The 72,089-nt window shown below is 36.8% G+C and overlaps 2 protein-coding genes across 2 annotated transcripts; one reads left to right on the forward strand and one right to left on the reverse strand.

Annotated features, from left to right (window-relative positions):
- The first annotated feature begins 12,434 nt into the window (after positions 1 to 12,434).
- On the forward strand, positions 12,435 to 39,881 carry tspan17 (tetraspanin 17). Its single transcript, XM_067389217.1, has 8 exons — positions 12,435 to 12,865; positions 26,799 to 26,849; positions 27,913 to 28,059; positions 28,354 to 28,524; positions 28,711 to 28,836; positions 31,170 to 31,217; positions 33,860 to 33,976; positions 36,372 to 39,881. Exons 1-8 carry the CDS (start codon positions 12,779 to 12,781, stop codon positions 36,435 to 36,437), a joined length of 813 nt encoding a protein of 270 aa, XP_067245318.1. The 5' UTR covers positions 12,435 to 12,778; the 3' UTR covers positions 36,438 to 39,881.
- Positions 39,882 to 64,940: 25,059 nt separating this feature from the next.
- Positions 64,941 to 70,785, reverse strand: mchr2b (melanin concentrating hormone receptor 2b). The gene is made up of 2 exons (XM_067389282.1): positions 70,230 to 70,785; positions 64,941 to 66,136 (listed from the first exon to the last, which is right to left on the reverse strand). Exons 1-2 carry the CDS (start codon positions 70,628 to 70,630, stop codon positions 65,497 to 65,499), a joined length of 1,041 nt encoding a protein of 346 aa, XP_067245383.1. The 5' UTR covers positions 70,631 to 70,785; the 3' UTR covers positions 64,941 to 65,496.
- Positions 70,786 to 72,089: the final 1,304 nt, after the last annotated feature.

Genomic DNA, 72,089 nt, shown 5'->3' on the forward strand with positions numbered 1-72,089 from the left:
AAAAAAAAATTAATGTGCAAGACTTTTCAAAGCAGTATTAGTTATTAACCTCATTATTTTTTTTAATCTACATAAATATAAAAGGGACTGACCCTTTTGCTTTTTGTACAGTATGTTTTGACAATGTGTGAGAGTATTGGAATGTGACACTATTCATAAGTCCGACTCAAGTCAAACTTGGAAGGAACTGACTGCTTATTGCTGATTGTGTCAGTTTAGATGTAAAGGCAGAACGACACAGCAAGGTTTTTACGGTATGAGTGAGAAGGTAGGAAATTTACTACATTACATATACTATAAATGGAAGATGCCAGTGATTTGAAATCCAATGCGGTTTCCATATTAGTTTAGTGCTGACATACATGACAGGAACAAAATAGGTGGTCTGATGCACGGACACAGGAGAGGTGAAAATAAAGCATTAGGAGGTTTGTACAGTGTGATTTCACATGAAATATAGGAATAACATGATTGAACTGTATTTCAGAGTTCATTAATGCACCTTGCTTAATAGTTATATTTCAGTTCCCCATGAGGGCAAAACAGGAGAAGAGAGAATTCTTGCTGAGGTTAACTGGCAGTATATACAGTACAAGTTAATGTTCACATACAATTCCATTATATCACTTAGAAGGGACTGAAGCAGTTCTGGTTTTAGGGTGACCGAGTACTCTGTTGGTACAGTACGGAAAGATAGTTGCTTTTTTTTACACATTTCACACCGATATATTTCATGGGTCACTTGTAAGGTTCATCATATATTTAAACACCTCTGTCAGACTGTCTACAGCATGCATTACACTTGACTGGTATATTTTTACACTCTGTATACTGTGTAGTAAAAGGTAATTCACACTACTCAATACCAACATTTGTCTTTCGTCGTTCTGAAATTACATATTGAAATCTGTCTGAACTGAATACTAGCACTCACGTAAGGATTAAGTCTCAAGGGTCATGCATGCCAAGTGTACTCATGTTAGCCTGCGCTCAAATATTGGATCACCGTGCATGAGAAAATGATTCTCTGCATTGGTGCATCAGCAGATTTTTGAGAATTTTTGCATTTGGAGAATTTTGATTGACAGGGACATCAGCTGTAAAGTGACTTGGCACCTTTAGTGAGAATAATCTTATCACTTTCAATGCTTTACAGCCCCTGTACTTGTGCTATCCTTCATTGGATTATGGGAGTAGCTGTTCATTATTCAACTTACATATACATTTCCTTTAAGTTTGATATCATGTCTGAATAACCAGCATCAATATTATCTCTCTCTCTCTGTTCAGTTCTTTTTAAATTAAGTGAATAAAGACAAAAAAATTTCATGTTCTTGGATAAAGGTCTTCATTTCTTGACATCTTTTCAACTATAATTTTTTTTCAAATTTGAAATTACAAACGCATAGTTTTACCCATCTAAGTGTAATTTCCTCAGTATTTTAGGGAGAAAATGATACATTATTATAGTCAGATATTTTATTATAGTGTGATTATAAAAGAATGTAATTATATTTTACATAAATGTATATTATCATCATCATAATCATTATTTTGCCTCACAATTCAATACAAAAGTCAAAACTTAACAGACAAAACTTGTCGGGCAGTATAGACAAGTTTTTAAAATCATATAGTCTATATATTCTAGTATGTGAATTGCATTGATATAATAGAATGAATAATAATAATCAAATAGTTGGGTCTGTTTCTTGAAGAGTTCGTCAGCAAAGGCCACAGATGCCTGGTCAATAACGCCACCTACAGGACTAAAATGGTCAATTCTGGTGTCATTCCAATGCAATCGATAAAGACCACATGTGCTGACATTATACTACACTGTGTATTTTAGTATTCAACCTTAAGAAAAGATTGAATAGAAAGGCTAAAAAAGAGAATAAATAATAATTTTGTATTATTTCATCAGTAACGCCAATAACATGGTCCTCAGTGACGTCAAGGAACAGTTTGTTCTTTTGTAAAGTCTTTTCATGATAGTGATAAAAATGTCAAATAAAACGATCTGTTCTTGAGTTTATATCTGCTCTCGGAGGCAGTAGGGGTTCAATCTTCAGCTGGCTGGCGGTAGCAGCCACTGACAGGTCACGTGACCTGGTGGCAGCTGCCAGTCTGATTCTGGCAGGTCACGTGACCTGCCATTGGCGCTGGTGGCAGCTGCCAGTCTGATTATGGGAGGTCTGTCAGAGGTTCTGGTGGCTGGCAGAGTATAACACGTTCCCTATATCTCTGTCGCTGCATGGAAATACATAATTGTATTATTAATAATATAACATTATGACTCTATTCTTTTGTATAATTCACGTTTTAGATGGGTTTTTCTCAATTAAAGCAGTAAAATGACCGTGATCTCAACTGGTGGAAAATGACGCTCAGCCCAGCCAGTCACTGCTGAGACGCGAGTATAACGCGCTCTCTAATCACTCTCGCTGCATGGAAATACATAATTTTATCATTATTAATATCATATTATGACTCTATTCTTTTGTATGGTGGACGTTTTAGATGGGTTTATCTCAATTAAAGCAGTAAAATGACCGTGATCTCAACTGGTGGAAAATGACGCATAGCCCAGCCAGCCACTGCTGAGACGCGAAAGTATAACGCGCTCTCTAATCACTCTCGCTGCATGAAAATACATAATTGTATTATTATTAATATAATCTTATGACTCTATTCTTTTGTATGGTGGACGTTTTAGATGGGTTTATCTCAATTAAAGCAGTAAAATGACCGTGATCTCAACTGGTGGAAAATGACGCATAGCCCAGCCAGCCACTGCTGAGACGCGAGTATAACGCGCTCTCTAATCACTTTCGCTGCATGAAAATACATAATTTTATTATTATTAATATCATATTATGACTATATTGTTTTGTATGATTGACGTTTTAGATGGGTTTTTCTCAATTAAAGCAGTAAAATGACCGTGATCTCAACTGGTGGAAAATGACGCTCAGCCCAGCCAGCCACTGCTGAGACGCGAGTATAACGCGCTCTCTAATCACTCTCGCTGCATGAAAATACAATACAAATGACCGTGATCTCAACTGGTTGCTATATGCTTCGCTGGACGCTCAACCATCCAGCCACTGTTGCCTGTCATTCCAAAGAAATCATTCTAATTTGTATGCATACTGCTAATAGTTGTGACGATTTTATGTTTTGTAATAACACGAGTTATGCAATAATATATAGCATAAAAATGGCAATTAAAACGTGAATTATTCTAATAATACGACCCTTTCTCAACATTAATCCTAAATCTGGATACAATAATTTTAGCGGCTGTGGGGAAGTTTAGGTCTCATTTCTTGATTTCATTTTAAAAAGGTGTGTTTGATGTAAATATTTAGATACATTGACTTTGTTCATTTCTTTTAAGGTCACGGGCAGCATAAGCAACATGACCACCTGTAAATCTGCTCACCTTCTGAGAAAACTTGTTTCACAAATATGTTTCACATATTTACAATATTTGGAGGGGATTTGCATGTTTAAAAAGTTGTTGTTGAGTGTTAGCTTGTAAGTAAGTGTAAGATAAAAATTTTGTGGAATGCAGCAACTTTGATTTACCTAATTATTCATGCCTCTTTTTTTAATGTTAAAAATAATAAAATACATGTTTACATTTTTTAATGCTAATGTAAACAACAGGCGTTTGGGTAACATTTATTTGTCCATTTCTCATTAATTATATATATATATATATATATATATATATATATATATATATATATATATATATATATATATATATGGGAGGATGTACAGTTTGTACAGTATAAATAAAAATCACGAGTCCCAGTGCATGTGTGTATGAAATACGATACTCAAAAGTATGTGCATGTTTTTGTTGTTGAGCATCATATTTATACATCAGGCTTTTATAGCTCAATTTTTTTGAAAATCAATCATAATATAATGTTCCCCGAAAGCATGCTGTGTTATATTTGACACTTACAATAACACGAAAAAAGTAGTTTATTAGTAATAGTAATTTTAAGCATTAAAAATTGTGTATAAATATGAATAATCAAGTTGCTTCAGTACAGTACATTTTTGCCTTACACATACTTCATGTGTAGGCTATGTACTGTCAATCAGAGGACAGAAAGCATTAAGTAGATTGTATATATATTTGAGGTAAACCCATCTGAAACGCCAACCATACAACAGAATATAGTCATAAAATTAGCTGTATTAATAATAATAAAATTATGTATTTTCATGCAGCGAGAGTGATTAGAGAGCACGTTATACTCGCGTCTCAGCAGTGGCTGGCTGGGCTGGAGCGTCATTTTCCACCAGTTGAGATCACGGTCATTTTACTGCTTTAATTGAGATAAACCCATCTAAAACGTCCACCATACAAAAGAATAGAGTCATAAGATTATATTAATAATGATAAAATTATGTATTTTCATGCAGCGAGAGTGATTAGAGAGCGCGTTATACTCGCGTCTCAGCAGTGGCTGGCTGGGCTGAGCGTCATTTTCCACCAGTTGAGATCACGGTCATTTTACTGCTTTAATTGAGATAAACCCATCTAAAACGTCCACCATACAAAAGAATAGAGTCATAATATGATATTAATAATGATAAAATTATGTATTTTCATGCAGCGAGAGTGATTAGAGAGCGCGTTATACTCGCGTCTCTCAGCAGTGGCTGGCTGGGCTGAGCGTCATTTTCCACCAGTTGAGATCACGGTCATTTTACTGCTTTAATTGAGAAAAACCCATCTAAAACGTCAATCATACAAAACAATATAGTCATAATATGATATTAATAATAATAAAATTATGTATTTTCATGCAGCGAAAGTGATTAGAGAGCGCGTTATACTCGCGTCTCAGCAGTGGCTGGCTGGGCTATGCGTCATTTTCCACCAGTTGAGATCACGGTCATTTTACTGCTTTAATTGAGATAAACCCATCTAAAACGTCCACCATACAAACGAATAGAGTCATAATATGATATTAATAATGATAAAATTATGTATTTTCATGCAGCGAGAGTGATTAGAGAGCGCGTTATACTCGCGTCTCAGCAGTGGCTGGCTGGGCTATGCGTCATTTTCCACCAGTTGAGATCACGGTCATTTTACTGCTTTAATTGAGATAAACCCATCTAAAACGTCCACCATACAAACGAATAGAGTCATAATATGATATTAATAATGATAAAATTATGTATTTTCATGCAGCGAAAGTGATTAGAGAGCGCGTTATACTCGCGTCTCAGCAGTGGCTGGCTGGGCTATGCGTCATTTTCCACCAGTTGAGATCACGGTCATTTTACTGCTTTAATTGAGATAAACCCATCTAAAACGTCCACCATACAAAAGAATAGAGTCATAAGATTATATTAATAATGTTATGTCTTCATGTAGACAAGAAGCACAAAACTGTGTATTCCTCTAAGGAAACTTTAATAACTAATTTGAACAAGCAGGATAACATGCATGCACATGCTCAGCATACTTTCTCACTCTTCTCACTTACTTCCTATGTATATATATAACTCAGGAAACTCGAGTGCCATCTAGTGGTGCATTAATGTAAGGACATCACATATTCCCCTCTTAGTTAAATTAATTCTTTCTTTAGCCGACAATTGGCATAAAATAGAAATAAAGAACATAAAATCTGAAATGTATCAACAATTCCACATGTATATGAATTATACACTAAGAAACACATTAAATGAATGCAAAAGAGTGCTGAACAAGAGTATGAACAAAACTACTCAACTACTATTCAGTACTTGAATTTTCATGTGATTATGTGTAATGTATGTTGCAAAAGTCCATGTCAGTTTCTGTGGCTAATGGACATAGTCCTTTAGCCAACCTGGCTCACGTCTTTGACGTCTCTCCCGTGGACAAGCATCAGAAGACACTGAATTTCCAGACAATGGAACATGAGAGGGAATCAAGTTTTCAGCATTGATGGTCAGTCCATTATCTAGCGCTTTAGTCGGCATGGGTGCAAGACACGATGCATGCCACTTCTTTCCATCATCCAAGAGGTAGGTGTAAGGGCCAACTTTTTTCCTAACCTCAACTGGAGGAGTGAATTTTGGATGGGCTTTTGGTACATGTACTGACTTTTTAATGCACACTTTATGCCTTTTTGGAAAGAAAAATGGCACACTCGATGCTTGTGGTCAAAGCAAGATTTCATGACATCCTGACATGACGAAACACGCTTCTGCAGCTGTTTAGGCTCATGACCAGAAGGTGAGGGTTTCAGGACATTGAGGCGGGTACGCATTTTCCCTCCATGAAGTAATTCGAAGGGGTAAACCCCTGTCACAGCATGAGGTGTAGCACAATAGATCTGCAGGAAGTCAGTCACTGTTGTTTTCCATGGTGCTGATTGAATTGTACTTTTAAGAACTCCGTGGAAGAGTTCAATAGCTCCATTTGCAGCAGGATGATACACTGATGTGCGAATGTGCTTAATGTCTCTCTCTTTCAGGAAAGCAGCGAACTCTGGGGAAGTGAACTGAGGTCCATTATCACTGACCAGAGTGGTCGGGTTGCCGTGTCTACTGAAGACAGAGGTAAGAAATGCAGTCACTTGTTTTGTTGTAACAGATGCAGTAAAGGCTACCTCGGGCCATTTACTATAATAGTCAGTGAGTGTCAGAGCATATCGACAGTCCCAGACAGCAGTCTCGAAAGGGCCCACAATGTCTATTGCCAGTTTTTCCCAAGGTGCAGAAGGTAAAGGAACAGGCTGGAGTGGAACAGCAGAGGCTTTCGCAGTTTTATCCAGAGAAAGGCATAACTGACAGGCAGTAATTTTCTCTGCCACAAGTGTGTCCATTTTAGGCCACCAATACATTTCACGCAGGCGTTGCTTTGTTCTCACAATCCCCTGATGGCCCTCATGTGCAATGCGGACCAATGGCTCACGCAGTTCCCCGGGTACCACCAATCGAGACCCTCTAAACACAAAATCAGCTTGCACACTGAACTCATGTCTGAGTTTGTAGTACGGGCGAAGAACAGGATCCAGAGCAGCAGAAGATGGAGGCCATCCACTCGCAATTTGTATGTGCAGTGCAGAGAGTTCAGAACAGCGAGCAGAGGCAGCAGCAAACTCATCCTGGGATATGGCAGTTGGACCAGTGGACAGTAAAGCAACAAACTCGGGCTCGGTATCCGACTCAGCATCCGAAGCAAGAGGCAGGGGCAAGCAGAGCCTCCTTTTCAACAGTGGAGTATTTCTGTTCAGCTGGGGTGAGTGTTCTGGATGCGAAAGCAACAGTGCGTTCTTGACCATCAGTGCATATTTGTGCGAAAACGGCACCTAGTCCGTAAGCAGATGCGTCAGTAGAAATGACCACTGGCAGCCCTGGGTCAAATAGTGCAAGAGCAGGACTGTGTACCAGTAGCTTTTTTACCTCAGCCAAGCTTTGTTGAGCTTCATCAGACCAGCGAAATCCACTCTCATCTCTCAGGCATGCACGCAGAGGCATCACTACGGAAGCAAAATTGGGAATAAATTTGTTGTACCATGAGAGGAGGCCCAGCAGAGAACGCAACTGAACAGCATCTGATGGTGCAGGTGCATCGATTATTGCAGAGAGGTGTTCCTGATCCAGCTGAATACCCTGTGATGTCACCATGTGTCCTAAAAACTTCAAGCTCTGCTTTCTGAATTGACATTTAGACTCATTCAGCACCAACCCAGCATCTTTGAGACGTTGCAGCACATTCTCTAGCGCTTGATCATGCTCTTGTAATGAGCGTCCCCACACAATGATGTCGTCCAGATAATTTGCAACATTCTGGAGTCCTTTTAGAATGACAACCATCATCTTTTAGAATGCAGATGGAGCAGATGCCAAGCCATAAGGTACCCTGCAGAACCTGAAGAGCCCCTCATGTGTGATGAATGCAGTGAGGTCCCGGCTGTCTTCATGAAGAGGTACCTGATGGTATGCACTTTCCAAGTCTATAGTTGAGAATACAGTTGCACCTTGCAGTAATGTCATCATCTCCTCCATGTGTGGCAGTGGGTAGCTGTCTACTATAACTGCCTTATTGGGCCCTCGCAGATCCACACACATGCGGATCCCCCCAGTTTTCTTTTGGACCACAACAATTGGGGAAACCCATGGAGAGGAGTCAATCCTTTCAATTACACCTGCATGCAAGAGTCGCTCCAGTTCTGCAGAAACAGCATCTCTCACAGAGAAAGGTAAGCGACGCAACTTGTGTCTGACAGGGGGTACAGAGTCAGAAATGTTAACCTTGTGTGTAAAATTTTTACACAGCCCAATGCAGCACGCTGTGATGGAGGAGTGGAGAGGGCACAGACTGAAGTGGATTGTGGTGGCGGCAGCACAGTGTGTCCATCAAATCGAAGCTGGAGTCCCTTAATCAGGTCCATGCCTAGCAAAGCTGTGCCATGGTCGACTATGAAGAAGTGTGCAGGACAGGTAATGCCATATTTGGATACCGTTGCAGGTAAACATCCTAGTACTGAAATTGGCTCTTGTAAATAAGTAACTAAACGGGCAGTAGGAGCTTGTAATGGTACAGTGTGAAAATGCTGCTCATACAATTGTTTTGGCAGGATGGACACTGATGAACCAGAGTCCACTGTAAGTTGAAGAGACACAGGGGTGGCAGCAGGTGTGGCATTTATGGTCACATCACACATCAAACGGTCAGTTGCTCCAGGTAGATAGAGAATACAGACCTCTGGTAATTCAACTGAATGCACTGAACGAGTAGGAGCAGAACGGCAGACTCGTGCGAAATGTCCAGTCTTATTGCAATTCTTACATTTAGCAGATGCAGCAGGGCAGTTCTGTGCGTTTGCAAGATGACTAGCGGAGCTACAACGGAAGCATGTCCGAGCTGATGGAGCAGAAGCAGAGGGTTTCGATGAGGTACGTGCTTTAAATTTGGTCTTAGGACGCTGTCGTCCAGAAGCAGGAGTGGCATGTACGGCTTGTACTGGAGCAGGTTTGCTTGTAGCCATTGATTTTGCCTGGGCATCAGCGGCCTCTAGCTGTGTGGCAATTGTAATTGCAGTCTCCAGTGTCAATTTAGATTCCACTAATAATATTTCACGAATGCGAGGGTTAGCAATGTTTTCTACAAGCTGGTCACGCAGCATATCATCAAGATTGTCAGCAAATTCACAAGTAGTCGCCAAATCTCTCAATGCAGCAATGTATTGCACTACCGTTTCATCTGTCCTCTGCACTCGTTTCCTGAAGGCATGTCTTTCCACGACCACATTTCTTTTTGGAATAAAGTGCTCTTCCAAAGCTTTAATAGCATCTGCCAGATCGTCACCCGTATTGGGTAATGTATAAAACAGTCTCTGACCTTCAGTTCCGAGGCAGTGAAGGAGCAAAGCCCGTTTTCTGGCTTCTGGCCAGGAATCCCCAGTAGCATTGATGACGAGCATGTAGTTCTGAAACATCTTCAGCCATGTTACTAATGGTATAGCAGGCTCACCGGAACAAGGCAAAAAAGGACTGGGAAATGGAGCACTTACTGATGCCATCTTCAGGAAATCTTGTAAAAACGTCCTCGTCGCCAAATTTGTTATGTCTTCATGTAGACAAGAAGCACAAAACTGTGTATTCCTCTAAGGAAACTTTAATAACTAATTTGAACAAGCAGGATAACATGCATGCACATGCTCAGCATACTTTCTCACTCTTCTCACTTACTTCCTATGTATATATATAACTCAGGAAACTCGAGTGCCATCTAGTGGTGCATTAATGTAAGGACATCACAAATAATAATACAATTATGTATTTTCATGCAGCGAGAGTGATTAGAGGAGCGCGTTATACTCGCGTCTCAGCAGTGGCTGGCTGGGCTGAGCGTCATTTTCCACCAGTTGAGATCACGGTCATTTTACTGCTTTAATTGAGAAAAACCCATCTAAAACGTCAATCATACAAAACAATATAGTCATAATATGATATTAATAATAATAAAATTATGTATTTTCATGCAGCGAAAGTGATTAGAGAGCGCGTTATACTCGCGTCTCAGCAGTGGCTGGCTGGGCTATGCGTCATTTTCCACCAGTTGAGATCACGGTCATTTTACTGCTTTAATTGAGATAAACCCATCTAAAACGTCCACCATACAAACGAATAGAGTCATAATATGATATTAATAATAATAAAATTATGTATTTCCATGCAGCGAGAGTGATTAGAGAGCGCGTTATACTCGCGTCTCAGCAGTGGCTGGCTGGGCTATGCGTCATTTTCCACCAGTTGAGATCACGGTCATTTTACTGCTTTAATTGAGATAAACCCATCTAAAACGTGTATTATACAAAAGAATAGAGTCATAAGATTATATTAATAATAATACAATTATGTATTTCCATGCAACGATAGAAATAAGGAACGCGTTACACTCTGTCAGCCACCGCTGACAGACCTGCCAGAATCAAGACTGGCAGCTGCCACCAGTGCCACTGGCAGGTCACGTGACCTGCCAGAATCAGACTGGCAGCTGCCACCAGGTCATGTGACCTGTCAGTGGCTGCTGCCGCCAGCCAGTTGAAGATTGAACCCCCACTCCTCGGAGGCGTGTTTATATTCTGTTTAGATTATTTACTCATGCAGGGTAACATGCTTTATATACTCCAGAGAGACCCTCAATGCTGCATTGATGCTGCATAAGCAGCTCCAACGGCAGCAATAAGCGACGATCAATCACAACAACAACAACCGGAAGTGACAAAATAAAATAACCCGTCCGCCGTCTGTAAATGTAGGCTACTATTTGTGAGCTGTCACATCAATTGCATATAATATGACACAAAATTTAAGATATTTAAGATATATATATATACATATATATATATATATATACACACACACACACACACACACACACACACACACATATATATATATATATATATATATATATATATATATATATATATATGTGTGTGTGTGTGTGTGTGTGTGTGTGTGTGTGTGTGTGTGTGTGTAATGCATATATGTACGGGTTTTATTGCCAAGCATGTTTAGACATACAAGGAATTTGTCTTGGTGACAGAGCTTCCACGCACACAGAATGACAGTGACAAGACAGATAATAATAAAAAATAGAATAAGTGATTAAAAAAATAAAATAAAACTATATATAAAAAACACAATATGCAAAAATAGACAATGTACAATATATGTATGCACAGGGAAATGTAAATAAGAGGTATGCTAAATAAATATAAGTATAAATAGTGTTGTTTATTGCACATGTTTATTGCCGGGTGTTGGATCAGAATTTTCCCAGCCTCAAGCTGCTGCCTGTCTGTCATGAAGTTGGTGTTCCCATGACAGATGGAGGAGGGCACAGAGAGCTGGGTTAATGTGGACAGGAGGAGGTTTGGGATGATGGTGTTGAAAGTCAAGCTGAAGTCCACAAACAGGATCTTCACATAAGTCCCAGGTTTGTCCAGATGTCACAGGATGTAAAACAGTCCCATGTTGACTGCATCATTCACAGACTTGTTTGCTCGATAAGCAAACTGCAGGGGTCCAGCAAGGGTCCAGAGATGTCCTTTGGTTAAGCCAACACCAGTCTTTCAAAGTCTTTCATGACCTTAAACAATGACATTACATGTAACAACATGACATTAAAGCAACAGGTCATTTAATCCTTTCAATCCAGATTGCTCTAGATTGATTTTGGGTTTATTTGGGATGGGGATGATTGTGGAGAATTTAAAGCAGGAATGGACTTCGATAGCTCCAGTGATCTGTTGGGCCAGCTGGTCAGCACAGAGTTTCAGACAGGCTGGTGTAACGCCATCTGGGCCTGGTGATTTCCTTGTCTTCTGTTTCCGGAAGGCCTGATATAGGCTATATATAAATATATAGGCTATTTATAGCAGTGGAACAGACAATAAAGGATGAATTACAGAAATAAAGGAAGTGAGGGGTAAATCAAAATCAATCAAAATGAAAAGGACAAGGTTAGGATTAAAAAGAAACAATAATTTGAAAGAATTTACATACAAGATATGGAATATGCAAAATACAGTCTCTTGATGCAGGGTGGGAATTACAAGGTTGAGGGCAGGACTATACTAAACAGCATTTTTCACTAGATTTATTAAATATAAGTAAACAAAAACAACAACATGCTTACAAATTCAAGAGTTGATAATTGGAAAAGCATACTTAAGACGACCACAACAGATCTCGCCCCGAAATGACTTTAAAAACTACTTTATGATGAAAGACGTTTTATATTTCATAATGATTAGTTGGTGAAATAAATAATCGTTTAATGAATTTTGCCGCTGACAGGACTTTTACTATGACAGCTTGACAGCGAGCTCGTGTCCTCTGATTGCAGTGTCACGCTTCACTATTCTTATTGGATTGTTAGATTGCTCTGGATTGTTTCCTCGGGACGTTCACAATAAGGTTAAAATATCAAACACATCTCATGACACCAATCCAAAAGGAGCGGGGTTTATCAGGGGGGACCTGGAGCATTAATTTCCCCACCCATTTAACTCCCCACCTATTGTTTATATGTTAAAAACTGAAGAATTCAGCTCAGTGGAAAAAGCGTTTGTTGATGGTGCAATGTTGTGGTTTGCGATGTATTGCTGGTTAGCAGCCTCTTCGGCTAAAATATAGATGCGTCAATCTTTTTCCAATCGTATTTTTGCCCATTCGGTTAGTTTTAGCTGATCTTTGAATCATCACAACAGCGTTGGCTGGCCTGGACAAAATGAGCAGAAAACAGCATCATTTTAAAGGAGCAGAGGTCAGCTGCTGTGTTAAATACTTCTTATTCGGATTCAACATCATATTTTGGGTAAGTTTTGTGGATCTGCTGTTAATTTGCTTTTTATTGTGGCTCTCAAACTCATTAATTTCCTCTGTAATGTTTGCATTGTATGTTTCAAACAACTAATCAAATCCTTATTTCAGTTCAAGTTAAGCAGGATAGACAATTAACTTATTCATTTCACAACATATAACATGAACGTGTTTGTATGAGATATAACGTACAAGTGCTATATTTTTATTTATTTATGAAGTAAATGGTCTATCTGAGGTGTATAATGTTGGATAGATACTCAAATTCTCATCCAGGTAGAAAATCGCCTGTTTCCCATGGGAATGGATTAGGCTTGCTATGTTTGTTGGATCTTTTTCAGTACCTTTCCAGGTCTAGAGAATACATCCCATTGAGAAGTGGGGGGAGTGGAGGGTAAATAGGATTATCCAGGTCTCATTAGTTGGGGAGCTTGGGTCAATTCACAGGTTTAACAGAGATTACCTCACAGCATTCAGTTTCTCCAGGTCACTGTTGGAAATTATCTCTTTTCCACAAATGGATTTTACATGTTCTTGTGGTGATTTAGAGAAAAACTGATTGCAATAGTTCTAGAGAAATAGTTCACACAAAAACGAAAATTCTGTCATTAATTGCTCTCCCTCGTGTCGTTCCACATCCGTAAGACCTCTCGGATTTCATTAAAAATAACTTCATAAGACCCGTAAGACTTTCATTCATCTTCTGAACACAAATGAAGATCTATTTGATGAAATCTGAGCTTTCCTTCCCTCCATTGACAGCTACGCAACTACCACTTTTAAGCCTCAGAAAGGTAGTAAAGACATCATTAAAGTAATGTGACTCCAGTGGTTTAACCTCAGTTTTATGAAGCAACACAAGTGCTTTTTTTGCACAAAATATTAATCTACAATGCTCGTAAATAAATTTTTCACAAAAAAATTGAGGTTAAACCACTTGAGTCACAATACTTTAATGTTGTCTTTACTACTTTTCTGGGGCTTGAAAGTGGTAGTTGCGTAGCTGTCAAAGGATGGACAGAAAGCTCTCAGATTTCATTTAAAAGATCTTCATTTGTGTTCCGAAGATGAACAAAAGTCTTAAGGGTTTGGAACCACATGAGGGTGAGTAATTAATGAAAGAATTTAAATTTTTTAGTGAGCTAACCCTTTATGGATACTTGGAATATAGAAAATGAGCTGTTTGGATGCTATTTTTGGTCCTTCTTGAAGCTTGACAGCCATGTTCACTAATTGTATGGAAAATATCTAGTTAAGTTCAACTAGCAAACAACAACGTATGGGTTTGAAACTGAAACAACTTGAAAGTGAGAGTTAGCAAATGATGACAAAATTTTTTTTTCTCTCCAGTGACTCTTAATTCTTAAATATGGACATTTCTCCATTACATTCATCATTAAAAACCAGTGCTGGGTGTAATGTGTTACCGTAATTAAATTGCTTATCCCCTGAAAAAGTAAAGTATATGTCAAAATGCCTGTCTTGGCGTATATTTGAGTTGGTTATGTGAATGTGAACAGCATGTGTAACAGCATTGTCTCCGTCCATTAGGTCTTAGTGACAGCAGCCTTTAAAACATGCTACTGTCTACTATTGGCTGTCTGTATTATAAATGATAATCAAACAACAAAAGAAAAGCTTTAATAAGGATTAATCTATATTTAGTTTATACAGTTATGACTATGCAGTTATTTTATATTTGATTAATCAATTTCTGTGGTATTTTTTCTTGCTACTGTTAGACCTACCTGGAAAAAAATATATAGCATTGTTTTATTTGTATTTTTATATATTTTTTCTGTGGTATCGACTTTGGGATTGTGCACTTTTGGTGGTATCGGTACTGACTACTAGATTTTTGGTATAGTGACTCTAAAAAAAAAAGTAAGTATTTTAAAGTAAATAAAAGTATTATAATATGTTTTAATAAAGTTAACATTTTTAAAAAGCTACAAAAGGCTAATTTTAAGAAGTAATTAGTAAGTTACTTATTGAGTAATTAAATTACTTTTCAGACAGTAAGTACCTCATCCAACACTGTTAAGAACCAATCATTTCACTAAGGTTTTCATGTGGAGAGTGATAAATTGTGAGATCACTTGGAGTCACTTGGAGCGGGAAGCTTCCATGAGTCACTTTTGGTGTGAACACATCACCTGGAGCATGATTCTGTTAAGCTTCTTGATGTCATAAATTCCATCTTGGTTTCTCTTAATTGGTTCGTATTGAATAGGGTAGTGAAGACCCCTCTGGAGGACGTGATGGTAATTGGTGCCCCTTGTGCTTTAATGCTTTCCCGTCTGAAATGTTAACCTTACATAATGATCCGCTGTCCTCTGTAACAGCTAGCCCTCCTACTGCCATTGTTCCCACGTTATAGAGAGTCTGTTGTGTTTTGTAGGAACTTAGACGCCAGTGTTTTCACCAAATTGTGGCCAGAATGTCAGTCAATACTTCTGGAAGCTGTAATCAACCCTCTCTTAAATGTAGTTAAATTAAACACTTGACTTACAGCAATTTGCTGTAAGTCAAATCTGATTCTTTAAAGTTCACCTAAAAATGAAAGTTCTGTCAATATGTTCTCACCCACAAGACTCTTTCTCTTCTGTGGAGCACAAAAGTATTTTTAAAATGGATATTTTGAGAAGTGTTTTTTGTCCATGCAGTGAGCGAGCTTCAGTGGGATCCAGTGTTGTTTTGACTTTCATTGTATGGATGAAAACACTTGAAATATTTTTTTTAGGTTTGCAGTGTTGTTACTGTCAAACTAAACCTATTAAAATAATTTTCATGGTTGAAATGTAGCTGAAATAAAATCTAAACAAAACTTAAACTTATGAAATAAAATTCATACAACTTTAAAAGTAAAATTAAAATACAATAAGCACAATAATTGCAACAGAAGGTTAAAAAAAAAGTGGATTTTAAGGACTAGTTCACTTTAAAATGAAAATTGCCCCAAGCTTTACTCACCCTCAATCCATCCTAGGTGTATATTACTTTCTTATTTCTGATGAACACAATCAGAGGTATATTAATAAATATCCTGATGCATCCGAGCTTTATAATGGCACTGAACAGGGCTCATGAGTATGAGCTGAAAAAAGTGCTTCCATCCACATCCATCCATCATAAACGTGTGCTACACAATGCTCCAGGGAGTTAATAAAGGTGTTCTGAAGCAAAGCGATGCATTTGCATAAAAAAAAAAAAAAAATCCATATTTAACAAGTTAGGAAGTAAAATATCTAACTTGCAAACTTCCCTAAGCAGTTCCCCTCGGGAGAATCCCCGATGCCATTTTGAAGAGCTTTTGTGCAGTAGGTGGTGGTAGGCACCTTCAAGTGGAAGCAGCTCAAATATGAGTGAGTGAGGTCCAAGAGCCAATGAGGTTTGGGCCGCGTTTAACTCCACTTTTAGACATATACTCGCAAACTTCCCTAAGCACTTCTCCTTGGGGGAATCCCTGATGTCATTTTGAAGTGAGTTCCAGGCCAGACCGCCTTCCGTATTCTAGGGTTGCACGGTGTACCGGTACTATGGTAGTATCGCAATACTAAAGCTTTAAAATACTGGCGATGCCATTGTATTTTTTAAACGGTAGTATCGTAAGAACCGTAAGGAATGTTGTATGTGCGGCAGGTACACTTCACTTGAACATGCGTGCCTGCAAAAACATTACAAGAGACTGCCGTTGACTGTCTGCTGTGCCCTGTGTAGTAAACGCTCTGTAGAATTAGCGCCTTATTGTTTCCTGATGCTTCAGTTAATTTTGCAATGAGATAAAGTTGCACTTGCACGTTGTTGTTCGCAGTGCATTTTATCTGGAGAAAGGGTCTGAAATTCACTTAATTAACATCATAAAATCTTTATATAAGAATGAATTCTCACAGTTTTCCCGTTGCTTATTTGACCACTTCTGGAAAAGATTAAATAGTTAATAGTTAAATAAATGTTTCTAGAAACATCTTTGCGAACCCGATTCAGACAAATGCAATTCCATTCATCAATAAGCTATAGCGGGTTTGCACTCGGTTCTTATCAGTCATATCAATCGTGATTTTATAATTATAAATGTATTATATGTTTTAATATACATACTGCTCTCCAGTCAGGGTTAGATATTTCAAGATAGGCTGGCAAAAATGCTCCTGATAGTTAGTGAAATGAGCAAGAGCGCTGTTTTTGTTTAGTTTCTAAATGAATCTGTTTTTGAACAAATTGGGTGAGTCACTGACTCACTAATCCATTCATTAAGACAGTCATTTGCTTCATTCTTGAATGAATCAGCCATTTTGAACGAATCGGTTGAATGATTCAATGGCTGTGTCCGAAAACTGAAAAATGCTGCCTTCCGAGGACACATTTCAAGGTAAGAAGGCATCAAGGCACGTCCGAATCCAATGTTAGCTTCACTTCCTCTCTCATGAGATACCTTCCTCAGATCGATTTTTGAAGGAAGCATAGATGTATCCTTAGCTGCCTTTGATATCCCACAATCCTGTGCTTTCCATTCTGTGACAGTTGAGCTAGAAAAATAAAGATGGCGTCCAAAGGTTGCGTTTGCTGCTCAGTTTGTGTATAAATGTACGTTTTTGATCAACATATTTCAATTTTGATATAATTTCTATTGAGAAATTACTACTGTAGTAATTAAATATTTGTTTGGTTCTCACCAAAGCTCGCGCTATATTGCTGTAGATCATTAAACTGTTACGCTGCCTCAGAAGTCTGTCCGAAATCAATTTCGTGAGGTACCTTCATGCACAAATGCTGTCGTACAAGTCATTCTCTTATAAGATAGCGAGGCAGCAAGACAGCTACCTAAGTTTTTCAGACGCAGCCATTGACTTAATCATTAACACTTGCTGCCACCTACTGGCGACTTTAGTCTCCCATCTAAAAGTAGGCCTATTCTATAATTTTTTACCATCTTAAAGTAGGTCTATCATTTTTATTTCTATATTCAGATTTTTATATTTGAAACATTAATATCATAACATTATTTATGCAATTGTAATTGAAGTGTAAATGCATAAATGCTACATCGTAATGTCAGTTCATACAGCTTCTGTGCAGTGCTAAGATGAATTTTATTTACAATGATTCATTTGATTGGTAATAAAAGCCTGTTATTCATTCTCATTAATGAAGTATTCAGAGAAAAATCTCGTCTGTTTTCATGTTTTTATGAAAGTTTGGTTCATTTTGTATACTACATGGTATCGCGATACTACTTGGTATCGTGATACTTCAGCTGGTATAGTATCGTAAGACATTTTTATGGTATCGTGACAACCCTCGCGTCAGTTACACTTTTTCCGTAAGTTGAATAGGGAAGGTGTAGGACGTAGTGTAAGCTTTTTGAACTGCAAGATTTTACACTTTCTTCGTACGTTGAATACGGAAGGCGATCTGGCCTGGAAGTTTGCGAGCCTGCTTAGGGAAGTTTGCGAGTGTATGTCTAAAAGTGGAGTTAAACGCGGCCCAAACCTCATTGGTTCTCGGACCTCACTCACTCATATTTGAGCTGCTTCCACTTAAAGGTGCCTACCACCACCTACTGCACAACACAAGCGTGACAGCTGATGTAAAGATACTGATCAGATAAAAAATATGCTTAAAGAGTAATCTTACCGCTTAGAAAATAATAGAAGGCCACTTTTCAACAATTCTCATAATTGGAAGTGTCATTCATGTCTGTAGCTTGAACTGTACAGGATGAGTGCTTGTGTAATTGGTACGTTCAAATCCCTAACCCTAATTTTGAGCAGTAGCATCAATAATTAAGTGTGATTTCCATACTTCCTTGCATTTATTGTACCCTCGTCATGTCTGAAAGCCTTCCATTGTCTCTTGACTCCTTTTCTCTTTGCAGACTGTTTGACCCCGGTGTACCCATACCATCTAATGCCTGTCTGATTGGTTTAAAGTGGAGACAGTCTGATCGGTCAGAAACCTACCTGATCCCTACAGAGCACTCACTTCGCCAGCCTCAGACTGGGCCAAGTTGATGGCCTGTAATTACAGACGCCTTGCTCAGTAATCACAGTCTGATATCTACCCGGGAGGCTTTGCAGGGACATCTTAACATTCCCAACAAGACCCCCCCCCCCCTCTTTCCACCCCAACAGCCTTTAATTCCTCCTTTCCAAATTCTCCTCCTCCTCTCTATTTGGGTGCCTCACAGCCCCCTTGTCTTGTATTCAAATGAAGATGTTTGGGAGTGAGCAAATGGTGTGTATGAGAGGGGACGTGCTGTTCCCACAGAGTCTGAGGGGCCCGGGTGCGAGCCACGGCACTGTGTGTCTCAGTGAACTCCATTTATCTCTCGCTGTGGAGCTGACGGGGCCGTGCGACTATTGTCATGCACACCGCCCCTGATGCGACAAAAATATTTGACTGCTGCATTTGTCTGCAGGCTTAACGTGTGTGGCTTGTGCATTGTGTGCAAACAAAGCAATGCGTGTTTCTGATTTCTGAGAGAAACCTGAAGTGTTTATTGCATGTGTTTGTGTCCTTGCTTGAGCTCGTGCTGAGTTCATGTGTAGCCCTGTTTTTGTATGTTTTTCCTATTCATATCCTCCAGGTTCATACGGCAGATGGGAACCACATGTCCGTTCCCCCTCTTCCTCTGTTGCTCTGCGAGGGAGTTTATTTCCATGCCATTTCCCAGCAGGCCCTACTCTCACTCGCACACATTGACTCATTCTCACTAAAACATAAATGAATCAAACATTAGTCATTCCCTTTTCCATCAAATGTTGAACTTACTCTAATATTCCAGTATTGGGGCACTGCTGACACTTAGCAATTATGTTGTAATAACGAACTGCTTTTGTTCATTGTTTTATAGTTTTGTTGTTTTGAAATAAATTAAAGTATATGGGTGAGATACGTCCCCTTGATGACGGCTAGAAGTCACGTTCGTGTCACATTTTCAGCGTCGTGTTGGAAATGATGCAATATTTCCATTATACTGGCCAGAGAAAGATATTTTCTAACCGATAAGAACCATAAACAGGCTCCCACGATAAGTGGTAAACTTGCATTACAAGTGCAACACTAGTCTTTTGCTGTTTCTGAAGAAAATCTGAGTGGTGTTTGTTCTAGCAAATAATTTTGCTGTTGGTGATTGCCAGGGTGTTGCAATGCAGTTGCTAAGGTTTTCTGAGTAGTTTTTAATGTGTTGCTATGCAGTTTCTAGGTGCTTGCTTAAAGGGATAATGAAAACAAAAATGAAAATTCTGGAATCGTTTGCTTGTTGCTAGTTGTTTCTAAACCCATATGATTTTCTCTCTCTCTGTTATTTGCCCATACAATGAATTTGTTTTAGACCCCACTGACTTTCATTATATGGACAGTTGCAACATTCTTCAAAGTATGTTCTTTTGTGTTCCACAAAGGCAGGTTTGGGATGATATGAGGCTGAGTTCTATCACCCACCAGATGAAAATCACAAGTCAGATAGGCCACGTACACTGAAAGTTTCAGGAGTGACAACCGCATTTGAATACGGGAGTGAATCCTGTAAATTATCGTTACATCTGTGTACAGAACACGACTCGCTTTCAAAACTCCGATGATTGACAGCTTTGAAACCATAGCAATGTTCGGGCGTCTCGCATGTTTGGTATCTGTTATTGTGACCAAAGTAATATTACAGTGACATAACACTTGTTATTTTAGCAATTTAACTAAACCGTCGACGGAGGCATTGTGTTTTGTCAATGTTTGTACAGCCTGTTTCACACAGCACAAGTTCTTTCTGTGTTGCCATGATCACTCATTTTAAGTGTTTTCGGGCTTGTTGTTTAAGCTCTGCTCATAAAGAGATCGGGTTTGAGTTATTAAAGTGAGCAGACATGGGTCGTGATATTTTGGTCTTTTTTCAGCATAAAGCATTAGGATTTATTTGGGGTTTTTATGGGCCTGTTCCCTGGTTTTTCTAGCAAGATCTGGCAACACAAATGAATCAAGGCTAGTGCTTTCCCTGTGATTCACCGCGCATACAGAAGAGGGACACATTTCCGATGAATGTTAAAAAACATCATTAACAACTAGTTGTTCAGTTTGGTTCGGTTCTGTACACACTGCATAGAATTTCTGTAAATGTGGTTGTCACTACCTGTAATTTTCGGGAGTTAATTTGGTTGTAGAATGCGGTTGTCACTCCCGTATTTTACTGAACTGTGTGTGTACAGAACAGGATTAAGCACTAAAAGTTGAACTGGCAACCGAATTTATCTGCAGTGTGTATGTGGCCTATGTACTTTAGAAAAGTTAAAGTACACTTAGGGTGTGTTCACACTTGCCATGTTTGGTTTGATTGGTGTGATTGCTCTGTTAGTGCGCTTCATTTGAATAAGTGTGAACAATGCCATCTGAACCCCAGTGTGCACCTAACACGCAGGCCGAGACCCCAGGAAAGATGGGTCTCGGACTGCTTTGAAACGAACTCTGGTGCAACACTGACCAAAGACATGTAAACAAACCAAAAACAGGACATTGTGTCACAAGATGCGACCCTAAAAAGGACAAAATGCTCAGGCGTACCTTTTTGTTTTCTTGTCATAGTCACGGTGTTCCCCATCACAGTTCAGTACAGGCATCAGAACCGCATCTCCTCGCAGCAGATCTTCGTTTGTGTGTGTGATGGAGGAATTCCTGCTGCTGTCTTGACTCCTTTGCACATTTTATAAGCTCTATAAGTTGTCAGCTCCATCATATGTACTCGCATACAACAAGTGCATTTATCCCAGCACACAGCATTGTTTTGGAGGTTCGACAAGTTCCGTTACAAAATATTTGTCATAAAAGCCTTTTTTTGTTTCTTTAGTTCCGGTGTTAAAAATGACATTCAGAACTTTAATATTCAAAGTAAACGTTTTAAGGACAGTTAGCAGTTTGCCTTAGTAGTATTTCTGGCTTTTTTAGTACTGCTTGCGATGTACTGAGTCAGAATTTCCAAAAGCATAAGTTTCCTTGGTGGTGCAGCAGTTCTTTAATAAAATAAAGATAAAGATGTCAGAAGATGACTTAAGGAGAAGGAAAGCAAAAGTTGTTCTTATGGATGTAACACCTGGTGGAAAAAGAGTTTCTGCTCCCTGTCACAGCTGAGAGTTTAAGCCAAGAGTTTATTTGGCTGCCTTTTGTGATAATACTGTGATGCTGTATGTGTAATCATCCTACTGTGTGAGATAGCAGCTTTCCTCTGATTGGCCAGAATAACTAAATTAGATGTTTTAAGTGCTCTACGATGCTTGAATGTGTCTAATCCCGATATCCACATGGGCGTTCCCTGGATCACAACCATCAGGACAGGGGGAGATAGACTGATGTCTTCATGATAGCGATGAGTGGGAGTCAGTGGCACGTATTGACAGAGAAAGTGTGTGCAGTGGATGACTGGCCCTTGCTCTGTCCCATCCATCCATTGGATTAGCCGAGACCACAGGGAAATAGGATTATGGGATTTGTGGCTGCTGATACCCAAACTCTGACTCTTACCTTCCCGCTCTCACATTTCCCCTCACGCTGGTATTGCTCTAACCTGCAGTCAAACACACAGCTGAGAGCCCAGCAGGAGTTTGACAGGGAATCTGTAGTTTTGATAACACATTAAACCAAGAAGATCAGTTAGCAAATCAAACTTGCAGAGAAACATTTTTCATTGCATGGTTTAACCAGTAGTCTCATCTCATTCTCCTCTCTCTGGTAATTTCCTGTACCATCTATTAAGTCTCTGTGTAATAAAAGTGGCGTATGACTTGTTTTAATAAAAGTGAACCTAATAACATTTGTGACTGTCCAAAGTTTTCTGAAGCTATAGACCTTAGTCAGGTTAGATGGCATATTGAATTTAACGCAAATGAAAACGAGGGCTAGACTTAAAGTCTTTAACAATGGTACACATTGTAAAAAGGTTCTGTATCATGTAATTTTCACAACTTTTAAAAATGATTTATATAGAATGTGCTCACACCTGACAGATTTGGTTCGATTTAAATTAACTCTGGTGCGATTGCTCTGTTAGTGCGGTTCATTTGAATAATGCCATGTTCACACATTCTGCTTGCTGTGCATATGCAGTGCGTGTTGCAATACGTATGCGATGCAGGAGCAGCACACTCTCATTGTGCTGTCACATATGCTGCGTTTGCATTGCGCAACTGATCCGCAGCTGTATACCACAAACACAACATTTATTCATTAATTTTTTCAAAAGTTGTTACTGAAAATGTTTAGTCAGTATTGCAATTCTCTTCGTACACAGTACAGTTATACAATCTTTCATAGACGTATTCACATTGAAACAGTAAATATAAACAATGTATTATTCAATGCTTCTATATAGATTAATAGCCCTATGTTAAGTTGCTATGTTAAAATTACAAACATTTTAAATTAAACTTATAAATTAAAAAAAAAAAAAAAAAAAAAAAAAAAACAGCTGCCTCTCAAGACTTTTCTTTTGCATTTAAATCTTTATACAAGAAATCCTGCGGGTCATAAAGAACTTGTTTTTCTACCTCCACAAATAGACAAGTGCTATCATCCATCATGTTTTTCCTTGCTGTACCCGGGGCAAATGTTAAGTGTGAGACACAGTAGAGTTTAATTCTATGCATTTATGGTGAAATTCATATATTTTCATTTCAATCTATATTTATTTTTATGTGAACAATGTACTGTCACTTTAATTCAGCATGTGCAGCACAGCAAAAACGTAAACGATCGCTGCAATGCTCCTGGAATGCATTGCCGGTGTTGTGCCGAATTTAAACCCCCTGCCAGTTTATTACCCCCCTAGTACTGGTAGGTTTAGGAGTAGGTATGGGGGAAGGGTGGGGTTAAGATTATGCAATCAGGTAGCGACTTCAACGAGGGGGGTAATAATTTGGCAGGGGGTCGAAATTCGTCATAACACCGGACTGAATCCGTGTGCAGTGTGAACACTAAAGCCGAGTTCAGACTGCACGATTTTCAAAGTAGTCGGGTCACTGTTCTTTTCACACTGCATGACTATGTTGGCCAGCATTCAGTTGCTGCTGTGTTCACACTGCACGATGGATCAGCGACAGAAGGTTTCACACTGCATGACTTTACAATTGGTAAAATCGCCGACAACTCTCTGGCACGCAAACTACGTTTCACAACCAAACACATGCGAGATGTGACAAGGAAACAACGCGATATCATGCGTGCAAGACCAGAGCTCCCGCGTGAGACTAGGATTATTATTAAAAACGCTAGCCATTCATCCATCTGAGATAACGTAGTTAGCCTGTGCCTGTGCTGATTTGCAATGAAAACAAGAAAAAGAAAGGAAGAATATGGAGGAGGAAATGGTTAATGGTGCATTCAAGTCATGGTGAAAATATTGTATTTACGAGCTGAACACACATGAACGCCACCACAAAGTCGTAAATAAGAGTCGGAAGCTCGGGATTTGCTTTAAGTCCCGATCTTTACAAATTGGGGCGTTCCAGTAGCCAGGTTTCCATTACAGATTTACACAAAAATTGTGCAATATTTTCTTAATGTCGATAAAAAGCTATTGCGAAATTATGGCATTTTAATATTTATAGGTATTTAGCAGTGACATTAGCTGGGTTTCCATCCAAACGTGAAGCAAATCTTTTCAAAGTTAGTAAAAAAAAGAAAAAAAAAAAAAAACCCACAAATGCGAAATAAAGTGCATTTCAATCAAGTTGCTTGAGCGGAGGATGGTGGTATTGGTAACCTAGTAACCAACAGTAAATAAAACACCATCAGCAGAAACAGCCGATTAGTAATGTGAGTTTAATTTTCACTACGTCGGAATTTATTCGGCAAATGCGTATCCATCTCCCATTATTCACATTAACTCTGTTGTATATGTTTGATTTATGTTGAAGTGTTTGAGACATGGCTTTTAATGGTGAGCCTTATGTTTTTAATTAGGCTCTCAACTATATCAAAATTTGGATTTAGATTTATGGGCCAATATATTGGTTATTGGCTTTCAAATATAAAGAATTATCGGCTATTATATCATCCAAAATGTTCATATTGCTGCATCCCTACATTGTAATATAACAATATAATATGTAATGATAAGGGCTGGACGATATGGCCAAAATTTATATCACGATATAATTCTAAATTTCGGTCGATACGATATAATTCCGATATCGATATGAACTATATAATAGCCTCAGAAAAACTGCCAAGAACGGCCACAATGGATGTCTGTACCGTACCGCACCGAAACCGTGACCCTAAAAATAGGACTACTGCCAAATAAAAATAAAGAAAATAAGAACAAACAATCAAACTACAAGCAACATCACAAATAAGTACAATAAAGCAAATATTCAAATAAAATAAACAGTGCTTTTCAGGTTTTTCAGGTATGTAACAGTAGTTTTCAGGTACAGAAAATGGATAAAGTAATCAAATATAAAATAACACTGCATATTATCTTTACTGTATATAAGATGAATCATTATTTAAGTTACAAAAACTATTCAGTCAAGAGCAGTGAGTGATTTCTTTGTTATTTGATTTAACATTAAAAACAGGCAGCAGGAATAGTTTTTTGTTTCCCTTTAAGACAACCAGTACACTGTTACACATGCGCTGTCTTTCTCGACTGTTATACGTTCACTTAACACATAACTGACTATGTTTGCTAGGATACTCGACAAGACGGGCATGTTGACATCATTTTTTGTATGAATGTGGCCGTCAAAGCGCAAGACTTGAAAGAGAACTCAGTATTTGCGCGCTGTCTGAAATAAGCGTGTGCGCGCTTCGGATGAGCGCACACAAATCTTCTCATAGCGCGTGCGAGTTCTCTCTCTTTCGCGACTTATTCTTGAAGGTTTAAATCAGCAAGGCTCAAATGAGTTTAGTTTAAACACAAATAGCAATGTGTGCTGTTCAGGTCTCACCTGCGTTCGCGCGCTATCAACACCCGGGTGATGACGGCGTAAATGACTGGACATGAGAGCACACGGTACTAACGTTAGCTGTTTACAGTTTACAAAGAGTGACTGTTTTGTCCACGCTTTTTGATTATCGTCGTTTTGCGCATCCATCGACTGAAACATACATTATCTGAACTCTGTCTGTTTTCCACGTTACTATTTTAAACAAACCATATTAACCAATAGATACGCTGATGGCAGCGTGTCTCTGTGGTGTACGTCATCACGCAAATAGCCAATCTTGTTCTGCTCTTTCTAACCGCTGCGCCTCAAGTCAATGAGAAATGCTGTAATGTATATCGAAATACCGGAAATGTGTTTAAAAATCATATCACCGTTATCGAAAATAATTATATCGCGATATATATTGATATTGAATTATTGTCCAGCCCTAAGCTTACAGTGGCTACATGGATTAATTAAAACATTACATACATTACAGTTTTGGCCTGTTTCTCACTTATAATGCCAAACAGACATCAGTAACATCTCTTTTTCTGAGGAATGAAAATATGGGTTTGGAAAAGTGAGAAAGACTTTTAATATTTTTTATGAACTATCCCTTTAAAGTGTGATAGTCAATTTAGAATGTGATTGGCCTTGGATCTTGTAGTGTACACATGCCAGAATGGTAAGATTATTGATAAACTTCAATGGAATAAAACTGGTTCTTGCTGTAAGCAGTGGCATCCAAGTGATTTCTCTCATTCAGGTAAAAACAAGTCTTGGCTCATTCACAAGGAACCTTATCCCAAAGATGGCAGTGCATGCAGGGAAATAGCTACTTTCCAGACCTTTGATTGAAACTCAGCCAACTTCTGTTTCAGATGGGTTGCCCTCAGATAAAGAGAGAGAGCAGTGCTGTCTGCACATAGCAGTAACCTCATGCCATTATGGAGCGAGAATGAATTGTATAAGTGGCATAAATGTGATAAATTGTGTTGTGTGTTGCAGTTGCTGGGAGCTGCATTCCTGGGTATTGGACTTTGGGCCTGGGCAGAAAAGGCAAGTTGGAAACACAAATACAGATTACCACAAAGATTGGTGACATGCCTCAAATTCCTAATATTATTATCCATGTGGTTGCCAGAGCAACAGAATCATAGACATAAACAGAAGACAAACCACAATTTAAAAGTACAAACTACCTACAAATGCCCTGTTGTCTCATTCGGCAACAGAATTAATGTTTAACATCTTTTTCTGTTGGACTTTATGCTTTATTTTATGAAATGTAAAGACTTCTGTGATTCCCCCATGTTGGTTTTTCTTCTTTTTGATGTCTGAAGCCTTTATTAACCATGACATTTGAGAGCATTTAGGTGGCATCTTTTATTTATTTCCAAGGCAGTTTAATGTCTTTGTTACATTTTTGTTGCAGGCCTTAAACTGTGCTGCATAGCTTAATAAGGCTTTGTATTTATTGTGACTATTCTCTCTGATTTGTTGTCCCGCTCTGAAAAGGTCACCCTCGCTGTTATGTATTCATGCATGAAAGGTGAATGTAATTTCTTCACGCTAATTTGAGGCGACTAAATGAATCTAGAAGTCAATTGGCTGATTAATAACCTGGAAATTGCTCCATTTCGGTCGTTGATTGTTCTGCTAAAAGACACGTGTAGGCCATATGGCATTGTATTAATGTCCGCCAATTAAGAAACATCTTGGTAACACCGTGTAAATAATTAATAAAGCATTCATTTTTAATTTGCTAAATGTTAATTACAGAAGTAAAGCATTAAGAATCGGGATGAGGGTGTTGAATTTGATTGGTGGAAATTCTGTTATTTTAAGTGTTCAAGCGAATTTCAGAGCTGCCTTTTTTCCGTCGTTGTGACAAACCAGGCGAGAACACACAAAAAAGGAACCTTGTATATATTCGCTGTCAGCATGGTCAAAAACCTGCTGTTGGTTCTGGGATTGAACTGAGATTCCACCCTGATGTGGAAATCCAAACGTGGAAGGCATGAATCATCGAGGAGAGTTGCGGTGGCCTAGCAGGTGGTGGAGGATTTGAAGGTCAGGATGTGAACTTGTAACAACTCCGTCTGATGTGTCTGGCCCACAGGGAGTGCTGTCAAACATTTCCTCCATCACAGATCTGGGCGGCTTCGACCCTGTTTGGCTGTTCATCGTAGTAGGAGGGGTGATGTTCATCCTCGGATTTGCCGGATGCATCGGTGCGCTCCGGGAAAACACGTTTCTACTCAAATTTGTGAGTTCCACCCTTTTATCCGGCCTACGAGCCCTGCCTTCCATTTTTCTGCAACCTGTTTCCCCTCTGATTTCAAGGTTTATTTGTTTCCAGATATGGACGTTTAAATGAAATGAATTGGCCATAACACAAGAATACACCCAGAAGTAATTGAAATGCCTCCTGGAGGAAAATTATAATTTTATTGAAGAATTGTTTACTTGGGGAAAAAAAAAAAAAAAAAAAATCACTGAAAAGGATTTACTGAGATTTTTAGGATGATGAAGTTCACTATCTGTGTGTTTTCTCTTCTAGTTTTCTGTGTTTTTGGGTCTCATCTTTTTCCTGGAGCTCACAGCTGGCATTTTAGCCTTCGTGTTTAAAGACTGGATCAAAGACCAGCTGAACTTCTTCATCAACAACAATGTTAAAGCATACCGGGATGACATTGACCTCCAAAACCTCATTGACTTTGCTCAAGAATATGTGAGTCAGCACTTCTCTTCCCCTCTCATTTTCTGCTGCGCTGTGTATATATTTTGAATTAGAAAGATATGTAAGTTTGCACTTGAAAATTTGAGACACCTGCTGACTCATCTTTCTTTATATGAAGAGTTTTAACTGTAAGTTACAGCTGTGTGATGATTATGGTGATGTCATGTATCACATCAGTGGTCATGTTGTGGCGCTCATGGACCGAATGACTGGAACCTGAACATCTATTTCAACTGTACCGACTTTAACCCCAGCCGGGAAAGGTGTGGTGTTCCCTTCTCCTGTTGCGTCAAAGACCCTGCTGTGAGTGCCAAAAACGATTTCATCTGTTTACCACTTGCTCTTCCCTGTTCCTCTTTCAGCAAGTTAACTGTGTTATCACAATCTTAAACCCGTTTTCTTCTGTACTGCACGCTTAACATCTTAAAATGTGTTCATACACAGAACTCATTCTGAGATTAGTATGATGTGCTGGTCTGTTTTATTGGGATAACAGAATGTAGCTAAGGGATGGAGTTTTACTAGTTTTTTTTTTTTTTTTTTCATTAACAATGAACACTAAAGTCCTATTGGTTAACCTTGGTTAATACATTAGCCTAACTAACATTAACAATTAGCAATACATTTTTTACAGTATTTATTCATCTTTGTCAATGTTAGTTCATAAAAATACAGATGTTCATTGTTAGTTTGTTCATCTCAGGTCTATTAAATAATATTAACTTTTTAATGTATTAGTGTTAAAATTAACATTGACTAATGTACATATATATATATATATATACACACACACACGCACACATATAATCACACACTACCGTTCAGAAGTTTGGGATCGGTAAGATTTTTAATGTTTTTAAAATGTCTCTTATGCTCACCAAGGCTGCATTTATTTAATTAAAATACAGTAAAAACAGTACTTTTGTGAAATATTATTACAATTTAAAATAACTGTTTTCTATTTGAAAATATTTAAAAATGTTATTTATTCTTGTGATGGCAAAGCTGAATTTTCAGCATCATTACTCCAGTCTTGAGTGTCACATGATCCTTCAGAAATCATTCTAATATGCTGATTTGAATAGTTCTGTTCCATTTAATTGTTTTTTTCCCAAAACATTTTTTTTCTATCCAAAGTAATACGTTCAATCCTCATAATATTATCCTCATAATCGCATTTTGTTGTATTTTTAAACATTATGTTCTGTCCATAATGTTCTATTCCATTGGTTCTCAAACCTGTCCTCTTCTGGTGTCTCCCTATATCCAAAGAGTATAGAACCTAAGAGGCGACACTTTGATATTTTTTGGATAAGAGCCACTAGATGGCGCTCCGGTAGCGCGGCCGCCATTTTGGGATGAAAATACTAACTGGACCATAGAATCCTTCACATCTTATGCATCCAAAATCTGCAAATTTAACTGCCAAATCAGAAGCGCAATAGAACAGTTTTTTAAATTAAGTCACTAGTAAATTGTATGGCTCCTACAGTAAATGTTGTATTGTCTTATATATGTTTTATTTTAACAGTTGTGGAATCCAACCATTCATCCATCTGAGATAACGTAGTTAGCCTACTTTATTGAGTATTTCCATTTTATGCAACTGTACACATTTATTAATAGTAAATTTAATAATTAATAAATTTAAGATCATCATGTTTGCAGCGAACAATATATTTCAGACCTAGTGGAGCAATAGTAATAATAGTATCTAGGTCTGAATTGAAATAGGCTGTATTGTAAGTTTTAATGGATCACGCTACAAACATAGTGATCTTATAATACATGATGCATTGCTGTGTCCGTTATCACATAATTCCCACTTTTGGACACTTTTACTTCAACGGACATTAGACAAAACTGCAAAATCAAGCTGTGTTGTACATTTATTTATTGTCCAACATTCCCAATTTTTCTGATGCATGTCCTTCATATGTTGGTTATAATTCAGTGTTTATAAGCCTTTTAAAGAAATTTAACCCAAACTGACTGGGTTTCTAAGAGCAAAGTTTTTGTGAAAAAAGTGGAAGACTTAAACACAAAGTGTGTAAAATAAACTGTTAAAAGGATTTGATGATCACTAGTGATAGTATTTTATTCTTTGTTGTCATCATTCAGGTTGGATTTCAGCTTTATTGTACGTTTTGTTTTAACAAAGCAGCTGATAGAAATTCTATTGCCATAGAAACCAGTGGACTGCCGACTCGCCTTCACCACAAAATGGTGGAAACGCAGGGCTGCTGCTGGCCGCTGGTGTTGCAATGGAGCGTTCTATTGAGTGTTGCTTCTTGTTAATGTATATTCTTTGCTATGTCTGACACACCCATTTCAGGTCTTGCAGTCTCTAGTAATGAGCTCATGAGTTGAATCAGGTGTGATAGATGAGGGAGACAAAATGTGCAGGGCTGGTGGTTTGAGAACCACTGTTCTATTCTATTTTTAAAGTTCTGTTTTATTCTAAAAATGTTGTTCTGTCCTAATTCAATACTATCCAATGGTTTCATGTTATCGTAAACATTATATTTGATCTGTATTCTGTACTTCAGATTATGTTTTATTCTCTTGTGAATTCTTTGCGATTCTATGAAAATGTTTTGAAATAAAATGAGCATGTTTTCTTGGTCTTTCTCCAGGAGGATGTCCTGAATACACAGTGTGGCTATGATGTGCGGCTTCAAGGGGTGAGTGTGTTATTACTAGTTTAAAATGTTACAATTGTGCACATCCATAATATATGCTTGGTAACACTTTACAATAAGATTTGATTTGTGAACATTAGTTAACTACAGTTGTTAACATGAACTAACAATAAATAATATATCTACGGCATTTATTCATGTTGATGTTAATTTCAACATTTAATAATACATTTTTATATTAAAAATTGTATTTTTCAACATTAGTAAATTCAAGATTTTTAAATGTTGTAAAAAAATATGTTAGTTAATGTGGTAACACTTTACAAATGGGTCTCATTTGTTAACATTAGCAGTGCTTGAAATGGACCAGAACTGAGCATCAGGAGTACCGGCACTTTTATTTTCCACTTCAAGCACTGAACATTAGTTAATGTATAAACTGACATGAACTAACAATGAGTAATACATTTCTTATGGTACTTATTCATCTTTATTAATATTAGTTAAAACATTCATTGTTCGTTAGTTCACAGTGCATTAACTAATGTTAACAAATACAACTTTTGATTTGAATAATGTATTAGTAAATGTTAAAGTTGACATTAGCTAGATTAAGAAGTATTGTTCCAGAATAGAAGTATTGTTCATTCTTAATTCAAATAACTGAAGTAGTTAAAGGATTAGTTCACTTCAGAATTAAAATTTCCTGATAATTTACTCACCCCCATGTAATCCAAGACGTTTGTCTTTCTTTCTTCAGTCGAAAAGAAATTAAGGTTTTTGAGGAAAACATTCCAGGATTATTCTCCATATAGTGGACTTCACTGGGGTTCAACAGGTTGAAGGTTTCAGTGCAGCTTCAAAGGGCTCTACACGATCCCAGACGAGGAATAAGGGTCTTATGTAGTGAAACAATTGGTCATTTTCTAAAATAAATAAATAAATAAATAAATAAATAAAAATGTATATCTTTTAACCACAAATGCTCATCTTGCACCAGCTCTGTGATATGCCACACATTGCGTAATCATGTTGGAAAGGTCACTTGTGATGTAGGCGGAAGTACCGCTGTCTCCATCTCATTTTCTCCAACTTCAAAATCGTCCGACATAATTGTTTACCTTTTTTTTTTGTAAAGGCCGTTTGACTTAGTATTTTCACGTTCACTTTGTAGACACCGGACCATCACTTCCGTCTATGTGTAACCTTTCCAATGTGATTAAGTAACACATGGTGCATCGCAAAGCAGTGCAAGATGAGCATTTGTGGTTAAAAAAAAAAAATATATGTATATGTTTTTTTTTTTTTCTTTTTTTTTTTTAAATGACTGATCGTTTCACTAGATGATAAGACCTATATTCCTCGCCTGAGATCGTGTAGAGCCCTTTGAAGCTGCACTGAAACTGTAATTTGGACTTTCAACCTGTTGAACCCTGTTGAAGTCCACTATATGGAGAAAAATTCTGGAATGTTTTCCTCAAAAACCTTAATTTCTTTTCGACTGAAGAATGAAAGACAAAAACATCTTGGATGACATGCAGGCGAGTAAATTATCAAGAAATTTTAATTCTGAAGTGAACTAATCCTTTAATGTTAACAAATGAGACCTTATTGTAAAGTGTTACCATATTCTTAATGATGAAAAAACATGATGTAATGTAGTGTATAAATCGTGTAGTGTCAGACCACCCTCTGAAAAGAGCACTGAAGGGTTAAGTGCATGAGAGATTCTGAGAGCATTTGAGTTCCTCTTGTTCTCCCTAATAACAGTTTAAACCTTTAAAAGTGATAATTAGCTTCTAGTTTTAGCCACGGGAAATTGTGGAGCTCTGTAATTGGGAAGTCAGCGGCTTATGCCAGCCTGGGTGGAGTGACACTGCACCCACGGTTCACCACCGTTTCTCGTCTCCATGGATACTCTTTCTCCCACAATCCACCTTTGAATAGGTTTTATTTGATTTTATAACGACCTGTAAGTATTGTAAAGACATAAACCAATGTCTGCTCAAAGAATCATACTTTTATATATTCTTTGTTCAACTCTTGGAGGAATGCCTTGGAAAGAAAAAGTTTACAAAAATCTTCAAGCAGTTAACTGTCATACAGTCATTTTCCTCTCCTTTCATTGGCTTTCTCTGAATCCTGCCGACTTCCTACTGGTTTGGTGTTACGTTTCTAAAGTCTTTTGTGTCTTCTTCCCTGGGGGGACAAAAGATTCTATGGAGAACGTGTTTGTATGGTTCACAAAAGCTGGATTGTGTGGCTTTCTCTTTCTTCACCTTCAAATGTCACTGACAGCCCCAAATTACACCTTTTCATCTCCTTTCCTTCCCAGAATCTGACAGACAGTAGTTAAGACATTCCTGTATGTCAGTGTAATACAAACTGAATCTTCCCTGTGTCAGGTTATATGTGGTGAGGTGTGTGACATTTTGTCTGCTAAGCGTGGGAGTGAGTTCCTCCAGTTTTCCAGAGAGGATATTTGTTCTCAAATAGATTAATGCGCAGGTCCGCCCAGGTGAAGGCCTGGTTGTTTATCCTGGACTTGTATAAAGATTAAAGGTTAACTCGGAGGAGTGAACACCACTATGACACACAGTGGACTTAAATGAAGATTTAGTTTCTTATATAGATTTGACATTTTCCATTAAGTGATGGGATGTTTTGAATAATATTTTTTATAGGAGTTGGATCAGCAGAAGTATATTTACACCAAGGGCTGCGTGGGGCAGTTTGAAAAATGGCTACAGGACAATCTGATCATTGTTGCTGGGATTTTCGTGGGGATTGCATTATTACAGGTAAGGACAATGAGAAATTAAATGCTTCAAAGCATGCAAATATCCTTTAAAGATGTAGTAGTAACTGAACAGATTTGCTTGAATGAGGCCTGAGTGGTAAAATGGTCACACAAGAATGAATATCATGCTGCCATCTCCTGGTTAAACCTTAAAATACAGCTTTAAGTATAGTTCCAACATTAATGGAGAGCAAAGTGAATCTTAAAATGTTTGGGTCATATTTCACCCCAAAATTAAAAAGAAAAATTTTTCAGATACTACAATGTACACTACAGTTTAAAAGTTTGGGATTGGTTAGATTTTTTTTTTTTTAAATGTTTTTGAAATAAGTTTCCAAGGCTGAATTTATTTGATCAAAAATACAGTAAAAACAATGATATTGTGAAATGTTATTACAATTTAAAATAGCTGTTTTCTATGTGAATAATTTATTCCTATGATGCAAAGCTGAATTTTCAGCATCATTACTCTAATCATTCTAATATGCTGTTTTTCTGAACAGAAGAAACATTTCTTATTATTGTCAATGTTGAAAACAGTTGTGCTGCTTCATATATTTGTGGAAACCATGATACATTTTTGCAGGATTTTTTGATGAATAGAAAGTCCAAAAGAACAGCATTTATTTGAAATAGAAATAACATTATAAATGTCTTTAATTGTCAGTTTTGATCAATTTTAAGTGTGCTTGATAATGAATAGAAGTATGAATTTATTTAAAGAAATATTACTGACCCCAAATGGTTTAGTGTATACTTAAAAATGTACAATAAATAATAAAATAACATTTTTTTATAAATAAAAATGTTGTTAATTTACTCACCCTTAGGCCTTTCCTTATGTAGGTGACATTTTTTAGAAGATTTTTAGCTGAATCTGTGGTCCTCTGTGATTCATATAATGCAAGTCAATGGCTACCGTCACTGTGAGAGTCAGAAAAACAAAAATAAAATTAATACCCGTGGCTCCTGGTGATACATTGAGGCCTTATGAAGTGAAACGATCGATCTGCATGCGTCAATATGTGACAGGAAGCTTGCCCTCCAGACTGCCGTGAATGCGCTCAGGACCGCTTGCTAAGGCTGTGGATTACAGATAATAATCTTGTATAAAATGTTCAGTTTCTTGCACAGACTTGCACAAATTTTCATTTTGGGGTGAACTACCCCTTAAGGATGGGCGTGAAAAAAAAAAAAAAAATGCTTAAAGGATTAGTCCACTTTCAAATCAAATTTTCCTGATAATTTACTCACCCCCATGTCATCCAAGATGTTCATGTCCTTCTTTCTTCAGGTTTTTGATAAAAACATTCCAGGATTTTTCTCCTTATAGTGGACTTCAATCGGTCAAAATTACAGTTTCAGTGCAGCTTCAAAGGGCTTTAAACGATACCAGCTGAGGAATAAGGGTCTTATCTAGCGAAGTGATTGTTTTCTAAAAAAATAAAATAAAATTAAATAAATGATATACGTTTTAACCATAGATGCTTGTCTTGAACTAGCTCTCTTCTTCTTCTCTATTTGAATTCCAGCAGTGTAGACACTGCTAAGTGTATTACTGCCCTCCACAGGTCAAAGTTTGAACTAAATTGTCATATACAATATGCTAGTGCAAGTATATAACAGTTAGTTCAAACTTTGACCTGTGGAGGGCAGTAATACACTTAGCAGTGTCTACACTGCTGGAATTCTAATAGAGAAGAAGAGAGCTAGTTCAAGACAAGCGTCTATGGTTAAAACGTATATAATTTACTTTGTTTTCTAAAAAATAAATAAAAATAATCACTTTGCTAGATAAGACCCTTATTCCTCGTCTGGTATTGTTTAAAGCCCTTTGAAGCTCCACTGAAACTGTAATTTTGACCTTCAACCATTTGGGGCCGATTGAAGTCCATTATAAGGAGAATAATCCTGGAATGTTTTCATCAAAAACCTTAATTTATTTTCAACTGAAGAAATAAGGACATGGACATAGTCTCTTTGAAAAGAGACTATAGTCTCAATATGACTTCCCCTGGTTAAATAAAGGAATAATAATAATAATCTTTGATGACATGGAAGTGAGTAAATTATCAGGAAATTTGGATTAAAGTGGATTAATCCTTTTAATTGTCATGAAAAAATCCTAAATGGCCCTAAAAAAAAAAAAAACCCTAATTATCCTAAAATCAGACTACGTTGTCCTTATGCAAAATAGGTTTTATTTTAAATTTAAATATGATACCGATATTTCTTGACTGTTTCTGAGTCATACATCTGTAGATTAGTAGAGATGTTTCAGCTGTTCAGGTAGTTAAAAGTGAAAATGAGAGCACTTTGAATAGTGTACAGTAATATTTCCTAAGCTGTTATTTCCTTTTCTCCTCTATGATGTCTACTTTTTAAATATGTTTCAGATTTTTGGGATATGTCTGGCTCAGAACCTGGTGAGTGACATCAGAGCGGTCAAAGCCAACTGGTGACCCTTTGCAGAGGGCGACAGCTGACAGTGACCTTCATGGCAGAGAGCTAATTACAAATCAGCACTGTTTACACACCATTGAGCTGGGAAACTCTGCCCTTTTAACCTTATGGACATTGTATGTTGGCTGACTTTACAAAACAGACTTTCCATCTATGTATTTTTTTTCCTTTTTTTGTGATTCCTTATTTGAAAACAAGCTCTTATGGAGGCTATCCAGATGGAGCTTAATGTGAGATGTCACACCGAGATCAAGCTATCTGCGATCTCCCGGCTGTCTCTTGATCGAACACTATTTTCGTTTGCCCTTATTAAAATGATAACCAGACTCTCCTTCGCATTGGTGAATAATGTCAAGGGGAGGGTGTTTTCATTAACCTGTGGATGACTTGCTTTGGAGAAACACAAAAATCAACCACTGAGGAGCCATGAACTAAAAAAAAGCCTTACAGCAGCACATTTCTCTATACACTTGACTTGTGTGGATTCAGCTTTTTACACGACATTCTGTCAGTCATTCGAGCAGGTGGACAGTTGGACACTTACCTCTTATTGGCTCTCTGTTGCACAGAGTAGCCAATCAGAACAATGTACTTGATAACTACACGTATGCATTTATTTTTGTGAGTTCTACCACTACTGTTGGGGAGGCCTGTTATTTGTCTATATTTTATTTTCATTTTCTCTTGGCTGTCTCTGTGGCAAAAGAGTATGAATTGACTTTCCCAGACTAGCTTATGAATCTTTTTGTTTTTGCTTCTCTGCTAGATAGTGATATGCTATAGTGACACTAATAATGTATTATTATAAATATGCTGCTGCTTTAACTCATAAAAGATATACATCGCTTTACTAACCAACTGAACTTTTTATAGAAATCATGAGGTATACATTCCCTCTGGGAAACTTCAGATCACGCAGAGTGCTTTGAGAAACGAGTCGGACATGAGTGCACATGAAGTGGACAGATTGAATTAGCCGTGCGTATGATCACATGCCTTATTGAGCCCTATAGAGATGGTAGCAGAAGCCTCCGGCAGTTACGCAGCACATGGACCTTTAGAATGGCTTTATTTACTATTCAGTCTCCATTGCTTTGCCCTGCACGACACATTTAATCATCTATAAAACAAAATGCATGGCAATGCAGACCTCTTTAAACACTTGCACACATGTGTGTCCACCCCATTATGACTACCATACCAGTGCGTTTTCACCTAGCTGTGTTCAGAAGGTGTCTGCATTGACTCATGACCTTAAAGCTAATAATGTGCAAAGTAAGATAAATGACGTACTGCGTATGTGGAACGTGCCCGGATGGTTTCGGCAGTGTTGGCAGACTGAACTAAATCATCTGTTTGAAGGGTCTATATAACCTGTGTTGTCAGAGCGAATAGTAAAATGTGAGATTTCTCTTCTGTGGTCTTTTTGGGAGATTCGGGAAGGGGTTGCCGACTCCTAATGGTGTATATTAGAGGCACTTTTTATGCAGATACAAAACAGATTATATGCTAAATGATGTTTAGTCCCCTTTTTGAGGACCCAAATGGATGACTCCCATATAAACCTATTAAAAACATGTCTAGGTTGCATTTCTGTGTCCTACATAAAGGAAAAAGTGGAGTTTGCTAAAGAAAATGAAGCATATTTACCCCCACCCACACACACAAAGTTTTCATAACCATGATGACAAAAAAAATCACTATATATAAAAAGGTAAATTATTTAAATATATAATGATCATTTTTGTTGTACTGCCTTTGGTGATTTTAAATTAAAAAATAATTGTATTTATGTATACTGAAAAATAATGTATTAGAATGACAAGCTAATGTAATCTAATTATCAATTAAAATAATCTCAAAAATAAAACTCCAGAGGCTATATGGTAATGAGAATCTAAGAAGAAATGAAAACAAAAAGCTAAGCAACACTTTTTTTTAAAAATATATATATTCTAGGGCGAAATGCAACCTGGACATGTATTTTGATAGAAACAAATATAGTGTTTATTATCTCTCTCCCTCTCATTTTCGTCATCATGCAATGGGCTTTTTTCTTTTGATATTTGACCTTTTTTTTTCCGAAACAAAAAACTCTAACATTCCCTTTTGAGGGAGCCTCTTGCATATCATGAATGTAAAAATCATCTCTTACTAATGTTATGTCATATATAACTTACCCTTCAAAGTGCAATGCACAAACATATATGTGAATAATCTTTACAAAATAAATTAATGTTTGTCTGACTGTAGGCACACAACTGAAAAACATTGCAAATCTGTGTTCGTGTAGTGAATTAGACATTCCTTGTGCATGCATTGGCTTACTTTTTTTATGAAGTGCATTATGCATTTCTGCAGTTTTTGTGTGCTGGTTCATCAGAAACAGTTTTGATGATTGGTATTTAAACCATTGAGCCTTTTTGCTGGCCTTTCTCTGTACCAGCTGTGGTAGTTTGTACATTACAGTCATTGGAAATGTTTAAGCACAGTTTTATCAGAGCAGCTGGAGTTTCTAGAACAGTTGTACAGAACAGTTCTGCGTGGATTGTGAATGCATATCAATATAGTTTTTGAACGATTTAAAGATGTCTTGATCTTTTCCCGACTTAATGCTTGACATCACACTTGTCACTTTTAATGCGCTTTGAGATATCAATTGCGAAAGCCTTTAATTTTTATTTTATTTGTTTTGTTTACATTCCCATACACATCTTCACAGAAATGTTTGGATTCTACCTCATCATGGAGAAATGACTTCAATCGTAGTAACTTAGGGAGTCGTAACTCTAATGCAGCCGTCGTGAACATTTTTAGAAGAGTTGCAAAAAAGCCAGCTTTAAGTATCTTCAACACCAATAAGGGTTGCAGGTTGTCCTTCACAGTCTCAGCTTTTATTTAGATGCTTTTAGGCAAACTTTTCTTGACACACTAATGTTGATTTCATATTTGAATGGGTTGTTGTTGTTTAAACTTACCCAGAGCCATTATGAGCAGCACTATTTCAGTACTCTGGTTCGTGCAAACAATTGGTTCTCAGATCAAATTGAAGACTAGTTTATTGACTTAGTGTTTATTATCTGATAATATCATATTAGAATAACTCAAAACACCAACTGGATAATGAATATTGCACTTGCAGACCTAAGGCATTTCCTATGCTCTCCATTATGAGTCGATGATTATACTAACCTAAAGTAACACTCATACTTAATGTGGATTTTCATTCTCTGTTAAAAAAGAAAATGATAGAAAATTTTGATCGTATTTGGAAACATCCACTGTGTTGCAGTAGTTTTGTTTTATTTGATGTTTTTTGTAATTCTTGTCCAAAGGTCCATGTATTGGGGGCATCCAAAAATGGACTTTTCTTGTGGGAGATGGTCTGTTACACTGTATACTATGATACAAGATATGCTTTTTCTTTTTCATAATAAAATGGATTTATGACATTCTGAACTCAGTTTCTTTCATTTGCAAGTTCTGTCAAACATTTGACTGAAAATAGGTGTTCAGTGGTACTTCACATCATTTACATTGTACTTTTTTTTTATTTCCAAAATGAATCTCATCAGTCATGCATTATTATTTCATATCTTTTTACCAATTTACCATTGGCATACGTGTTCATTTTACAGTGATGTTACACCTAATTAAAGTAGAACCACTGTCAAATATTTAAAGTATTTAATACATTTTGATAAATGACAAGATTTATGCGTTTACCGTTAAAGTTATTTTAATAGTGTTTATTTTAGGGTTGTTTGTTTGGTAGGTTTTGTTGTTTTCTTTTTTTTTTTTAATTATTTTTATACCATATTCTACTTTTTCTAAACTGGTCGAATCGATCGTTTCAGGTCTTTTGTAAATGTTTGATTCCTTCAAATAAGCTACAAAAGATTAGCATTAGGCTACCGATGTCCATCGCTCATGCAGACTGATATGTAAGTTTTTTTTTTTTTTTTTTTTTTTCAGTAACATTCGGATACTAAAATAGCCAGCAACAAAAAATAACTAACTAGGTTAGCTTGTTACCTAGTTAAAATATGATAAATAACAGTTTGAAATATCGAGCAGCATAACGGACAGAACTGGAAGTTAACACCGGAAGCCTCGACACGATCAAGTTACAATGGCCGTGCCTGCTCTTATGTTAAAAAAAATAAGGTACATATGAATTGTGGACATTGATTGTACCTGACTTCTGGCCACTTAAAAATTAGTGACGGAAACATAGACTGTAAGCAACAGCTGGAGGAAGATACACTGATGTCATTTTCACTTAGACCACTAGGTGGTGACAAACCTTCACAGTTCGTAACAGCAGCAAGCCCTGTAAGTTTACATAAAATCATCTTTTCTTGATTATCTAATCTTTTTTTCTTATTTTTTCTTCAATAGTGTGTCATGCTGACTCAAGCGAACCAAAAACACTGCTCGAGTGCCATTTAACTGATGCTTTAATGTGTTTTATGTGCTCTTTGACATGGTCTCTCTGCACACGCAGCATTAAATATACGGTCTCCATCTGCTGGTGTTCATTAAGCATATTTGTGTGTGCTTTGTTTGTTTATTTGGCAGTCCTTCTCAGTGGTTTTCTGAACAGAATGATTTAGTTGAGAAGCCTTCAGTAAGTACTTACTTACCCTCTTTTGAAGTGTTGTGAAGGTGCCGTCATGCTGTGCATGTCAATAAGCGGTACAGTGACATTATCAAGACCACCTTCTTAAAATGACGCCCCCCGCAGATAAACAGCCACAATTAAATTCAGTATTCTCTAGCATGTTCCACCGTATTGAAGTCAAATCAAATAATGATGAAATATTGAGTGTAAATGACTGGAGGGGATTATTTTTTGTCGATGTGTATCTGGCCCTGCATTTGATATCCAGAGATTATGTTTCTGAAAGGATCAGATTGGAGGTGCATCACAGTATTGCCTGGAGGCAAGGAAACTCCTTATAGGTTTTTTCTCTTAGGGGGAAAACAGATCAGAAGTTTTCTATGTGCCCTGTGCCCTTTCAACATATGGCTGATCCTTGACTGGATTACTCCAAGTCTCAAAGCAGGAATGTGACATTTTGATAGGACTTTATGATGTCTCTGGCTCAATCTGTTGCTGTGGTCTAACCTTAAAGAAATACTAGTTTGATGATAGATTACCTTCTGAAAAAGACCCAGTGCCTCGGTTTCAGCATGCTGCACATTTTGACAGTGACTCGTTCTCAGTCTACGTTTATTCTGAAAGATGAAAAATATTGTTGATTGCTAGTTTCATTTAAAGCTTTCCCTAAAAGCATGATTTTTTTTTTTATCAACAATGGCATCTCTATTGGATAAAATTGGTGCGAGATGCTTTTATTTGTTCTGTATCATCAAAACAGGCTTTTACTCTTATGATGTGACTTGTAACAGCGAGCTATTGTTAGGCAGCATAGACTTTCAACACTGTAAACAACAGGTTGAATTTACTCAAAGTCCTTGAGCAAACTTGTTACCTCAAATAAAATAATGGTGCTTCTCAAAACCCATATCATTAATGTTTACCCAATGTGGTAATCTCAAAGAGAGAACTTAACCGTGCAAGTCAACTAATAGCAAGTATATTCACATTTATCATAAAAAAAATTGCTTTTTATATTTACTAAATTCAAGGGGAAAGATTTTTTGATATTGCCCACAAAACCCAGTTTTGTGACACAACTTGATATTATTAAATTATTAACATAATTTATTTTATTTTATTTTACAAATAAGTAATGCACTGCAGATACAGGAGTCAAAACTTGACATTAAGCAATGTTTAATTAGAATTAGAGAATTATAATTTCTAGTTTAATTAGAAGTTTACATTTATGACAACATTAGTGTTCACAGTGTGCGAAAAATGGTCTTGGCATTGGGACCTTTTTGTCTGTTTATATAAATATCATAAAAACAAGATGACTTACTGGAGAAGCAACTTTGCAGGTTATATGAATACTCGTTTTCAGAAGACTAGACAAATTGCTTTTCATGTTTTAATCATCCTAGATTTAGTAGTGCGTTAAAAAAACAAATAATTTAAGATAAGACTTATTTTTAGAGAATATATCTTATTTTTAATTTAAATATATGTATATATATATATATATATATATGTATATACATACACACACACACAGTACTGTACAAAAGTCTTAGGCCACCACCAGCCTTGTTTTTTTGTTTTGTTTTGTTTTTTGGCAAAGTTTTAATGACCATCCATTTATTTTTCATTCTCTTTATTAAAGCTGCTGTCCATAACTTTTTTTGGGTCAAAAATGATCCAAAATCAATTTTTGAGCAAGTACATAACCAGCCAGTGTTCAAAACTATCTCCTTACCTTAGCCCGATTCAAAACGGTAAGCTTGTAATAATGTTTTATAATTGGGGTGGTACTGGTGGGTTTTCGCCGGGAAATTCGAGCATGCAGCCGTTCGTCTTTGTGCCATTGTGTCACGTCTGTTTACATAAAGGAGTTCCAACTAGTAGGCTATATCGTATGTGAAAATGCTGCAGGTGACAGATCATTTATAGTCTTTTCTCACAGCAGCTGCAATAATTAAACTTATCATTTGGATGGCGGATTGTATGGTATGACAAATTAACCTTAGAGATTGGACAGTACAGAAATTGCACCTACAGGTAACGCTAATACACACTAAATACACATAGTCATGCAATGCTGATGTTGTTAACATTGACATTTTGAGAACAAAGTATAACAACAATAATAATTTGCATGGTTTGATGTGATCTGAGCTAAGCGATCCTTAGATTTAATCACCATTGCAGTGCGATTTATTGTTTATTTTCCTCAGTTGGTCGGAACAAAAGTGGAAGACATGTTACTTACTCGTTCAGATGACATTTTCCGTTGAAAATTCTTACTTTGGTCATACTTCAAGACTACAATCTGTGATTCTGAAGTACAGTATCCACACCGGTGCGGTGACTGACAGCAAACATTAGATTAATCCGCCCTGACGAGCCGTACCGAGGCACAATCCACGTAAAGATAATAATTCCACATTTTACTGCAATTGCAGGTTTCAAACAGAGATGGCGACAAAGAGACCAAACTTACGGATTGCAGCTTTAAGATACAAACAGATAATGAAATATGTACACAAAATGTAAAAGAAAAAAAAAAAAATTCAGAACAAAATGGCTTCTTTAAGCAAAAATCAGTATTAAGCGTGACCTCCTTTTCTTGGCCTTCCAGTCCTTTTCAATTCTATTTAGGTTTAAGACAGCCAGGTTCCTGCTATTGCTCAAGTGTAAAGTTTTTTTTTTTCCCCCTGTTTTTAATACTGCATACAAATGTCCTGTAATTTCTGGTTATATTCTAATAAATAGACTGAGAAATAATTATATATGGTCATTATACCATTGCTAAAACAACATCTAATGGTGTCCTCAGACTTTTGTACAGTACTGTGTATGTGTGTGTGTGTGTATATATATATATATATATATATATATATATATATACAGTCGAAAAGTTTGGAACCACTAAGATTTTTAATGTTTTTAAAAGAAGTTTCGTCTGCTCACCAAGGCTACATTTATTTAATTAAAAATACAGTAAAAACAGTAATATTGTGAAATATTATTACAATTTAAAATAACTGTGTACTATTTAAATATATATTTGACAAAGTAATTTATTCCTGTGTTGCAAAGCTGAATTTTCAGCATCGTTACTCCAGTCTTTTGTGTACAATATTTTTTTTCAGGATTATTTGATGAATAGAAAGTTCAAAAGAACAGTGTTTATCTGAAATCTAATCTTTTGTAACATTATAAATGTCTTTACTGCCACTTTTGATTGATTTAATGCATCCTTGCTGAATAAAAATATTCATTTCTTTAATTTCTTTTCAAAAAAATAAAAATAAGAATTCTTACTGAGCCCAAACTTTTGAATAATGCTACAGAAGCTTTGTATTTCAGATAAATGCTGTTCTTTTGAACTTTCTATTCATCAAAGAGTCCTGAAAAAAATAGTACACAACTGTTTTCAACATTGAAAATAATCATAAATGTTTCTTGAGCAGCAGATCAGCATATTAGAATGATTTCTGAAGGATCATGTGACACTGAAGACTGGAGTAAGGATGCTGAAAATTCAGCTTTGCATCACAGGAATAAATTACTTTGTCAAATATATTTAAATAGTACACAGTTATTTTAAATTCTAATAATATTTCACAATATTACTGTTTTTACTGTATTTTTAATTAAATAAATGTAGCCTTGGTGAGCAGACGAAACCTCTTTTAAAAACATGAAAAATCTTAGTGGTTCCAAACTTTTGGACTGTACTGTATATAACCCCATCCCTAACTTATCTCAAAAAACAAGTCTTATTGAGCATCATATTGCTATTTTGTTTGTTTTGCAGTGAACTCGATCCTGATTCATCTGATACATCTTCAAAACTCATGACTGTTCTCTAAACATAATTAAGACATAAAATATTTGGACATGTGTGTGTACTTCAACAGACTGGCGTTATTTTCTTTTGAAAGGAAAGATCTATCCGCTGGACTGAGATAATGGAGACATGTTTTATCATGCTTTGAAATGCTTTTATTTAGAGTGCAGTTGTTATTGCATCTATCCGGCAAGCCACTAAATTCTTCTATATTAATACAGTTCAAATCATCTCACGTGTGGCCCGTCACAGTTCGTAAGACTGTGAAGTGAATCATGATGAGTGTTGATCTCAACCATAGAATTGACTGTTTATTTATGGGCTGCATGAGCCATATTGGTTTGGCAGTTTCAAAGGCTTCCATTCAGCCATTGATGCCATCAAACCTGCGTCATTTGACTAGAACAAGGCAACCATCACATGACACCTCTTAGCTCCCTTTTCGTTTCATGTGGGTGCTATCTGAGAGACTCTTTCAGCTTTGTAATTGCCCAGAAGGGGAAGATGCGCCTTGGGTTTTCTCAGCTGCCCATGCAGCAAGGAAAATGAATGGGTCTTAAAGCGTAACATGTTTTGTTTAACGCAGTTTGGTGTCTTTTTCTGAAAGCTAATGAATGGAATATGGTCATCCACGTTCAGCACGCAATCGTGCAACGAAATCACACTATTTACTCTGTTAGGGGTGAAACTTGAGGGGATTTTAAGAGATAGTTGATGTCGGAGGGCATGAGGCCTTTTCAACGCTGCATGACTCAGATAAATTCTGACGGGGACAATACCTCCTGCATGTGGAGGATTGGGAAATCTCTAAACATTTTCTCGCTTTCCCTCCCTGTGTAGTCCTGCAAATTTGATTCTTATCTTCCACACTTTCCATGCTATTCTGGCTTCTTTCCAAATCGGCCAGTCGCCCGTCATCTTGTCCCATGGCGAGTGGCTGTGTGAGAAGTCACCGTCCAGTAGAAAGTTCATGGCATTTATTGCTCCTAATGGATTGATTGGATGATTGTGTAATTCGATTGGATATCCAGTGGTTGCCAGGAAGCTTTAACCAATTGAATCAGAGTGCTGTTCGATTAATGGGAAGATTAGTTAATGTGATTGAGGGGTTTGCTGTTCTTAACATATTCTTACTTCAATAGAGTGATGATACTTCACAGAATGATACTCAATCTGAATGTACACAAGAGCCTATTCATGTATACGGCATGCTGGCTCTGCCATCCGACAACAAATTTAGGAACTTTAATTAGTAGGAACACCCATCCAATTCATGCTTCTGTGTTTTTATGTTTTGTTTTGCATTAGCTAAGAAATTATGCAATGCAAGATATGAATGATTACACAAACTGCCGCGTGATATCTGGTTTTGTAATCGGGGTTGTGATTCAGTGCTCTATTCATAAGCTTACATTAAATGTTCCCTTTCGGTTAAGTGTTGCTCTCACAGCTCTAATTACCCTGCTTTTATCATACACTTTTATTACCTCTGAAATATTTTCACATGCAACGTTACGCATATTGGCTCATTGTTCACAGCCAGTGCATTTAATGTAATGTCTGTTTTATATGGATGCCCTGAGCATTAACTCCCACTAAAATTTTACAGCACTCCTGTGAGGCAGCATGCAATGTGATCTTACCTATTATGGGTTTTTCTCCTTTACTAGACTCTGTTGAGCTTTGCTCTGTGTCTGCCTTTACAAAACACTACTGTGGCAGGATCAGATAATAATACAGTAGGATTTTGATAAAAATCACATTTTGAATTAAATGTCATGGTATTTATTTACATTTATGCATGGGAAATGAAGCCTGCCATGACCTTGAATTACTATCCGCTGTTAAGTCTCTGAGGTCTTGTGTCACCGCTTTAGATGCCAAAAGCAAACAACAAACGATGCTAATATACATTCACGATGTGCTGTAATATTAACGAAAAGTCAGGATCATGATTTCATCTTCATAGCGAAATATCAGAATTTTATAAATGGTTAAAATGTTGGTGTCTGGGTATTTTGACGTTTACGGATTTGCCCCATTCCCTTTCATTAAAAGTGCTTCACTGTTAACCAGATTTTTGCTTTTTTTTTAAGAAAAGGAAAGACAAGATTAACGTTTTTTTTTTTTGTGATAATCAACATCACTTTAAAATATACAGTGAAAAATCATATTTAATAATGTAATACATGCATGCACTCTAAAAAATGCTGAGTTAAAAATAACTCAAGTTGGGTTGAAAATGGACAAACCCAGCGTTGGGTTGTTTTAACCCAGTGGTTGGGTTAAATGTTTGCCCAACCTGCTGGGTAGTTTTATTTAACTCAACTATTGTTTAAAAATTACTGTATTGCTTAATTAAAATTAACCCAAAGTATGTTGGAAATGAACATGTATTAATGTTCAATTAATAATTATTGAACAATAAACATTTATTAAATTGCTTATTAATAAATTTATATTAATAAACTATTAAACTATTAAATGTATATTAATAAAATATTAAAGCTTATTAATAAATATTCACCTTTTGTCTATTATTGTTGTCTCTAATTGCATCTGGTTTTTAATTTCCCAACTATTTTGAACTTTTCCTTCATTGTTGTGTGTTTACCAACAACATTGCTAATAGAAGACTGGACGCAGAAATGGATTATGCTGCTAAGTTTGCTGCAGTGGCCCAGAGTAACCACAACCTTTTAAACTTCATAGAACAATTCTGTCGACGACAAAACCCTCAAATCGCTGTTCTGGATCGGGACCAACTACCACAACCCTATAGATCTCCCAGACACCTCAGGACTGGAGGGATGCAATCATCAGGTGTCTGGAGAGCATTTCTCCTGAATCCAGGACACAGTCAGACCCAGAGCCCAGTACACGACCGCAGAGACATCACTAGAGCCCCCCGCAGACGGAGAGCGACTGCCCATCGTGATAAGTGAGCCAGAGCCCGAAGAGGAAAGGCCAGCACTGACCATCATCACAGAGCCCAAGAGAGTGTCTGACTAGGGGTGTGAGTCGGCGACAGCAGCAACAGAGGGATTACTGGTGAAACCTATATGGACTGTGAATTATCATCACTGATCCCGTCAAGTTTACCTCTGTAACCATCACCACCTCTGCTGGATGCCTGCAGCCCTTCAAATCCCAAGGAACCCCTTTGCTGTGACGTGAAGCCTCAGGTCGTGCAACCACCAGACTTGCCCAGGCGAGAGGATCCTATGGCTCCACCTCCGGCCTCTGATCCCTTTGCTCCACCTCGGCCCGTCGACCTGTTGGCTCCGCCTTGGCTCCTCCCTCCTCTGACTCCACCAGAGACCCTCGACCTTGTGGCTCCAAAGGGTTCCCTCGTCCCACCACCTCCCCCTTGGTCAGTCGTCACTTTACTTACGCCACGGACTTACAAGCCTTCCACTACGCTCAGTCTCTCCACCCCTACAGCTACTCCTCCTTCCCACCGGCACTGCCTCAGTCCTCAGGCACTCTGGCTCCGCCTCAGTCGCTAAGACTCTACCTTGGTCTCCAGTGCCGGCGGCGTCACTCTATACCATCGGCTCTCTGTTTGCTCCCTGGGATTCATTGGCTCCCTCTTCGTCGGTCGTCACCAGGACATCGCCAGCCACAGCTACATCATGGATCCTCCCTACCTGGGCTCCGCTGTGGGCTGTCATCCCTGCTGTGCTCTGGGTCTGTGTCATCATCCATCATCACTGCCGGTGTTTCGTCGTCTATTACCATCCCTTCACCATCTCCTTGTGTTGAACAACACATTGGACGTGTTTTGTTATGCTAAATTACGCACTTCTGCTTTCAATAGTTTTTGTAATCAGTTATGCATTGGGGTGTTTTATGTCAAATTTATGTTGTTTATTTAAAATGTATTGCATTAATTTAGTGTTATGTTACCCTGAAGGTGTTTTGTCATTGTGTGGATAACTTTTTTATTTTATTTATTTATTTTTTTGTTTTGTTTCAGAAGACACAAGCCCTGCTTCCCACATAAAATATATTTGTCTTAATTCTCTGCAGCAGCTTGTTGACTAATGCGCTTCTGCTCTTTACATTTTTAAATTAGGCCGAGTGCCATTCTTATGTGACAGAACCTTATGTCAAACCACTTAAAGCCCATGTAAAAACCTCTCTTTATTGGTTTTGAACAAGGCAAAGTGCTTTTTACGGTGATGGAGTTGATCCATGATCTATGGTTGGGGGAGAATAATGGAATACTTGGGAGGTGGGGGATATTGACTAAAACACTAAAGTCTCTTTTACACGCCATTTGTCTTCGGAACAGTTTAGGGAATGTCATAATGAAGATAAAAGGTATCTTGTGACGACTGTGCACATGAAAGCATGCAAATGAACTTTTCACTCTTCTCTGATCTGCAGCTGACCCTGCAATAAGGTTATGCATGCATCAGATTAGCACACAAACTGGAAAAGAGTTTCTCCTTGACTGCACAGATTACAGCAGAGCTCCACCGGCAGAGGAGTCTGGCTTCCTTATCAAAAACACGCCAGGAGATGGTAAGCGAGGTTCGATTAGCTTTAGGAACAGAGATAGGTCTTTGAACACATGAAAGATTCAAGTTGGAGTTTGTTAATTTAAAATTCAGCCCCATATTTAATCTGCCCTTCTTTCTGTTTGCTCTTGATAGACAACACGGGGTGAATGTTAGTTTTATCTTCTTGCACTTTCTGTGACAGTTTGAATCTCTGTAAACATCCACGCTCAACAGTTTGCTGAGTGCAATGATTAGCATATCAACAAACTGTCGAGGCAGACATATTTATGTGGCTAAATAAACAAAGAAGTCTCACTGATATGCCCAAGCTTTGAGAAATCATCTAAACTATGCTGCAACTCAGGTAATCAAGGGATGTGCATATTAACTTATTAAAGATGATTTGAAAAAAAGGTGCATCGGGAATCACATACTTTCCTGCTATATAGTAGGCGTAAAACAGTATGTGAAAAAAAAAAAAGTATGTCCGAATTCACAGTACTCGTAAAAAAGAGTAGACAAAAAGTCCCCGGATGATACTACTTCTGGCAAGATTCTGAAGTGCGCATTCGATGGACGCTTTACTGTCCCATGAGGCCATGAGAGAGAATTTGTGAATGGCAGTGAAGCAATGTAACTGATGCTGGTAGGTCACATGACTGTAACAACAGATGTAGTATGTCCAGATTACATTCATACTACACACATTCATACCATAGAGAACATAGCATTTTTTTAGCAGTTGTGAAGTAACATCTTATTCAAAATAAGTACCTACTCAAGAGAGTATGTGATTTAGAATGCAGACATTGACTTCTTTGTCCCAATGAACATTTTTGGGGGGTCCTTATACTGACGCCTATTGACTTGGATGCATTAAGTTTACACTGTTGCTGCTTCACGGAAAATTTTTGTTTTGCTCCTTATCATCTATGTTTTGTCTTATACCACACACAATTTTGTTTGGACTTTTGCTGCCTTTACACTGTAGGTACACTACCGTTCAAACGTTTTGGGTTGGTAAGATTTTTAAAATGCTTTTGAAAGAAGTCTCTTATGCTCACCAAGGCTGCATTAATTTGATTTGAAAAATTACAGTAAAACAGTAAAATTGAAAAAATAAAAAAAAATAAAAAATATATATATATATATATATATAAATATATTTACAGTGCACATCATATCGGAGTCTCATCTCCCATTTCCTTTAAAAGCCATGGAAGATTCGCTATTTAGTCTAGATGGCGGTATTTGCAATTGAAAAGACTGAATGTTTCACCAGAGAGGAATGCTTTTTTTTCTAATATTTAAAAATGTTTGTGTGCTGCTGCACATCCCTGTGTGTGTAACAAGCAGAGTGTACACGTGTTGTGCACCCACCTATAGGCACATATAATGTGCCATTTACAAAAAAAAAAAAAAAAAAAAAACTGTGCCATTGACTTTAGACCAGGTTTTTGCTGGTAAATGCCGCAGTCTATTTCAGTTGCCTCAAAATAGCAGTGTGCCTGAACACACCTCATTTTCAGACCAGCATGCCCATGGGCGAACAGATGTGTGTGAGTGCATTTGCTATTTAAACAACATGGGCGCTGGAAAATGATGACTGCGTTCGGGCTGAAATAGCAAAAAACAATTGCGTCGCACCCGGTGTCGCATTGCGCCGGGTGTATGGTAGCGTCCATAATGTTCCAGCAAGTCTGCTTGATCAATTATCAAGGAAGCATGTCGCTTTTAGCTCCATTTTTTGTTCATTTTGACCCCTTAACGCCACGTGTTGCTGGTATTGTTCATATTTTTACTCCATGCACTTTGTTGAGCGTGTGCCACCAGATTAATTATACTATAGTTTCAAGTTAACATGTTTAATGATGATTTTCTTGTTTTTACAAACTGTTGATGCAGATTAACATGTATTGAACATTTGTTTAAGTGCTAGTTTAGCTGGTCACATGACATGGCCTTGTGGTTTAAGCAGACTAGTTGTTTGTGGTTTATAGCTTGTTGTGGACAAGCTAGGCTATGCCGAGGAGCAGCGCAACAGACAATGCTGCTCTTTTAAGCAGGGTTGATAAACTGGACTCAGAGAACGTTTTATGAAAGGTTGACATGTACGAGCTCGGCAGCCTCACAAGCAGATAGTCAATATTTCTCAGAAGGTTGTTGTGTCACGCAAGGTGAGATCAGCGTCAATTATGGAGTGAAAGAAGGACTTATGTCCAAGGTTTCTTTCTAAGAGCTTTAAGTCTTTATGCTTTCTGCTCCAGATGCTTTTAATGAATCTTCTCTCTGCCGTTCAGTAGCTCACCTAAAATAATTGCTAGCATTTGACAGCTAAATTTGTTCAAGACTTCTCAGTGATACGTTGTGAATAACATTGATAACTGCCTTAATTATACTTTTCACACTGCACAGACTGTCAGTTCTGTTTATTCATGAAGCTTCTGTAATTTTAACCAAACATCGCTCTCAGCAGCTTGGGCAACGTGACTGGGCGTTGGGATGTTTGTTAAACGCAAATGTATTTCCAACTTAATTTTATTTCTAAGCAAAGAAGAACGGAAAAGAACTTTGCCATGAGTATATCACGTTCAGTGGTCAGAATTACAGGCACCCTTGGTAAAAAAAAAAAACTGCATTGTTTATCCTTTTAATCTTTCATTCGCAAAAACCTCACCTTTCATTGAGGGTGGGGGAATCTCATTATGAAATAAATGTTTTTTTTTTTTCTATTTTTGGTACCCCTAGAATTTTGTGTAAAATATTAAAATATCTCTGAAGTACATTCCCATTCATTTTTACATTTTTAGCACACCAGGGTGACTTGGAACATGAAATTGTCTTGTCTTCTTGTTCCAACATGAGGAAACACAAAAGCCAAATTCTCTTAATCATTAATCACAATGGGTAAAACCAAAGAATATAGTTCTGATGTGCAGCAAAAAATTGTTGAGCTTCACAAAATAGAAAGTGGCTGTGAGAAAATAGCCTAAGCATTGAAAATCCCCATTTCCACCATGAGGCCAATTATTAAGAAGTTCCAAACAACTAAAGATGTTACAAATCTGCCTGGAAGAGGACATGTTTATCATCCTAATGCACAGTAAAGAGGAGAGTTTGAGTGGCTAAAGACTCTCCAAGGATCAAAGCTGGAGAATTGCAGAAATTAGTTGAATATTGTGGTCAGAAAGCCTTAAAAAAAAAAAAAAAAAAAAAAAAAAAAAAAAGATCAAACAGCACATACATCACCACAAGTTGTTTTCGAGGGTTTCAACAAAAATCCTCTGCTGTCATCTATTAACAATCTCCAGCATATTCAGTTGTTAGACACTGGAACTTCAAACTGGACTGGCTTCTATGGTCAGATGAAACAAATGTTTTTTGAGCAAACCCAGATGCACACATGGATAAAAAGTACCCCATTAAATATACTGCTGGATCTTTAATGTTGTGGGCCTATTTTTCTGCTGGAGGTCCTGGACATCTAGTTCAGATACATGGCATCATGGATTCTGTTAAATGCCAACAGATCTGACCGCCTCTGCTAGAAATCTGTGCAGTGGTTGGATCTTCCATCAGGACAATGTTCCAAAACAAACATCAAAACCAACACAAAATTGGGTCACTGAGCACAAAATGAAGCTATGGCAATCCAAATCTCCTGACCTGAACCCTAAAGAAAATGAGTGGAGTGAACTGAAGAAAAGAAGCACCATCATGAAGCTGGAATCTGGAGCGATTCTGCATGAAGGAATGGTCTCTGATCTCTTGTCAGGTGTTCTCCAAACTCATCAGGCATTATAGGTGAAGACTCAGAGCTGTTATCTCGGCAAAAGTAGTTGAAACAAACATTTACGGATATTTTACTCATTGCTTGATTCTTCACTCTGAATTGACAGGGATTATGTTTTGTCCTCTAGTGTTATATTATCAACATATTTACACACAATCAATCACATTTTAGCTTTAGGTACAGTTCTCTGCTGATGAAAATCAATATATATTGATATTGCCTTCATTTCAGTCATGAGACTTTGGTTTGCTGTGGAGAGATACAATCTCATAAAACAGAATAATTTAACAGTGATCTGACTGCTTAAAGAGGTAGATAACCAAAATATTTTATTCAAAATGTTTTTTAATAAGTGTTGTTTCAAATCTGTATGACTTGAAAGAATGGGAACTGAGGCTTTCAAAGTTTAAATAGGATGCAAAATCACCATAATAGTGTCATACAACTTAAAGTCCAAATCTTACAATAATTAAATTTCATTACAATAATTATGTGACAAACATACCAAAATTTTAGTTGATTTTCACTGATAATCACTTTGAATGATTGTGTTAATGAATCATGGTTTGTGAACTGGACCAACTAAACATGTCTACTGGTGAACTAGTCCTCATTCACTTTCATTATATTGAGAAGATTGGCCAGAATATTCTACAGAATTTTGTGTTCCACAGAATAAATGATGTATATGGGTTTGGAACAACATAAGACAAGGGGGTGAACTATCCCCTTAAGAAAACATTTTATAACAACTTAACTTAATACTGAAGGAAGAAACTTTTCTCAGGCATGGGTCGAAAGGTCGTGTTCATTCATGTTTGACACAGTTCAACTCAGTGGGATTCTGGTTCTCAGCATGAATCTATCTTGTGAGAAAGGGAAAAAACCTAAAATCTTTCACTTGAGCCTTAGTGCTCTTAGCTTGAAAGTGTTCCCTTGGACTATAATTTAATTTTTAAAGCTGTAAAAGTTTCTTTGAAGTGTTATATCACATTATGGTGGCTTCCTGTTGAGGTCTGTGTGTGTGTGGCAGGGGGTCTTCATGTGAGACCTGATAATCTCTAAGATTTGTCATTCTCTCTCTTTCTTCCCCTCCATTTTTAACACAAAGCTCCACCGAAAGACCTGCATGTACATATTTTACATGGTACTTCCATTTCTTGTTTTCCTGGTGTTTCAGTCTCATTGCAGGCATTTCATGAAGGGAGTGTTGCTGTAGCAACTGTTACCATTAATCTGTTGGTGGTGAAGGACACAAAATATGAAAGTGGCTTCAAACTGGATGTTTTATTGCATTCATATTATACTATTATAGAGATATTTTTGAACCTCTAATTCCATCAGATTTGCATTGTACGATATAAATGTACATGTTCTGCAAAAGAAAGATAAATGTGCAGTCATTATAATTTAATGTAAAATAACTGAAAAGCTTATTAAATGCCAAAAGATGGAACATAGTCTGTTCCTCACATTCATATGGTTTCAGAAAACTTTTAGTAAACTCAAATGTTTCCAGCTCACATTTTTAGTTTTGTTTATATATTGTTTTTCTGAAGAAAGTAAACATAAATAGTCATGAAAACCAAAATATTAAATGTCATGGATGAATATTTATTGAGTTATCCACTATTTTGTGTAGGGAGGGGTTAAAAAAGAAGGAAAACTTGTAGAGGGTGAACAAGATTGCAGCATTATTATTTTATTTTTACACAGAGATTGGTAGGTCATTATTATGTAAAATCTGTTGACTTTAGCAGTCTTTTTTGCATTATATGCCAATGATGACAGTTCAAAAATGGGGAAGAAAGCAGTTTTTTTCCCAAGGTTTGCATACCTATAATTCAAGAAGTATTAAATATATCTCAGTATCATTTTAGATTCTGGCTCTTAATAAACTTTTCTTTTGGAATCTTCATTTTAAGCTCTATGTCGTTCAATTCCAGAGATATGGGGATCTCAATACAATACGTTTTCACTGGTCAGAAACTAAATGCAGTTACTTCTCATACTGCTGATACTTTTTTTCTTTTCAAAAGAGGAATGTCTGAAGAACAAATTATATTGAAACTAGAAATGGATCTGGTTTCCCTCTATGAAAACAATTGCATATAGAACATTTTGTCTGAGTGTCATAAATAATATCTTTTCCAGGTTTGCATACCTGTAACTAAAAAGTATTAAAGAAATCTCAATATGATTTTACATTCTGGTTCTTTGCAAACCTTTCTTTTCCTATGCCAAATTTTAGGGCCCTATATGGTTCAATCCCATAGATATTTGGATCTTAATATGGCTCCATGTCTAAATAGTTGAATATTTTCCATAGTCAATGGTCAAAAAACAAATGTGGGTCCCTTTGCTTAGAGCTGACACTTATTGTATTTAAAAGGGAATTTTCTGAAGAATAAATAATGTTGAAACTATAAATGTAGCTTGTTTTGATGACATTTAATTGTAATTTAGCTCCAAAGCTGAAAATTGTCATTTTCACCTCTGGTTGAGTTGACATGGTTGTTGTGCAGTCTACACGCAAGTTGATTTTTTTTTTATTTGATTTTTATTTATTTTTGACATTTCTGGAGCCTGTCAGTAAAAGATTGATGAAGAGCCTGGATACTCGAAACATTACCGTTGTAAGAGTCCTTTGTATTTTTGGAGCCTTAGTGTGCCAAGTCTTTTTTTCAGTTTTTTTTTTTTTTTAACCCTAAAAACTTAGCCTTGGGTAAAGTGACAATCCTCTAAAACCTACTGAATATGGCATCAAAGTGTCAATTTGTTGGTGCAGGATAAAAGTCGCTCAAGTGACATTTTCTAATGAGGGTGTTTTGCTCATTTCAAAGCATGTTGAATTTAAAAGGCATCACAAAATGTTTGTGTCTTTGGAAATGCTATTTAGAACTCCTCAGTTCCTGTGGATAATGAGGTATATTAATGTGTTGTCTGATCTCTGATTCAGAATGCTTATCATGATAAATATTATTAGGCCAGCTCTTAGCACCTGATTAAACTAATGCTGAAGCTATTCTGATATGTTGAATAATCTGATTATCTGTAAGATTTAATGGGATAAAGATACGGAGTGTCTATTTACACTAAATACAAATAGAGTCACTTGTTGGCAAATGCTATTTACACTAGCTCCGCCCCCCAAAAATGTCTGGTTGGGCCATTCAAGTTTTAAAAAAGAAGCATGAAATTCAATGACTTCAGTGGTGTAGCAGTAGCAGTAGCAAATAAAACTTGCAGACCTGGCTTTTTAATGCAATCGACACGGGTTCGAATCCGCCTTTTGCCAAGCTCGCATTTATTTTCAATAAAACTAAAATAATATTCTAAAAGTGAAAATTAACTGTAATAATAATATTAAAAGTGTTTATTGGATAGGGTTAGGGGAAGATGTAGGGAGGGTTTTAATTCTCCCAATAAGGCAGCATCCATTTAATAATTTTAATAAATATAACCACTGAAATGATGGCTAACAAAGACATCTCTAGGGTTAATTTTGATCACGGCTTGTCTTGAAAAACAAAGACAATTTGACATTTGTCGTAGGGGAAGTCACACTGGAGGATTGTGCGCCAAATCTTATGACATTGATCGCAACGGTCATTAACCGGCTGTCTGTGAACATGTCAAACTAGCGATCAAAGACTACAGATTTTATACTAGGATTATAGAAATCTTTTAGGATTTGCAAAATTTGTCTCAGACGACCAAATCGTGGCCAAAATCGCACAGTGTAAACCAGCCTTTAGATTAAATCAACTCCCACAATTTCATATTCCATCAATTTTCTCCTTTTCCTTTTTTATTGTTTTATTGTTTGTACATTGCTAATATTTTAAAGTAAGGGTTCTAATCTATAAATGATACATCAGAGTATTACTTGAACTCTCTTTTGGCTGTGTGGCATATTAAAGCGGAACTCAGTAAGATTTGCGAAGCTCCCCCTACAGGTTCCTTCAGTGAATCACACTGTCGTAAATACTCCAAGCGCAGCTCTGGACTACAACGACTACAACGCTCACCAGCGCAGTAGTATTTTGCAAATACAGTACAAGAAATCTCGATGGAGGTGGGTAATTTTCGAAATTGTCTTATAAAGTCATAATATATACACTGTTTTTGAATTACCGTAAAGCATTTTGTCACTCTCGCGTGAATGTGAACATGAGGCGAGATTGTGTCGGGTCAGCGCAGCAAGTGCTGTTTTTTGGCGTAGACGTGCCAGAGGGGGTTAGTGCTCACCTCAAACATACCACTACAAGTCAATTAACCACCGTAAGGACTTAGAAAACTATTTATGAAGGTAAAAAAGTTACTTAGTTCTGCTTTAATTTTTATCAAAATTTGATGATATTCATCACCCTATGGGACCGGAAGCATCCAGCGCTGTTTCTTTCAAAGCACATTAGTATCTAACACAAAAGAAATCAATTCCAGGCCTTAAGGAGGTGGTTAAATAAAGATTTACTGATGAATGATGAATATGCCAGAGAGAGGTCAATACATCCTCTCCCTCCAGGACATGACAACATTGCATTGAATATGACCTTGAAGTAAGTGGAGAGATGTTTTTTTTTGTTTTCTGAAACAGTGTTCTGAAACAAAAATCTTTTATTTTGTACCTTTCATGCTTTTTTTCAGTTCCTGCTGAGGTGTAGAAGCTCAGGGCTTCATGGGAATTCTTAGTTTTTCTTTTCTTTTTTTTTTTCTCCAAATTTCCAAGAAATCTCTGATATTGTGTAACGGCTTTCTCATACAGAGATCTCTAAAGAATATGGAAGGCATGAAAAATATCTTTCTTATTTGGTGATGATACCCCATAGCATTTCTGTGGTTGGTGCAAGGACACGCAAAGAGATGCTTTGTGTGGTATTTATTTATTATTTTAATCATTCAGGGTCAGATATTTTAAACTGTTCAATGCAGGCCATTATGTATATACTCTTAATACGTTTTGAACCCTTTGATAAAAGGCCTTTATTCAATTTGTTTACTGTTTTGCCTTGTGGAAACTGTATGAAACTAATAAACTCAGCTAACTAATTATTGCATCTGAACAGATTCGCCTTAGTCATAGAAGGAAAACAGGATGCAGATGATTTTATCCAATGCTAAAAAACTAGTCATAAATTAGTATGATATTTGCATTACATGTAGGATGATGCAGGGCTTTCGAGATTTATCAGTCAAGTGATTTATGGCTGTGAGTCTAGGGAAGGCTGAAGCAGAACATGATTGAAGTACCGCTTACATTTATAAAGACATTAAAGCATCTCAATATCATCATAATCTTATCAAAGTCTTTGTGTCTGTGCCTAAGTGAATTTGACTATAAAAGGACCACAGGCTGTATTAAATGGATGGGGGCATAGCTTAGCCTCTTGTGATTTTCAATGCATTATGTAATTATGCGTATCATTATGTGTATCTCTTTATATTATATTGTGGTGTAATTCCTAATTGCATAAGAAGTCTTTATAAGTTTTATAAATGGTTTGGTAAGAAATTTCCAGTTAAAATGACACAGTGACCAGATCCATGGCCTAACAGATACTATGCAGACTCTAACATGCATGAAGATTTTGTGGGAAATGTGAGTTTGAATTTCTGATCATGACATTGAAATCCAACAAAAAACATAAGTGAACTAAGAACAGTATATATTATACACTCTAAAAAATGTTGGGTTAAAAACAACCTAAGTTGGGTTAAATATGGACAAACCCAGCAGGTTGGGTTAAAGGGCACCTATTATGCCCTCTTTCACAAGATGTAATATAAGTCTCTGGTGTGGTCAAGTTTCAGCTTATAATACCCCACGTATTTGCCCATATTTGGGGGTGAGCAAAAACATGCCTTTTATATTACTGGCTAAAAAAATAAATCCAAAATTGGCTGAAAAAAATGGCTGGGTGAAAACAACCCAATCCCTGGGTTTGTCCATATTTAACCCAGCAGTTTTTAGAGTGTAGTAAGTCATTTGTTAAATATATTTGAGATCAGTACATCAGTGACATATTTCAGGCTGGCTACCATTAAAGGGTTAGTTCACCCAAAAAATGAAAATTCTGTTATTAATTACTCACCCTCATGTCGTTCCACACCCGTAAGACCTTCGTTCATCTTCAGAACACAAATTAAGATATTTTTGATGAAATCTGAGAGGTATATGACTCATCCATAGACAGCAATATAATCAACACTTTCAAGGTCCAGAAAGACATTGTTAAAACAGTCGATGTTCAACCTTAAATTTTATGAAGTGATGAGAATACTTTTTGTTTGCAAAAACAAAACAAAATCTTAATTTGTGTTCCGAAGATGAACAAAGGTCTTACGGGTGTGGAACGACATGAGGGTGAGTAATTAATGACAGAAGTTTCATTTTTGGGTGAACTAACCCTTTAAGTTGTCTGCTATAAACAATATCTGCTGACAACAGACAGATTTATTATACAACACCTAGCTATATTATGTTATGTAATCAAATGTTTTATATCATGTTGTTAAAGGTTTTGTTTAATATTATTTTATGTCATGTTAAATTATATGTATGTTGTTAAATTTTTTTGTTATTGACAAATTATTTTGTCATATTTTGTGTGATGTTGTTATTGAATGCTATTTGTTTTGATAACATTAATATTTTTTTTGTTATTTCATTTCAATAAGTGTGACCTTGGACCACATAAATCGCATGGGTATATTTGTAGCAATAGCCAACAATACATTATTGTATGGGTCAAAATTATAGTTTTTTTCTTTAATGCCTAAATTCATTAGGATATTAAAGGGATAGTTCACCCAAAAATGAAAATTTGATGTTTATCTGCTTACCCCCAGAGCATCCAAGATGTAGGTGACTTTGTTTCTTCAGTAGAACACAAATTATGATTTTTAGCTCCAACCGTTGCCGTCTGTCAGTCGTATAATGCTAGTGGATGGGAACTTCTACAATAACAGTAAATAAAACTTGCTTAGACAAATCCAAATTAAACCCTGAAGCTCGTGATGACACATTGATGTCCTAAGACACGAAACGATCGGTTTGTGTGAGAAACCGAACAGTATTTATATCATTTTTTACCTCTAATACACCACTATGTCCAACTGCATTCATCACTCGATTCGTTTGGTCTGATCGCGCTCTGACAGAGGCAGTGATGTCTCGCTCTCATTGATGTATATGCGCGAGACATATAAATACTGTTCGGTTTCTCACACAAACCAATCGTTTCATGTCTTAGGACATCAATGTGTCGTCACGAGCCGCAGGGTTTAATTTGGATTTGTCTAAGCAAGTTTTATTTACTCTTATAGTCCAAGTTCCCGCTTACTTGCGTTATACCACTGACAGACGGCAGCGGTTGGAGTTAAAAATCATCATTTGTGTTCTACTGAAGAAACAAAGACATATTGGATGCGCTGGGGGTAAGCAGATAAACATCAAATTTTCATTTTTGGGTGAACTATCCCTTTAAATAAAGTTCATGTTCCATGAATATATTTTGTAAATTTCCCACCGTACATATATAAATTATTGCTAAGGACTTCATTTGGATTTTCTCAATATTTTGAAGTTTTTGCACACTCAGATTCCAGATTTTCCAATAGTTGTATCTTGGCCAAATATTGTCCTTTCCTGTTAAGCTTATTTTTCCAGTTTTCAGAAGATCTATAAATCTTATGACCCTTATGACTGGTTTTGTGGTCAAGGATGTTATTTTTATACTTTTTATGTTATGTTCTAAAATGTTAAGTAAGTTTTGTTTATGGTTTATGTCAACATGTGTTGGTTTATGGTATGTTGTTAAATGTTATTTAATTATGTTGCTTTATGTTGTTACTTCTTGGTATTATCATTAATGTTAATACAAAAAATAGGCCTCATGTGATGTCTTCAGAATTATTTAAGTTCTTGGAAAGTCATAAAAGTTCTGAAATGTTTGTAGTCAGATAATAGACCACATTTACAATTATCCATTTAGCAAATGCTTTTACCCAAAGCTGTTCACAATTGAGACTGGCCATTCATGAAGAAGAAAACCCTCTAGTTATTTGCGTTCTGGGAAGAATTTGCTATAAAGTTTCCAGAATTTGCTATAAAATTTCAGGATATTTAAATAAGTTCAACTGGGGAGATGTCTGACTTCATCCTCATGTTCATGAAACACTTTTTAGTTCATCCAGCCATCTTTATGAGGGGATTAACATCCTGGAATAGGGAAACATCATTAAGGAAGAATGTTTACAACTTATGTTGCACCTGGCACTGTAAAATGGCTGTTATGGGATTATACACAGCAATTATAGGACATAATGAGGTTTGTGAAATAGGCTGCCCATATCATTATGAATAAACCAACTAACCATGTGCAACAGTTGATGAGGCAATAGATGTTGTGAGTTGTCTTCAGATGGATGGACTAAAAGATGAATCTTCAGTCTATTACTCTTTTGTCTTCTTCCATATAGTCAAAAGTAATTACATAATAGAATGAAAGAATGAACAGATAAATTGTGAAAAGAATAAGTAGAAATTGTCTATGCATTGATTAAATGTTTAATGTGGGAACACTATCAAAATGGCAGATAAGAAAAAAAATCTAAGTAAGTGATCCATATCTACTGAATTATTCTGAAACTAATACATGATTGTGGAACAGATGGAATTTAAATCATTTAAAATTCTGAAATTCTTCCTCTCCACCATATTTTTCAAATCTCATTAGATTCTTTTGCAGAAATCCTTTTGTGTTCCAAGAAAGAAAGAAAAATGTAGTTATTAAAAGAGATAGTTCACCCAAAAATGAAAATTCTGTCATCATTTACTCACCCTCAAGTTGTCCCAAACCTGTATGAATTTTTCTCTTCTGCCAAACACAAAAGAAGATATTTTGAAGAATATGGGTAACCAAACAGTTGAGTAAATGATAAAATTTTCATTTTTGGGTGACTGAACTATCTGTTTAAGTGGTTTGTATTCAGTACAATGTCATGAACCCAGTAATAGTGTGATTGTTTATTTAAAAATACATACCAAAGTGATACAAGAACATGGTTTTATATTCAAATAGTCAAAGGCTTTTTTTCTTTTCTTTTTTCAAGTTTATTTTGTACATTTATAGCACATACAAACAAAAGCCTTCATAACAGTACGGACAGACAAGAAACAGGAGGTAAACGTTAAAACAATGATCATCAAATCATTTTTCTCCCTGAATAGCAAATGACCTAAAATTTTGTCATCTGCCTTTTTTCTCTGACTTCCCTACTAAAAAAGGCATTTGTCAATGTACGCAATAATATATTTTATGAGAAAATAATACACAGTTCTTTGTTTGTTTGCCAGGCATCATAATGTGTTGATTGAGGGTGGCAAGACTGAAATGTGACTGGTCACACATAGTTTAAGTGTCACACGTTAACAGTGAACATGACTGTTCTCAGTTGGGCCGCAGGGCCTTCTTAGAAAAAAAGGAAAAACAGAACCACATCAAGAATTTCACACTGATATCATTGTGAATTCATGTAATAAAATGCTCAGAATCATCAGGGTTATTTTATGTTGTCCAATGTTCAAAGTGAAGAGTAAACAGACAGCTATACATGCATGACAGCAAGACTTCACATGAGGTCAAAGACATTTAAATGTGTAATATACTTTCTAAAAATACTTTAAAGTTAGGCTAATATATACACATGTATGAAAGTGAAATTTAAAGCAGAATGCCATATTTATGATCAATTACACCTGTGTCTTAGATCAGAATATTTGCTTATTTTACCCACTAATGGACTTCAGCACGATACATACCCACAAAAACACTGCTTTTATTTCATATTACAAAGACATTTTATTTAACATCTGCATAAATGACAAGTCTGATGGTTCTCTCATTGTGTCTACCATTCCCCAACAATGCAAACAAAAGCCACCAATACAGTATAACAAAAAAGACTTTAATTGTATTTACAGTGATATTTTGCCCAAAAATGAAAATTCTGTGTTCATTATGTGGAACACAAAAGAAAAATGTTTTTGCAGAATTGCTCAATGCCATGCATTTTTAATGAACAAGTTTAACAAAAAAGCACCATAATAGTATCACAAAAGTGGTCCAAATGACTTTTTGAAGTTATACTATTGCAAAATTAATCTTGTGTATGGATCATTTTGAGTCAGAAAGAATAAGTAGATGCAATTCACTAAACCAGTCTGAATGATTCATTCACAAACTGAACTGATCTAGTTTAACTCACTGATTCAATGACACCAATTCTCTGTAAAACCCAATAAGTTCAGAATACTCAAAACATTTGAGGAAACTTATTACCTCAAAACATTTAAGTAAACTAACTCATTTTTTTTTTAAAGTTGGTAGAACTTAAAATTTTTGTGGGGCGGGGCTGAGAGCCATGGAAGCGGATCAAGGCCAGTGTGGTGCACAGGTGTCTCTCAATAACAATCCCGTCACCAGCATCCCTTTCCCAACTCATCATAATGTTAATTACATACAGTTAATTTACATAAACATCACATTCAGATCTTGGTTAAATGTTACATAGCAAATAACACATGCTATTATAATTATCAGAGAGACTGTCATTACATACTTGCATATATGTAATCAAACAACATATGTGGTCTTAAATGTTTTGCAGCTCATCCTCAACCTAACCACAGGCTCTACTCTTGGTAACTCCACAGTGGTAACCCTACAAAACTAACATAACAGAACCCCCCGAATCCCAAAATAACACAACATTAAACATTAACTTATATCTCAATATGTTAATCCTGTGCAAAAACAGTCAAAATAACACTTAATTTCAACAGTTATTTATATGGTCTGACGCAAAGCATGCTGGGAATTAGAAATCTGCTGCAGCTCAACTCACTCATATTAAGTTCAGCTTACTACAATGAAATTTTGAGTTCATGCAACTTTTTCCTATTAAAGGGATAGTTCACCCAAAAATGAAAATTTGATGTTTATCTGCTTACCCCCAGTGCATCCAAGATGTAGATTACTTTTTTTCTTCAGTCGAACGCAAATTATGATTTTTAACTGCAACCGCTGCCGTCTGTCAGTCAAATAATAGGAGTGATTGGGAACTTGAACAATAAGAGTCGAAAAAACTTCCATAGACAAATCCAAATTAAAACCTGCGGCTCGTGACTACACATTAATGTCCTAAGAGACGAAACGATCGGTTTGTGCGAGAAACCGAACAGTATTTATATCATTTTTTACCTCTAATACACCACTATGTCCAACCACTATGTCAGACTAAGGTCTGATCGCGCTCTGACAACAGAAGTGATGTCTCGCGCTCATTGAAGTATATGGGCGAGACATCACTTCTGTCATCACAACGCGTTTTTTGACCTCACTAACAGGAAGCTGAACGAAGTTGGACATAGTGGTGTATTAGAGGTAAAAATTATATAAATAATGTTCGGTTTCTCGCACAAACCGATCGTTTCGTCTCTTAGGACATTAATGTGTAGTCACGAGCCGCAGGTTTTAATTTGGATTTGTCTAAGCAAGTTTTATTTACTGTTATAGTTGAAGTTCCCATCTACTGCTATTATTTGACTGACAGAGGGCAGTGGTTGCAGTTAAAAATCATAATTTGTGTTCTACTGAAGAAAAAAAGTCACCTACATCTTGGATGCACTGGGGGTAAGCAGATAAACATCAAATTTTCATTTTTGGGTGAACTATCCCTTTAAGTACAATGAACTTTCATTATTATTTGAGTGAAACAAACTCATTTAATTGAATTAATTTCACTGTTCGGTTTTACAGTGTTGTAACGGTTCACTGAACGGGAATTATCAGTGATATTCACTTAAATTTCAGTTTGTTCCCAAGCCTCAGACTCTATTCTTTGTAATTGCTTGGAAAAAGTTTTAACCTTTTTCCTTGTGTTTCACAGCACAAAATGTCATACAGAACGTGACTCGTGATGACAGAACTTTAGTTTTTGGGTGAACACTACTCATAAATTAACACTATACAACAAATAATAGATAAATTAACAGTAAACACTGAAAACATAATAATCACTTTTTTTCAGAGTATGACAAACCACAAACATATAGTCGAGTGCTGATTCACTCCTTCATGCCTCCTGAAAGTTCACTGTGGCGTTTAATTTTAGTTTTCCCCTTTGAGAAACAGTCTACCATGCAATTGACACCCGTGCATCAAGTGTTGCATTGCAGGCCTTCTTGAAGTTTTCCTCAGATAGCACGTCGGGCGAAGTTCGGCAGGCGTTAGATGACAGTGCAACGGTGACTGGTGTCCGGGCTGACGCTAGACCCTCCGTCGGTTTTGACGGTGGTCTTGGATGAGCTGATCTGGGACCGTAGCTCTTTGTGATGGCAGAGGCGATCGCGGTAGTTCTGGGCGAATATCAGCAGCATGAGGGGGTTGATGCAGCTGTGTGAGTAACTTAAGCAGATGCTGATGTTGTACGCGTACACAAAGGCGGTGGTGGGGTGATAGATGCTAAGGTTGATCACCTGGATGACATGGTAGGGAGACCAGCAGACCAGGAACAGGCCGATCACCATCAGAACTGTCTTAGTGGCCCGTTTGGCCCACACCGACTGCTTGCGTTTGACCCGCCGGATGGAGCGGAACACGTGGTACAAAGTGAGAGTGTAAAATGTACTTATTATAATCAGGGGGACAATGAAACCCAGCATGGACTGGTAGAGCGTGTACCAGTACATATCTTGTGGCCCATCCAGGTCAATCATACAGATGTCCATGTTCTTTTTGGAGATGACTTTAGCGTATATCATGACTGGGATGCTCAGAAGGAAGCTGCCCACCCACACCATAATGTTGATGACGATGGTCCACTGAATGGTTCTCTTTTCAGATGTAGGATGTACAATTGCAACGTACCTGGGGAAAAAAAATCGTTCAAAATTATTAATGTCATCCAAACTCAGAGGTTGCTGTTTTCATAACTCATGAACTCAGTTATTTTGGTGAAATACAAATAAAAACAGTTTGAATGAGACTTTATAGCTTTTATGGTAGCTCAGATAATTTGGCCTTGCATTTTGTCTTTGCAGACAATAGTATCTGGGCAAATCTTAGATGTCTTCAATGTACTCTATAGAGTAAGTGTGTTTGTTTGATTATTATGATCTTTTTGTCCAGGGAAAAGCTGGAGACTTTCGCAAGAGTAATTTGATCACCATTTGAACTCACTTTTTAGGATAAACAACTGAGATATTAAAGGGTTAGTTCACCCTAAAATGAAATTTCTGTCTTTAAGTACTCACCCTTTGTTCATCTTCGGAACACAAATTAAGATATTTTGATGAAATCCAAGGGTTTCTGAAGCACACATAAGCAACAACGCCATTGCACCTTTTGAGGTCCAGAAAGTAAAGACATCATTAAAAATTACAGTGGTTCAACCTTAATGTTATGAAGCGACGAGAATACTTTTTGTGCGCAAAAACAAAAATAACGACCTAATTTGACTGTTTGAACTGTTGTCATACACAGTTGATGTAGTGAACGCAGTTCAGCGCTTCTGTGTTTATGTCCGAACGCCAGCTAATTGTTGGCTGATGCTGATCATGCGTGTGATGCTGATGCAGGAGCCGACCAATAATGAGTCGGCATTCTGGTGTAGAACACGGAAGTGCTGAACTGCGTTCACTACGCCAACTGTGTATGACAACAGTTCAAACTGTTAAATAAAGTTGTTATTTTTGTTTTGTTTTTGTGCACAATAAGTATTCTCATTGCTTCATAACATTAAGATTGAACCACTGTAGTCACGTTAACAATTTTAATGATGTCTTTAACTACCTTTCTGGACCTCAAAAGGAGCAATGACATTGCTGCCTGTGTGTACTTCAGAAACCCTTGGATTTCATCAAAATATCTTAGAACGAAGGTCTTACAGGTTTGGGACAACATGAGGGTGAGTACTTAAAGACAGAAATTTCATTTTTGGCTGAACTAACGCTTTAAAGAAATCTAATTTCTTTCATATGTGACTCCATCAGTAAATTCACTTTTTTTTTTTCAGGAGTAAACTTTATAAAATGCTCAAGTGCAGGGCTATTATTATACAACAGAGAGATGTTGAAACTATATCATATAAAGAACTTCACATTTGAATAATCTGAAGCTTTCAGTAAAGATGATTCAGTAAAGAATCTGAGTTCTTGTTTTGTCCAAATTTTAAAACTAACCTACTAACTGCATCCATCCATTTTCCTGGTGGATTCCAGTGCATATAGCTAGCCTACATTTAAATAACACATTATTAAATAAGATTGATACATAAACATGTAAATTAAATGATACATATAATGTAGCTTAATTTTTGGCATATGTACACTACCAACTTTCAAAACTTTTCGGTTGGTAAGAGTTTTTGAAAAATGTCCGATATACTCATCAAGGCTGCATATTAAATAAAAAATGAAGTAAAACTGTAATATTGTGAGATACAGTTTAAAATAATCATTTTCCATTTTAATATATTTTAAAATGTAATTTATTCCTGTGATGGCATAGCTGAATTTTCAGCAGCCAATTTCAGTGTCACATGATCCATCAGAATCATTCTAATATGCTGATTTGATGCTCAAGGTAATTTTTCTTATTCCCAATGTTGAAAACAGTTAGCAGCTTAATATTTTTGTGGAAATCATGATACTTTTTTTCAGAATTATTTGATTATTTAAAACAGACATATTTTGTACCATTTTAAATGTCACTTTTGATCAATTTAATACATTCTTGCTTGAAAAAAAAAGAGTATTCATCTGCCACAGCTGTCTTTGTCTTACTCACTGAGGGTACAAGTCATTTTTTTAAGGCAGCTTTGTAGCAATATGTAGCTGACTTGTCTTGACTCTCAGAAAGCAAACCGGTCACATGCTACTAGAGCAGCAAAACAGCACAGCAAGTGACAGATTTCTAAGAAATGCATTTGCTCTGTTTGTATCCTAAAATCAGATAAAAGCTTGAGTACAAAATCAACAGATGTGTACACTTTTCTCGAGTACAGTCCAAACACATCAGCTTCATTTTTCATCAAGTATAACAGCTCTCTTACTCTAGTCAGACAATATTTGTTTTTCCCCCTTGCAATTCCTTGTGTCTGGCTCCATGTATAATGTATTGCTCACAGTAGTAGCAGTGCTGCTCTTTAAAAAGAATTTGGGATTATATTGCTTTGCAAAACATAATGAAAATGTGCAGCTAAGATACTTTATCTAAGTATCTCCAAGCATGTGACCAGTAAAAAACCTTTGGGAAAACAGCAACGGCACTATATGAAAAAGTGTTATAGAGGAGCTTTATCATCTAATCATGCAGAGGCTTTCCGGGGGGTTCATATGTCTTTGACACTCACAACTAAGCAAAAACTCTCCTCTGCACTTTATATTTTATGAGGACCTTTTGTATGTAGTGAGATATTGTGTGCTAAAGTGCTTTTCTGTGCCATAAATATAGGCTAAGTAAGAGGGCTTTTCAAAGTCACACACTGTTTATTGCTGAAGTATACAGACTTGCAGACTTAGGATACAAAAATGATGGATGCAGTTTGCTTATTCAAGGTCATGTAGCGTGGATCACACCCTTGAGAGTTGCATTGATTTCTTTTTCTTTCTTTTTTTTTGCATACATTCAGTTGATTAACAGTGACGAAGAGCAGGGCTGTAATTTCATATAATTTGGTGAAAATGCTCTATGCTCTGTAATTAGAGTTGTAATTAGAGAATTCTATCCTTTTGACCTCTAAGCTGATAGTGTAAGCATATTTAATATTATCTTAACTGAAAGAAACCTGTCAAGAACACGTCCAGGTCAGAAGTCACAAAAGAAATGATTAAATTATATTTTACAAAAAAAAAAACGAAGCCTATTATTTCACACACAATGCAAAACATTACATTTTCAGTTTTTATAATAACTGTAAATCAAACAAAAAAATTAAATATATCTATTAAAAACTACTGTATTAAAATAATGAGAAATAGTTGAGTTCATAGTGGTACAGGGATGACTAAACCGCCAGTGGTTCCCTCAAGATTTTCCTATTGGTTTTTATAATTAAGTGTTTCAATTTATGAGTAGGTAATATAAGGTCTGTGGTAAATCTAAGTTCATGATACTTGGATGTTTTGTTCTACAACGTTAAAAGAGTTAGTTCACCCAAAAATGAAAGTTATGTCATTTATTACTCACCCTCATGTTGTTCTACAACCGTAAGACCTTCATTCATCTTCTGAACACAAATTACGGTATTTTTGATGAAATTTTTGATGAAATCCTCTATTGCCAGTAATGTAAATGAACCTCTCAAGATCCAGAAAGGTACTCAAAACATATTTAAAACAGTTCATGTGAGTTCAGTGGTTCTACCTTAATATTATAATGCGACGAGAATACTTTTTTGTGCGCCAAAAAACAAAAAAAAAACAAAAGAAAAACCCACAACTTTTCAACAATATCTAGTGATGGCCGATTTCAAAACACTGCTTCATGAAGCTTCGAAGCTTTACGAAACTTTTTTTTCGAATCAGTGGTTGGGAGCGCCAAAGTCACGTGATTTCAGCTGTTTGATACGCGATCCGAACTGATTCGAAACAAAAGATTCGTAAAGCAATGTTTTGAAATCGGCCATCACTAGATATTGTTGAAAAGCCGTTATTTAAAAAAAAATAAAAATAAAATTTGGCGCACAAAAAGTACATTATTTTAATTTTTGAGTGAACTAGCCCTTCAATTACACACCTCAAACGTTTTTATCTAGTTAGCCTACTTATTAGACAAACGTTTGTTGTCGTCGTCGTTTTTTTTTATTCGTGTTTTCAGTATGGTTGTGTATCATTTATGTAGAACAACACGTTCAAGTATCGTCAGGCCTACTTTGCAAGAGAGGTTAACAAAGTGTGACCAACAGTAGGCTAACATAAATAAATATTCTGGTACTCTCCCAAATGCATGCAACTCTCACCTGTCAATGCAGAGCACAGTCACTATCCCCACTGTTGTAAACTGGTTACTGACGTCCACCACCACCACAGCTTTGCACATGAAGTGCCCAAACACCCACTGTCTGTCCCTGACCAGCTGATGGATGTTGAACGGCATCACCAGCAAGAACAGCAGGTCTGCAATGGCCAGATTCAGAACGTAAATATCAGAGACCATCTTCTTCTTGCATGATGCCACAGCGTAGATGACCAAACTATTGGCCAGAACTCCAACTGAACAAAGGATGCCGTAGATAGTGGGGAATATGTGCATGAAAGACGCGATGTCAATGATGCTGTACGACGGGACGGTTCGGTTCACACACGAAAAGTTGGACGAATTTGCAAATTCGGAATCGCAAAAAATATCCGAGGTGTTCATCTTACAAAACTTTTTGCTTTAAAAAGAATAAATAAATATGAAAATGTGTAGTCTTAGTCTGGTCTGCAAACGATTACGCAAGCTTTTACGCAGCGTCCTACTTCATATTCAAACAGTTTAAAGTTGTAAAAAGTCTCCCTCGGGTGTCAGTTGTCGTCCCGTTTTCATCTGCTTTGTTTTTCATTCAGTTCGCCGATGCCTCAGTCTCTTGAGATATTGTTTTAGTACATATAAGTGCCCAAAAGCAGGAGCTTCTGTGCGTATTGTGCGCGTCTGTCTCTTCCAGTAGCTCTTTGAAGAGATGCGCGTGTCTCCACCCTTTTAGAGCCCTCTCTCCAAGCTCACCCATCACACTCAATATAGAACATTATTTGATGACTCTTTTATGCACAGTCCTTAACAGCAAGAGCAAACTCCAGTGGTCACAATCAATTTCTTTACACGCTATGTGAACCTGTTGCATGCACGTCTTATTAGACCTGTTATATATTCGCAGATGCTTTTATTCAAAGTTACTTTACCTATACATTTTATAATTTCACGACTAGGTGCTGCAAGCACCATGCTCTACTGTTTAAGACACTAATGGATGTTATTATATTCAGATAAGCTGGGCATTATCACTGTTCATTGTGTTGGGTAGATTAGTTGTTAAATTGATTTTTCTGCCCAGCCCTTCTATTGATTATGTTCTTGTAACAGGTAAAGTGTAACATATTAATTTGTGCACACTTTAAAACTAAAGTCTTATCTCCCCAACACACATTCTTAATCAAGTATCGGCACCACTGCATTCCTGTAAAAACAGGCACTCCATCATCTTGTCTAGATTTTTTAAGGGAACACTTTTCAGGAGAGAACAGAGCATGTCTTTTGAAGATTAGAAACTTCTCCAATGATTAAAAAAAAAATCAACTTAAGGTGCTCATCCTCTACCAGCACTGTGATAGAACAGAAAGGATATTGATGAGAAAAGTTTATACCAAAAAACTTTATTGTATACATTTATTGATTTTTATCCACACAGTGCTACAAATGAGATGTGTAATTGTGCATGCAAAAGAGCAATGTAGCAGTCCAGTTTAGAGATGGTCTGAGTGGGTATAATAGTTTTATTGAATGCGTATTCACAATATTATAATTATATACACTTTTTTGGTATATTTACAATTTTTAAATATATTTTAAATAAATCTGTTATGCTCATCAAGGCTGTATTTATTCAAGAAAGAAAATACAGTAAAACAGTAATATTGTGAAATACTACAATATTAAAAAAAAAAGATTTTTTAATTTAATATATTTTAAAATGTAATTTATTCCTGAATTTTCAGCATCATTACTCCAGTCTTCAGTGTCACGTGATCCTTGGTGCTCAATTATTAAAGGGTTAGTTCACCCAAAAATGAAAATTGTGTCATTAATTACTCACCCTAATGTTGTTCCACACCCGTAAGAC

Source organism: Chanodichthys erythropterus, chromosome 1 (genome assembly GCF_024489055.1).
Source record: "Chanodichthys erythropterus isolate Z2021 chromosome 1, ASM2448905v1, whole genome shotgun sequence".
In the NCBI taxonomy this organism is placed as follows: domain Eukaryota; kingdom Metazoa; phylum Chordata; class Actinopteri; order Cypriniformes; family Xenocyprididae; genus Chanodichthys; species Chanodichthys erythropterus.

What these genes read in the sequence shown, in the direction of transcription:
- tspan17 (XM_067389217.1), top strand. Translation starts at nt 12,779, where the DNA reads ATGAGCAGAAAACAGCATCATTTTAAAGGAGCAGAGGTCAGCTGCTGT. An exon ending in GTTGCGTCAAAGACCCTGCT is followed by an intron (nt 28,837 to 31,169) that starts GTGAGTGCCAAA and finishes GTCTTTCTCCAG; the next exon opens with GAGGATGTCCTGAATACACA. An exon ending in TGGGGATTGCATTATTACAG is followed by an intron (nt 33,977 to 36,371) that starts GTAAGGACAATG and finishes AATATGTTTCAG; the next exon opens with ATTTTTGGGATATGTCTGGC.
- mchr2b (XM_067389282.1), bottom strand. Translation starts at nt 70,630, where the DNA reads ATGAACACCTCGGATATTTTTTGCGATTCCGAATTTGCAAATTCGTCC. An exon ending in ACTGTGCTCTGCATTGACAG is followed by an intron (nt 66,137 to 70,229) that starts GTGAGAGTTGCA and finishes TTTTTTCCCCAG; the next exon opens with GTACGTTGCAATTGTACATC.